The 72,089-nt window shown below is 38.4% G+C and overlaps 1 protein-coding gene across 1 annotated transcript; it reads right to left on the reverse strand.

Moving 5' to 3' along the window:
- Window positions 1–16,016: 16,016 nt before the first annotated feature.
- LOC149230757 (heme oxygenase 1, chloroplastic-like) lies at window positions 16,017–47,913 on the reverse strand. Its single transcript, XM_089379055.1, has 4 exons — window positions 47,101–47,913; window positions 24,406–24,629; window positions 16,619–16,726; window positions 16,017–16,511 (listed from the first exon to the last, which is right to left on the reverse strand). The coding sequence occupies exons 1-4, from the start codon at window positions 47,624–47,626 to the stop codon at window positions 16,419–16,421; spliced, it is 951 nt and encodes a 316-aa protein (XP_089235181.1). The 5' UTR covers window positions 47,627–47,913; the 3' UTR covers window positions 16,017–16,418.
- Window positions 47,914–72,089: the final 24,176 nt, after the last annotated feature.

A 72,089-nucleotide genomic window follows, 5' to 3' on the forward strand; every position in this document is an offset into this window, starting at 1 on the left:
AAGTTATTGCTTGAGCGAGACTCCAATACACCGGAAAAAGTGTGGCAGAACCTGTGGAGGCAGCAAGGTTGGATGAAAATCAAACTCTTCATGTGGTTGGTGCATCATAAAAAAATTCTGACTTGGGACAGTATTAGAAAGAGAAGTGTGTTGGGACCTTCTAGATGCCAGCTTTGTGAAGCTCAAGAGGAGACAATGGAGCACCTTCTCAATGATTGCATCTTTACCTCTAGCTTGTGGGACACCTTTGCCACAATTTTTCAACAGACGGACAGGGACAGAGCAAGCATCAGAAATACCCTAAATAACTAGAGATGAAACTTCTCTGAGTATGAGTTTCTCAGCCTAGCTTGGGTTTTAACTCCAGGCTTCATAATTTGGAATATTTGGAAAGAAATGAACAATAGAATTTTCAAAAATGTTCACAACACCACCCATCTCATTTTTGAGAGGATCTTAAGACAGCTCAAAGAGACGGTGGGCACTTTTGTGAAAAACTCCCCAAAAAACCCTCCTTCTGTAACAGAGAGGCAGATTCTATGTCGACTGGGGATGCAGGGGCTTATTCCACAGGGGATGGTCAAGAAGGTTATGAATCCTACTAATAAGCCAGATTATTGGCATCCTCCCCCTCAGGGTTTTCTGAAATTCAACATTGATGGGGCCTCAAAGGGCAACCCAGGTCTCGCTGGTTGTGGAGGGGTGCTACGTGATGAAAATGGATGTATTCTTTTTATCTTCCATTGCCATCTGGGAAAAGCTACAAATAATATGGCTGAATTAATGGCTCTTGAACAGAGTTTAGATTTCCTGAAGCAGGATAATCTCCAGAACACTATTATTGAAGCCGATTATGAGTTGATCATTAACTCGGTTAAAAGAATTTGTTGTGGAATAGAGCCAGAAAAAGTCTCAAGTCATTGGAGGCTAATACAGGTCTTTCAAAGGATACAAATTCACCTCCAAGATCTTCGCACAGTGAGTTTTACTCATGTCCGAAGGACGGCCAATAAACTGGCAGACATTATGGCCAATCAAGGAGTAGTTTGTACTAAAAACAGGGTCAAGTTGATAATGCGAGAGATGTCTCAGAACAGATTAAAGGAGCAGTGTTGTGGTCAGGCAGAAGAGGACAACAAGATTTTCCGAAATAGGGCCATGGAAACGGGACCGGATTGACTTTTTTGCACTTGTAAGAATGCTTTTGGCGTGCAGGTTTCGGAATGGCAACAGCGTACCAGAAATGTCAGGGAGACGGCCGGAAAAAGGGAGCTTCATCTTCCTTTGGTTGGGCACCGGATTCCAGTCCTCCGCGGCAGCCGCAAAACCACATTTTATTTCAGCGGTGACTTTACCACCCTTGAAGCGGTTTCCGATATATCACACCGCTTTCACGATGGAAGTAGTATTTTTCATTTTGGTGCGATTCCACTCAACGCGCAACACGTGGCGAAGAGTGGGAAGGAAAAACCGCCCCTCATCGCGCAGTAAACTTTGGGGGGTTAAGGGTGCGCGATATGATTTGCAACCATTGGATCATTCGCAATCAACCTACGACCAGGATTGATCGTGCTAGTTGGTGGGTCCGTTTTGGGGGTTATTGTTCGAGCTGTTTGCGTGCACCATCTAGAATCGCACGCGCTCGACAGATTTCAGGAGGAAAAAATACACGATGGTTAAGTGAAAAATGGACCCGATGTATTTATCAATTAAGATCTATTGAATCCATCGGGTCCATTTTACCGGTTAAACGGTGTGCTTGTTAGCCACCCAATTTGTTTCTTGGCCGCTGGATCTTTCGATCTAGATCTAACAGCTTGATGTGGGCTTGTACCTTTTGTATATTATTTCTTTTTTATAATTTTGAATAGAAGGATCCGCTCTTGCCTCAACAAAAAAAAGAGAAGAAGAAGATGCATTTAGTGCATAACCAGATCGAGATTCTTGACAACCACATGTAGAAAGTGCAATTCCTGAAGATGAAGTTGATGTTGAAGAGTGCTCTAAATGGATGTTATGCTTCTTCATTGTTGCTTCCAAGGATTCCATCTTCTTAAAGAATTTGGATTTTAAGTGGTCATCTCGATTACAAAAGTTGCAATGTCTATCAGTGTTTTTCCCTTTGTTTTTATTTGCCTTATCATTTTGTTGAATTGATTTTTCATTTTGAGACTGAAATTGCTTAGGACCCTTATTTGGTTTAGGACCATTCTTTTTAGGATAGTGCTTCTCAGGATTCTTTAAATTTCGTTGTTGATGGGCGGTTAAGACTTTCTTAAAAGAGTTTTCAAGATTAAGAAGACCAAAATGTAAGAGTTTTTCTTCTTCTCTTATTAAAGAATCACAAAAGGCATCAAAAGAGGGGGACTTGTAATCTTGTCTTTGAGAAATAAAGGTTTCTCTAGTAGAATGGAAGGTGGAAATAAACACATAGTAGGTTGGTCCCAACTTAGTAAGAATGGAATAGATAGGGCTACCATCCTCTTTCTTAACCTTAACACCTTCTAGGAGAAGTCTAAGGGTCTTGAACTTGGACAGAAAATCTTCAATGGAAGAAAAATTATGGAGGTCCAACGTAAGCAACTCATTTTCGAGTTGATGGGCTCTAATTTCATTTTTAATTCCAAAAACTTTAGTGAATTGTTTCATTGTTTCATTAGGGGTATCAAGTTCTATGATATGGAATCTAAGGTCTGGAGAAATAGACGTCACTATTAACCCATGTGCTTGATCTTGCCTATTTTCCCATTTGGCTACCTTATCTTCATCTTTAGGTTTAGTTTCTTGGCCTAAGGCTATTTTGTAAAGACCTTTACTTTTAAGTAACTCCACGATGTAGGACCACCATTGGAAGTAGTTAGTGTTGTCAAGAATAACTTGGTATGAACTTTCCATTTTAATAGAAATTAAAATTGTAGATGCTGAAACTAAGTGTTCCAATGGAAAGATCTCGAAAAATTAAGCCGATTCAAAAACAAAACAGCTCTGAAAACGGCGTCCAAATGAATAAGTTATGGCTTTTTGAAGAAAAATTGTTGAAGATGCCAACGAAGTGCGTGAATGTGCGAAAGTGAATGATAATATTATTTTATTTTTTTTAATCCTTCCCCCCTCCTTTTCCAAACTTAATCTAATTAGCTCACTTAAAAAAAATTATGTGACCCGCTTTTATAAATAAGTGAAAGTCACTTTTACAATGGTACTTTATGAGCTACCCACTAAATTGTAACTTAAATAAAAAATAAAGAGACTTTAGAATTATAAGTGACTCACTTTTTATAATGAGTGAAAACACATTTACATAAAGTAATTTTAAAACATAAGTTACATGTGTTTTTTGAAAAAATAACTCAACAAAAAGAAAGTCTTGAACTCAAGACCTCTATTCTCATAAAGTAACTTTGAACCAAGTGAACTAATTTAAGTCACTGAAGTTTTGGGGTGCGTGTTTACTTGAAAAAATCATTTTTCATACAAAACAAAAAACCACACAACCCAACACGAACATACAAAAAAAACCAAACCTTATAGCTTGAAGTTAGCTTTCGCCAGAACTTAAATATTTTTCTCAATGTTTCTAATTTTCCGAGATCACGCTAAGGCACGACATAAAAGAGCATACGCATAAGAAAAATCCTTCCTTTCTATTTCTGATTTGCCGAAATCGCACAGTCACAGGGCAAAAGAGCATACGCAAAAATGAAAGGTATAGATCCGATAATAAAAAATAGAGAGCTAAATAAACTGAAATAGACAGAGAGATGAATAATTAAAACTGCAAATAAACATTGTATACCTCCAAATCTTAAAAATGACGTAGCTAGAGCTACTGGAAACCTTTTCACGTGAAATGAAAAGAGTTCCTCAGTGGAACAAAAGTTCTTAACACAATAGAGCAATCCTCTCAGCCCGAAAGCAGTTAGAAATAATAGATCTAAGAGACCGCAATCAGATGCAGTTCTACTAGCTTCGGATTTAAATCACCAATGGATGTGGCCCTCAAATAGCTCTGATACCATGTAGGAATTTACAAGACAAGTTCCTCAGATAGAACACCAAAGTACACCGCTCACAAATAGATCACAGATCAATACACCAGTATTTTTGTGTTAAAATTGGCAACCAGGGCAAAACTTCATGTGGGTCATCTTATTCATGGCTAATAATATTTTTATTAGATTCCTCTCGTCGAAAGGTGTAAGATTGATATAAAGATCATCCAATTCCGATAAGTATTCGTGGAGATATGAATTTATTTTGATTATGGAATTATTATCAAGCCGACCTACAACTCATGTAGGCTCAGAAGCCCAACAGTGGCATCTATTCACCCACCAACGTTGTGTATAAATATAAGAGGACTTTTCCTCATTTGGACTCACTCAGCTCATCACATCTCTCTCTCTCTACTGCGCAGATATGAATCTCTTCTCTACTGCGCTGAAATGGGTCTCTCTCTCTCTCACACATGTGAAGCCGGAAGCTGTTGAATTTGAAGCTGCAACTGCAGAAGTAAAGATTGACTTGTGTGGCCTAGAAGATATCCTCTTTGGAACTGTGTTGTAGGTTCATCTGAACCTCCTTTGAAAGCCGCAACTTTTGGTGGTGGAATGAATTCAATCCAACGAACGGTTTGCAAGATATCGACTGCCCTAGTTTGAAGCCGGAAACTGCTGAAACTGAAGCTGCAACTGCAGAAGTAAAGATTGACTTGCGTGGCCTAGAAGATCTCCTCTTTGGAACTGCGTTGTAGGTTCATCTGAACCTCCTTTGAAAGCCGAAACTTTTGGTGGTGGAATGAAGTCAATCCGACTGTCGGTTTGTGAGATATGGTCTGCCCTAGTTTGATAACGAAGCCGCTAATGCTGATGCTACTGATCTAGGGTTTGCTACTGCTAATATGAATCAGATTTATTGTACTATTTCTCTCTGCTGAATTATTGAAGATAAAAGAAGATTTGATCAAAGGGTTTCCCCACACATTGTGGGGTTTGTCCCTGGCTAGCCGCCACATCTTGTGTCTCTTGTCTTGGCTTGTTTTTTGTCGATCGTTTAATGTTCTATCTGCACTTTACTTTATGTACATGTGATTGCTAATCGGTGGAATATAATAAGAAAAAGAAGTAAACTGTTATAAGCATAGAACATACCATAACTTAATATGGTATCGGAGCTGAGGTGAAGACAAAGCCCGAGCAAGAGCAAGAGCAATCATTAAAGAGAAGATTGGCAAGGCTATCCTAAAAGAACTATGGGGTCCTCAACACTCTTTCCTGCCGAAGACAAGCTCCGTGAGAAAGCTGACTATCACGGATGGAAGATGTCTATCGATCTAACCCTTGAAGATCAAGGAGTGCTGGACCATGTAAGAGGAAATATTGTTGAGCCTTCATCAAATGCATCTGCTGCTCCCTGGAACAAATGGAAAAATGGAGAAGTCAAAACAAAGAAGATCATCCGGGACTCTATCGACAAGCGCTTGGTGGCCTACATCTCTGATCTAGACACCTCCAAGGAAATCTACGACAGACTGGTGAGTTTATTTAAAGTTAATGATGCAAATCAAGTTTTGTTTCTTAGAAATAAGTTGAGGGAAATCAAGAAGGGTAAAGATGAAAGTATGCAAGCATACTTCTTAAGAATCACTGAGATCAAGAACGATCTCCTATCTATTGGGGAAACCATTACTGACAGAGAAATGGCACTCACAACTCTCGAAGGATTACCATCTGAATGGTATGTGTTCAGGACTACTCTTCTCAACAATAATGTAATTCCTAGTTTCGAGGAATTAATGGCTAGATGCATTCAAGAACAAACAAGGGTAGAAGAGCAGGAAATGCCCTTGCCTAAAGGTCCTCCTGCTGCTTTTTCTTCTCATGCTAAGAAAAGGAATAATTCTGGGTCTAAATCGAAAAGAAAGGCTGGATTTAAGGGTGGAAGAAAAGGACAATGTTTCATTTGCAATAAAGCAAGTCACTATGCAAGGGAATGCCCTGATAGAAAGGACTCTCACCGTGACGATGATAAAAATCCCTCTCATGGTAATCGAAGGAATGGAAAATTCAACAACAAAGGAAAAAGGAATGCGAGAAATCAAGGAAGAGGGCAACCATTCAAGAAGGCTAGAAATTCCAGGTATGAATCTAACACTGTTGACGATAAGCAGGTTGAATATTATCTACCAGCTGCTCTATCTACCTCCGCTCCTTCGAACTCAATGGGAATTTGGCTCATTGATAGTGGTGCCTCAAGACACTTCACTGGTTACAAAGAAGTACTCTATAATCTGGTAGAGAAAGAAACTAACCTGGAAATTGTCCTTGGAGATGACATGAAATACCCAGTGAAAGGTGTAGGCAATGTTTCTCTTAAACTGAATAAAGGTAATACGATTCACTTACAAGATGTATTATATGTACCTGATCTCAAAAAGAACCTGGTATCCGGTAACCTTCAGCGATGGTAAGGTACGCATATGGAAAAATAATGTTAAAGATGCTTTCACTCTTGGGTTTCGAGTTGATTCTTTATATCAAGTTGGTGGAAGTCCGCTAGGTGTCATGTCTTGTGACACAATGCTTCAGTCCGAACTTTGGCATCGGAGGTTTTCCCACCTTCATTACAAAGCTCTACCCGATGTAAGACAGATGGTAACAGGGATGCCCGAATTCCAAGTAGAGAAAGAAGGTGTATGTCCGGGATGTGCCGAAGGAAAGCTCAAAAGGGGACCATTCCCCTCAAGCCAAAGCAAGACCTCCGATATATTACAGTTGGTTCACTCAGGCATACCTGAGGTTGGCATTAAGAGGGAGACTACTACACCACATACTCCTGAGCAGAATGGTGTCGTGGGAAGGAAGAACTGCACGATGATGGAAGTTGTCCGGGCCATGCTACATGATCAAAGACTTCTGAAGTTTATGGGCTGAAACTACAATCACCGTCGTATATGTACAAAATCGATGCCCTCATCAAGCATTGGGTTCCAAGACTCCTGAAGAAAAATTCACCGGTAAGAAACCTGATGTTTCTCATTTTAAAGTTTTTGGAAGCCCTGTATACTTTCATGTGCCGAAAGAGAAAATAAATAAATTGGGAGCATCTGGAAAGAAGGGAATTTTCGTGGGCTATGGTGAAAATACTAAAGGCTATAGAATCTATGTAGCCGGTCAAAGGGAAGTCATAATTAGTCATGATGTCACCTTTGACGAAGATATGGCTCTCAGCAAGGTGATCAATCTTCCGACTTTGAGGAGCTCTCAAGAAGCCGACACCAAGGAACCGAAAGAAAAGGATGATGAATCAATGCCTGATGTAGAAGAACCCATGGATCCGATTGATCCTCCTCCATATGAGCCTTCCTCTTCTAGGAAGAGGCCTTCATGGCTTAAGAGGTTACTTGATGATGCAAAAGGACATGTTGCACCCCGAGGAACCTTTCGTGAAAGTAAGAAACCTAATAGGTATCAAGGATACCTGACCATTATGAGCACGATCATACAAAATGAGCCTTCGTCATTCTCAGATGCCGTCAAGCATCAAGTATGGAAGGATGCTATGACCGAAGAATATGAGTCTATCATAAAGAATGATGTTTGGGAAGTAGTTCCCAGACCCCAGGACAAGACTGTTGTTATTTCCAAATGGCTTTACAAGATAAAGCATGCAGCAGATGGAAGCACGGAAAAGTATAAGGCTCAAGGAAGGTATAGACTATGATGAGATATTTTCACCTGTTGCCAGATATACGACCATCCACTCGATCATAGCCCTTGCCGCTTCACAAGGATGGAACCTACATCAGATGGATGTCAAGACTGCATTCTTGCACGGTTTGATCAAAGAAGAGGTCTACGTGGAGCAACCCGAAGGATTTGAGATTTATGATTGAAAATCTCATGTATGCAGGTTGAAGAAGGCTCTCTATGGGCTGAAGCAAGCACCCCGAGCATGGTATGAGAGGATCGATAGCTACTTGATGAAGTTGGGATTCATTAGGAGTGAAGCCGATCCTAACCTTTACTTTAAGGTTGAAGATGAAAAGCCTATCATACTGGTTTTGCATGTGGATGACCTCTTTCTACAGGTGCAAACCCTCTCATTCACAAATGTAAGAAGGAGATGGCTTCTGAATTTGAAATGAAGGACCAAGGACTTGAAGTGTGGCAAAAACCAGGAGAAATTTTCCTATCTCAAGGAAAATATGTGGTGAAGATATTGAAAAGATTCGGAATGGTGGACTACAAGCGTGTAACTACTCCGATGGTGCTTGACTTCAAGAAGTTAAGCGGTAGTGCTGCTGGACCTGTTTTACGAAATGCTACCGAGTATCGGCAACTCGTCGGAGCATTAATGTTCTTAGTGAACTCCCGTCCAAATATATGCTTTGCAGTCAACACGTTGAGCCAGCATATGGTTGAACCCCACCACATACACTGGATTGGTGCCAAGAATCTTCTGAGATATCTTCGTGGCACAATGGGTTAAGATATACTGTCGAAGATGTGAGACTACTTGGATATACTGATGTTGATTGGGCAGGCAGTGTGGTGGACCGTAAGAGCACTTCCGAGTGTTGTTTCACCTTGGGATCTGCTTCGATATCCTGGATGAGCAGGAAGCAGAAGTCGGTGACTTTGAGCACCGCTGAAGCAGGATATATTGTTGCTAGCATGACCTCATGTGAGGCATTCTGGTTGCAAAAGCTCTTTAGTGAGCTGTTTGGATACCATTGTGATTCTCTATAACAACCAGAGGTGGGATTCGATTATTGAGGAATCCCGTATTCGTCGATTGCTCCAGCAGATAGACATCATCTGGGATATGGTAAGTTGATGAGCAAGGAGGCTCCATCGCATTAAGATGATGTACAGGTTGATACACCTTGTCAAAGCCCCGAGGAAAGATCTAATTTGTGATTTTCCCAAACGACTTGGACTCATCAAGAAACCCTTGTACAAGGGTCCTGCATGTTGCATACATTGAGCTCTGGGAGCTCTGAGGGCTTGTGGTTCTTACTGGAGCAACATACGACCACAGGGTGACTCACCCTCCCCTGGTGGTGCGCACTGGAACAAGATGATTCGCTCTCTTGTGGGACAAGATGATTCGCTCTCTTGTGGAACAGGATGATTCGCTCTCTTGTGGGACAAGATGATTCGCTCTCTTGTGGAACAGGATGATTCGCTCTGCTGTGTAGCAGGATGATTAGTTCTCCTGTGAGGCCTGGATTGATGTATTCTCCATGGCGATTGTAGCAGGATTGATGTGTTCTCCTGTGAGGCCTGGATTGATGTGTTCTCCATGGCGGCCTGGATTGATGTGTTCTCCGTGGCGATTGTAGCAGGATTGATGTGTTCTCCTGTGAAGACAGGATTGATGTGTTCTCCTGTCGAGGCATCCTACCCATGCAGTCTGGGACTCATGGAAAGTACCTCTCATCTGATCAATGAGCAGGGAAATGAAGTTAGGGACCATAGTAGTACCGATGGACGCATCGTTGTAACTACCGTACTCCCTACACGCTAGGATGACCTCCATTGATCTGGGATCAATGATACTGGTCTGGGACCAGTGGTAGGAGTTGTACCATACTATGACGCTGACTTCGGGTCGGTTGAAACTGGTATGGGATCAGTGGTACATACTCTGAGACTGACTTTGAGTCAGTGGAGGATGATATTGGTCAGGGACCATTGGAGTTGTACTCACTATGACGCTGACTTTGGGTTGGTTGAGACTGGTCTGGGACCAGTAGTACATACTCTGAGACTGACTTTGAGTCAGTATGAGACATCCTCGATCATTTCTTCTTCTTCATAATTCGGACAAAAGCAGAGTAAAACAGAACAATGCAAGAGCAGAGCAGAACAAAACAAAACAGTACAGATCAGTGCAGGGCAGAACAAGACAAAGCAGAATAGGCAAAATAGAGCAGAACAGGGCAAGGGTCAGGCTGTACAAGGCAATGCATTTGATGGATGAATAATAACGACCGATAGACAGATTGCAGATGAAGTTCTCCATGGTTGAGAGGGAGTGTTAAAATTGGCAACCAAGGCAAAACTTCATGTGGGTCATCTTATTCATGGCTAATAATATTTTTATTAGATTCCTCTCGTCGAGAGGTGTAGGATTGATATAAAGATCATCCAATTCCGATAAGTATTCATGGAGATATGAATTTATTTTGATTATGGAATTATTATCAAGCCGACCTACAACTCATGTAGGCTCAGAAGCCCAACAGTCGCATCTATTCACCCACCAACGTTGTGTATAAATATAAGAGGACTTTTCCTCATTTGGACTCACTCATCTCATCACATCTCTCTCTCTCTACTGCGCAGATATGAATCTCTTCTCTACTGCGCTGAAATGGGTCTCTCTCTCTTACACGTGAATCCGGAAGCTATTGAATTTGAAGCTGCAACTGCAAAAGTAAAGATTAACTTGTGTGGCCTAGAAGATCTCCTCTTTGGAACTGCATTGTAGGTTCATCTGAACCTCCTTTGAAAGCCGCAACTTTTGGTGGTGGAATGAAGTCAATCTGACGAACGGTTTGCAAGATATCGACTGCCCTAATTTGAAGCCGGAAACTGCTGAAACTGAAGCTGCAACTGCAGAAGTAAAAATTGACTTGCGTGGCATAGAAAATCTCCTCTTTGGAACTGCGCTGTAGGTTCATCTGAACCTCCTTTGAAAGCCGAAACTTTTGGTGGTGGAATGAAGTCAATCCGACTGTCGGTTTGTGAGATATGGTCTGCCCTAGTTTGATAATGAAGTCGCTAATGCTGATGCTACTGATCTAGGGTTTGCTACTGCTGATATGAATCAGATTTATTGTACTATTTCTCTCTGCTGAATTATTGAAGATAAAAGAAGATTTGATCAAAGAGTTTCCCCACACATTGTGGGGTTTGTCCCTGGCTAGCCGCCACATCTTGTGTCTCTTGTCTTGGCTTGTTTTCTGTCGATCGTTTAATGTTCTATCTGCACTTTACTTTATGTACATGTGATTGCTAATCGGTGGAATATAATAAGAAAAAGAAGTAAACTGTTATAAGCATAGAACATACCATAACTTAACATCTTGACGTGGTTAAAATCCTCAAAGAGAGAAACAGTCCACGGCCTGAGCCAACGCGGCCACTTCAGACAATTTATTAATAAAAGAAAGAAAATTTACATAAGCTTCTCTCATGAACGGTCACCGTACAAATGACCCTCCATGCTCTTTAAATAGAGATCATGGACCAATCGGGTGATAAGCCACGAATCAAGTGTCGATAATACTGAGGAGAGAATGAACCGTCAAATCACTTAATGTCTAGAACATATCATGACCATCGGATTGTAGGTTACAAAAATACATAGTAAAGAAACACATTTTACCTAACTCTACACTAGACCAAATTATACTTAATTATTTCATGTGTGTCAGAATATCCTAACAAGATCCACCCAAAAAGTCACTCTACTAGTGCTACATTGCACACAAAGAAAAAGTATCATTAATGAATAGAAGTTATGTTGTATGCAAGACTCTGATTCAATAGGAAATCAACTCCCTTATTTATATGACGGTAACCAAGTTGATTTTCCTCAAATTAGACTTAAAATACCTAAAAATTATTAAATCCATGATCCAAGTTAGATGGGTCATCAAAACAAACCCAAAAAATAGACAAAACAATGAAATAACATGAAAATAAGCCTCAATTAACCCACACATGTGAGTATAAAATCGTCGAAGGGTGATATCATCCAAAAGGCATGTCTCGCCTTAAAATGGTGGAAAGAATGGCTTAAGGGATGTATCATGTATATTATCCCATAAGCCATGTCTTTTCATCTAAATGAGGTGCCTCATCATCCAAAATAGCCTCCCTTCCAAGCCCAACGACACCCTCCAAAAGCTTACGTCATCATTAAATATAATGCCAGAATGATGTCATTAATCTACAATTTGTTTTTTCTTGCTTTTCATCCCTTGTCATTCTTTTTCATTTTGATATTTGGCTTACGCTTTTCCTTTTCTTACAACATATTGGCTTCATATATCTCCAACTCCTCACAAACAAGACCAGCAAGGAACTAATCGGAGCAAAACAGCCAATCAAAAGATGGGATAAATGGGCATGTAGAATGAGAACAGATGTTAAGTATAAATAATAGAGCACCACCATCATTAGAGCCTCTTATTTGTGCTCCTCCTAGATAGTAGAAGAAAACCCAAAAGAAGAACATTTCAGACTAAAGGCACACGATAATCACAAAAGTGAAGAAAGGGAACAAGTACAAAATTAATGGTGATCTATAATCCAATTTCAACCTGTGATCCATAATAGAATGCCTTAAACATTAAATGAAAACATTTGAATGCAAAAATGTTTAAAGTCCATCATTATAGATGGTCCACCTTCATCATATGAGTAGGCTAGACTAATGTGAGTACTAACCCAAAAATGGATCAGACACATGTAAGGCTAGCTATCTATGGATCATGATGGTGCTAGTCACTAGCAACTTGCATAATAGGGAAAAATATACCCATGTATATGAATGGATAACAAGATGCAAATTCACGCATGCCTTAATCATCCATAACTATGGTAAGAGCAGTTTACATAGTTTCAATATTGTCGAAGACCTAAATGATAGCCTAAGAAAAGAGGTCCTCATTCTGTTTACTCGTTTCAAACAAACAAGTGTCACTCTGTTTACTCATTTCAAACAAATGATAGCCTAAGAAAAGTCGTCCTCATTCTGTTTACTCATTTCAAACAAACGAGTGTAGCAAGTGGCAGACAAACTGTTGAGTCTTTGTTTTGTCACCATTTTTAGCATCCTTTTTCACCTTTTGAACCTAACAGCACCCATCTTTGACAACATATCCCTTTATTGAACGAGAAAACAAGCTTAAAAAAGTGAAAAAGTATTCCTTATTATTCCCTTTAATTTGATAACTTTTAAAAATGGCTTTATTATGCAACAATTACAGGAATCCTTCATTTGTTTGCCTATTAACTGTAGGTCCAAGCCAGTGATGCCAGATGGGCAATGTATTTGATGTTCATACCATGGAGAATTTCATATTGATATGCCTTACTGAATCCTTCATTTGTTTGCCTATTAACACTAGGTCCAAGCCAGTGATGCCAGATGGACAATATATGTGATGTTCATAGCATGGATAATTTCATATTGATATGCCTCAGAAATGATTAATCTACGATCAAAGAACAGTCAAAGCGGGCATGTAACAAAACAACTCCGATAATTGCTGCAAGGATCCTGTAGCAATCGTGGTTCATATAACCAAACACACTTTTGGAGCAGCAATATCACTAATAAACATCTGCAACTCACCAAGGAGGACAATTATTATCTCAAACCATCGTATATTTCCATAATATTCTGTAACCAAGGAGATGGGATTCTCATCCTGACAATCGTATCCCCTGATTTTAGTGATTAAGTTATCATACGAGACTTAGTTACAGCCACTATAGGATCTAGAATCCAAATAACAGACAATTTGATATACTTCTTTGTAATAAATAGCAGAAAATAGTTCGATGAGAGGAGAGATCGTATGGAAAAATAGAGCGCGGTGTGATTTGTAAGTTTTTTTTAATTGCAGTTAATTAAGGATTTTCTGTGTGAACAAGTTCGTAATTAATCCTTCAATTGTACTCATTAGCTGTACAGAAGTTGGGATAGGAGGGCCCTCTTCTGATATGTGTCGTACTATTTTTTTCATTTATTTGCTGTAGAATAGTAGTATTAGTGTCATATTGTTATCAAATGCTTTAGGGATGGTGATTAAAGCCTATTTTTATTAGTTTTGATTGTAAATGTCATTATAAGACAATATTTTCGTAGGAGATGATCTTAGCCCACTGCTAGTTCAAACCGCTATTGAGAGTATTGTCATCATATCATTTAGTCCAGAAAATCGAATCAATTTGGTGACCTGTGTTTCCACCGCTGTGGCCGTCACAAATTGCATGACCAAATGAATTCAAACCTATGCTAGTTATACTGATACATATTTTCTTCTTTCAAGTATTGTTTTTCTCATATCAGATTTTACCATTCCCAAAAACATTTGTTGCAGTCTATGAAAGAGATTTTTGTCTAAAATTCATTAAAACAGAATACCTGCTGTGACAATATCCATGCTTACAAACTGCACTTCCACACTTTCTAATCAATTCAATGATTACAGGAATCATCACATAAAAACTCAACTTTGTATGCTTTAGATAACAGTTTTGTGAATTGAATGTTACAAAGTTAGCTAAGCAGATTAGATCTTTCTTAGTAGAACTGAAAACTAGTTCTGAATATACAGTGTTTTTACTTCGTACGGATATGAACCTTGAATTGATAATATAAATATTCCATAATTTATGTCAATAAATCGCCTAACACAATCCTTGATGGGAAATAAAAAATTTTGGTACACTCATATTGGTCATTTTCCAATGATCCAACAATGTACAGATCTTTAGCAAGAATCCCTAAAAAATACTCGCAGGCCTGAAAAAATTGTGAGAGGCAATGATAACTTGCACCACATCCTATCGTTCCCAACTTAAATAACTGCATGATCAATTGATTCTGGGTACCACAACTAGTTTTCATCAATCTCAAGGTACTAAATGGAGAACAACATCCATAAGAGCATAAAAAGCTCAGGATCTTCTCTTTTTCTCAAACTTTAATGTGAGTACACCCAAAAATGAATTACAGAAAGCTAGACAAACTAGGGATGAATGCAAAGCACTAGAGGACAACTTTGAGCTGATGCACATCCGCAGTCATTTAAGGTGTATTTAGATATCTGTAAACTACCATGCAGATCTATCAGAGCTAAACATTTCAATAACCATATAAACCAGCAGTCAGTCCCATTGCCCTTCTGCCTTGCAACAAACACAATTTGCAATCTAAACTTCACGGTGGTCACTTCATGGTATGTTCCGCCTTTGGGTGTAAATGAAATACAATTATATGGCACAATAGAATTCTCCATAAAAAGACAACTATTTCAGAAAGAAGTCGAGCAAACAATCTCACTGCCACAACGAAGGTATGCAGTAAGGAATCCAATTGTATAGCAGAATGCATGGCTCAATGCAATTCTAAAAAATCAGCATATCTCAAGTCACAAACGAGTTAAAGGCACTTCTTCATATTTGAATGGCATCTCAAATATTGACAATGAAGAAATGGTATAGAGACAATAACGATAAACTATCTGTCAAGACAATTTGTGAAGACTGGGACTTTGTTCTAGCCATGGAAGCTATCAACCCAACAAATTTCTAACTAAATTTTGATCGCCTGTCAGGTCCTGAATTTTCCTTTATGTAATCTACAATTTCATTGTAGTTTTTAATATTGTTTGCTGCCAAATTAGAGAAATAATATGATACTAAAGGGCAATCATTGTCCACCTAAAAGCATTATTTGGAATCTGGATAAAGGTTCAACATTTATACTAACCACCATGATCCGAATGAAAACAGGGGGTCTTATAAAGCCATAAGACAATGATGAAATCAATGAGACTTGCATGTTTTGATGTGTTGACTATTATCAACTGCAAGTTTTTAAAATAGATTCTTTCCTTTCCCCTTCTTTTTCCTAAATAGATTATTTCTTTCTATGTAACAAGTAACATGACATTCAGATCCCCTAAATTATATAATACAGGGAATACGTAGTGTATCAAATGCAAAAACGCTGCCTAACAAAGGCACAGACTGCAATGATATCAATCTACATTTATATACAATTTACAGGAAAAGATTTGGGGACCACCCAAAGTTACCAGATACAATATCCATTTTACAATCTCTAATAACAAAGAGATGCCCTACAGTATAGGGAATATAGGGAATACGTTAAAGTGTTTCAAACGCAGAATCCCTGCCTAACAAAGGCACAGACTGCCATGATGTCAATATATATTGCTTATATACGATTCACAGGCAAAGATGTGGCAAGCATTCAAATATACCAGATTTAATATACATGTGAAAAATCCATTTTCCAATCTGTAACATAACATGGAGATTCCCTAAAGAATAGGGAATAGTTCTGCATATCAATTGCAGGAACCTTTCCTAACAAAGACACACAGGAAATGATGGTAATATATATTTGTTTATATACAACGTACAGGCAAGGATTTAGAGAGCATCTGAAAGTTAGTAGCTTCAGAATACACACACATCCATTTCCTTGACACATTTTTAAAGGAAATTGCCCACACTCCATTCACTGAGACCACAAGTGCGCTGACATGATAATTAGCAGGAGATGTTTAAATCTGAACCACATTCCATATAACTATAAAATTAAATAAAAATTCTTTGAAATAGAATTGAAAAACAGCTTAATCATGAAATAATCAAACGGAGGAGTTTTCCCGAGTAGTCAAAAGACTTTTCAGTCTCTTCCAGGCAATGGTTTTTCTCTTCTCGAGACCAGCCCTGGAGAAAATGATAAGTCCATCAGAATACCATAATATTGTTGCCAAACAGGAAAACAGGGAATTTAGACTTCAAAAGAATTCACAACCTGATATCTTAGCTCTTACCTCAGCAACCAAGTTAATCTTCTCCCTCACACGGTTTAACAAAACAGTCAAATCTTCTTCCCATTTATAGAATTCTAATTCCCTTCCATCAAGAATTTTTTCAGCAACCTGTAAAATTAACATTATTCATTAAATGTCTCACTATGGAAGTAGGATTTTGGGGTTCAAATAGGATTATGCATTTCAAAATACTTATTAAAAAACTTTCCTTGCGACTGTTTTTGACTTGACAGAAGAGGAGATAACAATGGAATATTGACTTGTATAACCATGGGTTTAGAAATTTAAATCTTCAAATTCTTCAGAGATAGTGTTTAAACAAAAATAATGTGATTTCATCCTTTCAGTATTAGCATCCATAATCTATTGCCTACCTGGACAACAATCGGTGAATGCTAGCAATTGTGAATATAATTATATAAGGGCATAATACTTAATTGGTAATTAGAATGTTTAATAAGATTGATATATAACTAGTCAACCAAGTATTGCCCCAGTGGTTGCGGAATGGTGTTATTCTCACCAATGCCCATCCAGGTTCTATTCCTAAAGTGACAAGTTGAACTCATAATCAATACTTTGTTGGAACAACTTTGAAGTTTGAGCCTTGTTGTTGACCTGGCCTTGTGTCCTAAAAGATCTAGGGTTTACCCTAGGTATTGTTACCCACCTACATGTTTGGGTAACCCTAGGAGAATTTTTTTCTGCTATGATACAGTTTGCCAGCCAGCAGCCCTATAATGATCCAGCAATAGCCAACCTCATATGCCTCCCATCCACTCTACGGTTATTGCATTCATTCATCCAACATGTTCATCCGATGAATATGGGTCATCAATTGTGACGTACATTAACCATTTTTATATTCAAGTACTTTCAGCTAATGTTTAAGGGCATTCTAGTATGGATCACAAGTTGAATTGGATGATAGACCGCTATTGGTTGTACACATGTTCCCTTGCTTCAGCCTTCAAGTTGGTGGTTATCACTTGCCCCTAGTCCAATGTGACCTTCCTTAGGGCCTTTTTTTCATTATCTAGGAGGGGCACAAATAGGAGACTCTAATAATGGTAGTGTTCCATGTTATCTATGCTTAACATCTGTCATCATGCCCCTGCTCTGTTATCCTAGTCTATTGGTGAATGTGTTAGAAATTAAATAACAGAGCAATGAAACGAAAATATTGGAAACACATAAAAGCATAAAACAAGAGAGACACAGATATACGTGGTTCACCCAATTTGGGCTACATCCACAAAGAAATAGTCAGTGCTTCCTTTTATATAATCCAGCAAACTAAAGGAATACAATCCACAGCACATTTGAATCTCCTCTCATTTTCTCAAACAGAGTAATACATAGTTGCAATACAATTCCCTCATATAAACCGAGGGTTTCCTTCTAGGGCAAAAAATCCTAAATTAACATAACTTGTACCGCCAGATCTTCCACCTAATGAATAGTCTAGATTGACTACGAAATTAAAATATTTTACATGGTAATTTTCTCAAAAAAAATTGCTTTCAGGGACACTGCCCCCGAATCCCCACCAAGAGGGCTTCCCTGCATGCTATTCCCCCCCCTACAACAATAGTGGGGGGGGCAAGCCCTCCCACACCCCCCCATCAGGGACTGGGATCCAAACGCAGCTGAAACGAGACCTTCAGGCTTTGAATAAGGAAGATAATCAAGTTCCACACCCAACAAAATGTGGAGCTTTTGAGCCTATTAGAGCCCTACAACATGTTCTCCTCGTTGTCAATGATTTTGCATTGCACACTTGAAAAATTGAGGAAGACACAATTTTTCAACAAAAGGAATAGGTAACTCACAAAGGAAAAAAAGAAACCTAGAAAACTAGCTTCAAAGGGAAGACTTCAAGAAAAGCAAAAATGGTATGAGAAGAACCAAATTGTAAGCAAGTTCCTTCACCTTCGTTGATATGATATTGTCAATGTAAACATGGCAAATGTAAATGAATGAAAAGAGAATGCATTACAAAAAAAGTGAGAAGGAAAAAGAGAAATTTTGCATTTAAAACATCAAAACAAACGTATTCCTCAAATGCAATTGAAAAAGAAAATTGAGGAAAAGCACACTGAACTAGGAGGAAACTAAAGAGTTGGCGACACTTAGCTTTATAGCTTCAACCCCAGCTAAGTTATTCAATTGTTTACTCTTGACCTCAAAGAATTGCTACCCAAGTTCCCATGTGAAGATTGAGAATGGACTAGAGAACCTAAGGGTATTGTAACTTGCATATTGCCAAGAAAAAAACAACTTGGCTAAAGCCAATTGAATGCCAATTTTCCCATCCGCATTTCCAAGGTTAATACATTGTTCTTCGTATGTGAATTGCTCAATATGTAATGTTATTTTGGTATACGAGTTCAATGAATGTTGCCCTGTGCTTTAAATTGTTGTCCGAGTTATTTTAATGGTGTGAATATTCATTTTAATGTTATTTCACTGGGTTTTTGCTTCATGTTCTCATTCATCTTGGCCATTAAAGAATCCCAATAGAACATAAACCGTTTATTTCACACCTAGATTCAAGAACAACGGTCAAATGATATCGCCATTGCACTATTCAAGTTTCTAATTTTGTTTTTTTTTTTGTTTATTCACTGCAAGAGAAGGGAAGAAACGTTTTGTTGGCTTATCATCACTACCACAAGCTATTATCTTGTTTTTTGGAGGATTAAATGTTGCTTGTAGACATCCTCGATGCAAGTTGTATGTGCAACACACCAGTGACCTCTTGTTTCCCAAGGTCACCTTCCTCTGCGAACATGTGAGTATTTGGAGTTCATTGTTTTGCCTTGAGTGAAGAAGTGGCAATTTATGCCACTAGCCCAAGAATTGATTTGTCAAACCATTTTTTTTAATTTATGTCTCATGCATTAGACTCCATCATTCTATATTTTGGATTAGAGTGTAACAATCCCTCCCACCCCCTTGGGTGAGTCTCAAGCTATGGATGGTCTTACTTTAAAATTAACCCAAGCTCCAAGGTCTATTATGAGGATAGGATTACAAAATCCTCTTTTTCCAACTTTGTCAAAACCCAAAATAAATACCAACATCACGTACAACTCATCAAGAACTTTGTTGCAATATAAATTTTATCTCAATTCGACTCTCGGATTGAAAGTTTTGCCCATTTGGTGTTTGGACAATTAACCCTATCAAACCAGCAAGGCACCACCATGTGGCAGCCACGTGTGACCCACGTGGCCCTACCACGTCACCTATGGTATCTGTCATGGCACTCCTGCTAGGCTTCCATGGCACTTTCCACCTCAACCCAAGCTATCAAGTCCCCCACATGATCGGGCCTCTTTATGTAAGATCACAACTTCGCATTAAATCTAGCGTTTGGGGAAATTCGGGTGTGCACGAACTTTGCAAAGTGACAACCACCCGGGATCACTCTCGTACCTTCCAACAGATCTAGCTCTAATCCCACATTTGGCCCAGCAAAATTAATCCATCACGCGAGACCCACCCCAGAAGCACTTCTCTTGAATATCATCGAGCGTTGTGGAATTTCCACCACGCACAAACTCTCAAGTCCCAAATTCGCCTGCCAAATGAAATGATATCCATCTTGAGCAAGAAATTTAGCCCAAGTAGGACCCACCTTGGATTTCCATGCTTCATACTAAAATCAAGTTCGAACAATTATCCAGTGTTTCTCAGATCGAGCAAGTGCGTTGATAGCCCAAATGTCTAGATACATCCGCTCGACAACATGATATCTGACTCCTTCACCCTAGATCCAACTTAGTGTTGGAACATCAAAAAGATATCTAGCCCAAATATAAGGTTCAGATAGGAACCAATCCAACCCTTGATACATGTGTAACTTTTGACCAAGAACTACAAGAAGGAAATTCTAAGTATTCAAACTAGAATAACATTAAGGCAAGCCATTGCCCAAACATTTAAATTCTAGGAACGGAAATCTAGATCTATATAGGAACCCTTTCAAGAGGTACTACCATGATCTTGTCAATGAAATGGCATTAACAAATCAACCATATCAAGAAAATCACAAGACAGAGCATTGACTCCAATAAATAGAATTCACAAGAAACTCACGTGCAATGTTTTCTCTACAAAAATAAGCCCTAATGGTATCAAATAAATCAACCTAAACATTGATTGCTCCTCTGGAAGTTAAAACAAGTATCTACTATCTAGCATACCTATTGAATTCATGCATGCATCATATACAAATGGCTACTTCCACGTCATCAGAGGGCATCTATAGCCTTCAACAAACAAGGAATCGTGATAGTTACAACATATCAGTTCATGGAAATCACACACTTTTAACAAATTAATTGAGCACATAAGGTGATCATGAATATCCATGTAAATGGCTCTGCAACCCAAAAACCCATCAGCAAACACAAGGATCAACAAATCCCTCGTAACCATGAAAACATGTATATGAAGCATTCATCATGGACAATCTAGGATTATCTCATTTCTTCATTAGTAAAGTTGATGCATACACAACCATATCAAAAACCATACATGACTCATCATTCACATGCAACGTATATATACATAGATGCACTAAATAAACTTATTTGTTTAAATTGTAATCCCTGGTAACTGGAGGGACTTCAACTCTCCACCCAACCATAGGCCAGCTAAACACCAGTCTTTCTTGCAATTGACCACCGCCGAGCCTAATCCATGGTCTGAGGGAATGTTTTCTCAAGGAAATTTCAAACAAGGCTCAGTGGGGTTATTGCTCAATTTCAAGAGTATGGGTCTACAATTTAGGTGGTTTATCAGTTGTATTTTCAAGGCAAGTACTACAAGAGTATATAGCTCACTGTTTGGGTCATTTATCAGCTTACTTAGCAAGCACTAAGTGGTTTATCATCTTTCTCAACAAGCACTTGGTGGTTTATCAACACTTTCCAACGGTTTATCAACACTTTCCAGCAAGGACTTCAATGAATTGCTACCCTTCCTAGTGGTCTATTAGCCTTACAACAAGCACCCGAGTGGTTTATCAACTTTTACAGCAAGCACTCGCATCCCAATCCTCCTCTGAGCCTCCCACTGACCATTCAGGCTTGGACACCACAGTCCAACTGCTTCAACACACCAAAACTAGGGATCACACCCCAACAATCTAAGCATAATCTCCGCCACATCTCTTGGCTACTCTTGCGCTCATGCTCCTCTTTTCCCTTCATCTAGAGTTCTCTATTCCCTTTGCTTGCGTCCCCCTCTTTTCCTTCAAGACCCTCATCTCCTACAGGGTTGTTCAAGTTCCATTCGCCCACGTCGTGGGAACACGAAAAACGTGGGAACTTCTTTTGCCCAATCGTTTCCTTGCCAGCTATTAGGTTTGGAGCAATCTGTTACGCCAGCCCACACCACTCTCTTCCAATTATCCGCCCCCTCTTAGACCATGGATCCATGTGTCCCTATCCTCAGGCCAACCAATCAAGATTTCATATTTATATTTATTTTATAATTACACAAAGTCTCAACCAGCCATGATTTCCATGTTGGCATTACACAATCATCATTTATCATTACACCAACATAGATCCATTTTAAACAAGGATCTAACATGAGCCGAGAAGGATCAAATTTCTTTAGGTGCAAACTTATTTTAGAGTGCAAAAAACAATGTGTAATTTTTTTTTGTTCAAATTGTATTTTTGAATGTTATAGAGATTACATAACATGTGTATTGAGCCATTTTTTTTTATTAATATATTTTAGGTATACATCAATATTAATTCATATTAAAATATTTTACTCATAACTTACATTGGATATTTTATTCTATACAACATTAAAGAAAAAATCTTTTAAAATTTTTCTATATATAGATATATATGAAGTTGATATCACGTGTTAAAATATTTTTGAAAACTTAAAAGTATAAGGTTTAAAGTTTGAACATATTACTCACATATTTTTTTCACTTCTAATTACTTTACATGAAATTATATTAGGTCATATCGACAACTAATTACATATGTATAACATTTTTTTTCCTTTTTTTTATTAGGTCATATGGACAACTAATTAAATATGTATAGCATTTTTTTCCTTTTTTTATTATAGCGGACATTGCTTTTCTATTTGAGAATATTTTTATTTGTATTTTAAGAGGGATGGACATACTTACACATCGCCTTCACACTGGATTGTAGAATAAACCTCTCCACTCAAAAAACAGAGGTTAACATAAGGGCAGTTACATAGAGGCATGGATTGGTTGAAGGTTATAAGAATGGCTTTCCTCTCTTATTGATGTTCAAATAGGTGGGTTAAACAAATAGTTGTTTCACCTATTGTTTTAAATCATTTCAAAGATTTGAGACTGATACATGAACTATGTATTCCTGTTAAGGGGTATGAATGCATTGAATAATGGCCGACTCCTGAGTATGTTAGTGAATGGAGTTCAATGATAACAAAGATTAAATCGGAATTGAGATGAGCACGGGTAAGGATGGTATGAGACATGTCAATCCTTGGTTTCATTGAGTGGATTTAGTAATGGCTTGGAAGCCTTCACAGCAGTACTATCCAAGGACAAGTGGCTAGAGATCAATTAATATTGTGTCTTGCAGCTTAGTCCAAGGAAAAAATACTTATAAGAATTGTGAAATTGTAGACATTTTTCAAGGGTTCATGTTGGTGAAACAGACCAGCAATAAGCCTACCATTTACAGATCAGGATAGCTCAATCTGATCATGTTCATGTCTCAAGCACTTAACCTCACAAAATCATGATAAACTAGGGATGAATAATCAACTCAATAACTATAAAGCTGTAATGAGATGCAAAACAGAGAAGGCCTGTAGATAGTCTGACAACTCTAATTATCAAGTAAACTCAATATCTATGAACCTAAGTAGACGCATGACAAAGTAGACCTGCTCAAGAAGCAAAGCAATTAACAATCTTTGAAGTAAAGAAAAACAATTCACAATTAAAATAAAAACCTTGGGAATATAAAGTTGTAAATTTATGTATGGTCTGAACATGCTGAAGATCCAAGATTAGGGATGATACTTATTATCTGTGTGATTATCTAAAATTTGCTTTAGGCACACTTCAGAAGTTTGATCTATCCTAAATGAATCACGGCATGGTCAGATATTGCATTGTATCAATGCTTGAAGAGGTTTGGAATACACTCCCTTACATATAGAAGGGGTTTATACATAAAACCTATTCAGGTTTGCAACATTATCTTTCTATAAATCTAAGAAAAATAAGACGTAGACAACTCAATCTGATCATGAGCCTGTTAGAGGCGCTTAACCTCACAGATCATGATAAAAGTAGGTACGACTAATGAAATCAATAACTATAACGCTGTAGTGGGATGCAAAATAGAGTAGACCCATAGATAGCTGCCAGCTCAAACTATCAAGTAAACTCAATATCTATTAGTATAAGGAGATGCCTGATAAAATAGACCTGCTCAAGATGCAAAGCACCTAGCAAACTTTAGAACTAAGGAATCCAATTCAAGATTAAAGTTAAAACCTTGAGAATATAAAGTTGTATCTTTACATAGGGCCCGAGGAAGCTGAAGATGCAAAATTTGGGATGATATCTATATCTTTACTGTCATCTAAAACTTTTGCTTTAGGTGCAGCTTCAGAATTTTCATCCTAGATAAAGAGTTAATTAGGACAGAGATAAATGAAAGAAAAAGGGCAGCAAAGAAGTAATAACATGCATGTGTGTGTTTGTGTGTGTGAGAGAAAGAGAGAGAGAGATTGACCTTCCTCCCAATCATCCGGCCTCCAGCAGTATGTGCAAAATATACATTATAAAAGTGACACAAAAATGCTGGTGGGTCTTTCTCTGAGAGTTCTTGTAAATGCTTTGAATAGGATAGTCCAGGAGAAGATGGTTCTGGGATTATATGCCCCTGTTGTCTGAACCATTCCAAATCTTTTGCCAGTTTTTCCGACCTTTCCAATCCTGTATTCCTGAATTCAGCATCTGCACACAAATTAAACATTATTTTTCTTGTTATCATTCACCACTTATCATGTATCCTCTATTTCCTGATAGCTAATGATGCATCGTTCTGTCGACTCAAACATTATAATTCTGCTTCAAGCTTCTTGTGAATAATTGCAAAAAAAAAATTACAAAAGGACTGATCAAGCAAATAACATAACCAAGAATTTTACAGGACAATATATAATTAACACAAATTTTCCAAATGAATGGATGTGTTGGCAACTGAAGAGTTCCATGCACATCGTCTAAAAGATACATCAAGTACAGTGAAGGCTTGCTCTTCCGACCCATGCTAGAAGAGAAATCATATCAGACAGACCACTGTAATCTGAAGCTCAAATGTATGACCGCAAGGCAAACAAACCATTTAGCAGCTACTTGAATTGCAAGCTCATCTATTAACCTATGGAAGAAAAAACTCCCATGAATTCTTGCTCTGTTTACCATGATGAGTCCAGAGTAAGAAGGGAGTGGTCAGTCAAAGAATGTCCCGAAGAAATGATAACCTTCCATACAGAAAACTGAGTCACCATAAAGAGCTAATGCACGTCCATTTTGAAATTACCATATATACAATGAGCAAACAGAGCAACAACTACTATGATTACCAACAAAGCATGCTACATAATATAATGATTCTAGGAAGGTCTCCATCCTTCTTATAAAATGGAAAATATTAGAAAAAATGAGGAACTTCAAAGAAAATGCAACTTTGATTAATATTAATTATATGCACATGTCCGATCGTCCCCCATGGAGTACCCCTGTCGTCTCAGCATTAACACTTGGCTCACACACTCATTCTCCCTCTGCCTGGTGTATCCTCAAATCAGTGTTGGGTTCTGTTTAATTAGTCAGACGAGAAAGAGGCACTGAATTCGCCTCACGACAGGGCCATTTCCCTATTTTCTCCGTAGCAAGTGGTTCTTTCAGCAGGGTATACAAAGTCGATTTATTATGGAGATTTCAGTTCCACATTCAAAGGAGACAGCAGGATAGCAGAAGTCATGATGGTTTCCAGAGTATTGGGTTCCCTCATGTTTGCGATTGTCAAATAAGTATATATATCCTTCTCTAGGCTTTAAACATTGCATGGTCTGGTTCCAACATCTGTGTTTAACCAAGTTAGTCCCTGCAAATTGGTGTTGCTGCTGGGCAATTCCGTCATGGCAAATGTGGGCTCCTCTTCCCATGACTCCGAACCTGTTGACATTAATGCAATTCTGGATAGGGTCCTCAAGGCTATGGAGAGCATGCAGCTCGCCTTCAAGCAGAGACAGGAAGCTGAGGAAAAGGCTCGCAATTCTCTTCAGTTATTAACCAGCTCTAAGCTCAAGCTCATGCAGATTAAAATTGACCACCTCCAGAATGAATTAAGGACTGAATTGGCAGCCATTCACTGCAAAATCGCAAAGATGGAGGATTTGTTTGTTGCCGGGCTTCAGTTAGTTCCAGCGGATGACGAATCCAGTGAAGAGGCAGCGAGAAAACGAGGAAAGTCAGTCCAAGCAACAGACCAGCCAAGCTAATTCTGAAGATGCGCCTTTGGTGGCAAGGTTTCGGAAATTTCCCTTATAAATTTTAGTTTCTAATGTTGTGCAAGTTTTGTATGTATTTAGGCATCTACTTCAGGATATACAGTAGGCATCTATTTAGACTTATCAGCAAAAAATGCCATAAGCATAGGTTGCATGTGTATTGGACTTCAGAGAGTGGGATCTTGATAGAACTTGATGAATTATGTAAGCGTTCTGGCACCTAATCCAGATTTTGTTTTTAGTAGAAATCCTCTAACCGTTCCCTTGAAAAAAAATTATATGCTCATGTCCAGAGAGAGAAGGATTTTGAATAAGATATATTTGATTTCCTTTTAGCTTGTGTAGTGTATTCTACACAAATTCTCTCATAAAATCACTATGATATTTAATTACCACATCTAAAACTTTGGGCATTTGTAATTGTGACCAAAAGAATACGTCATTCTTGTATAAAACTAACACAATTTGCAATATTAATTCTCATACCGCCTGATGTTACTAATCGAAAATTGGAAATAGAGACAATCATCTATTATTGCATCATCTTTTTTATGACCATGTATACTAAGTAAGAACAGTCTTGAACTTCTTGTCAGTCGTAATTAACATTAAAATATCTTTGACACATCTAACAACTTACTAATTAAGATACTTAGAGCAACGATTAAATTATTTCCTTATCAAATTGGAAAAAAAAAAGAATGCCTTATTTTACATTAAAAATCAAGGCCTGCTGACTGACGTCCTGATTGGTTAAAACTTAAAGGGTACAAGTCTAGGATCTTGACATGATCACACTCACTCTGGGTTGCCAAAGGTGACCCCACTCTATGATTCCTAGCTCCAAACTTAGTCCTTTGTATAGATAGGATTGAATTTGGATACATAAAAACATACATACATAAATGATAAACATATATATATATATATATATATAATGCACACCAATGTTGTTATGCAGTTGGCTAATTATGTGGGGAAGCATCCATATTTGTTCCAAAAACTACAACCCTTGAGCAAACTTGTAGGGCATCAACTCAAAATATTTCCCTGATTGAAACTTTGATTGTACCAGTGATAGAGGTTTGGCAGTACGTTGGAAATCTTCATTTGAGCTAATCAGTGATTTAAAGTCAACCAATGCTGTGATGGTCTCTCTCCTCCAAGGATCTCAACTTAAATCTAGATTTACTAACATATATAGGCCAATAGATTATCCATAGATATTTTTGGAAGAATCTAAAAGGAAGAGGTGTGTTGAATTCACCATCTCTAATAGTAAGTGGAGACTTAAACGTGATTGTCAATGAGAGCTAGAAATGAAGCCCAAGGGCCAGGGAGGATCTTTTAGTAGATTACTTCCAAACGATGTTTGTGGAAGCAAAACTAGTGAATATAGAGCCTATCAACCTCTTTCTGACCTGGACTAATAAAAGATCAAGACAAGATTACAAGCAAACATTGGACAGGTTCTTGCTGAAGGAAGCTCTTTTCTCTCATGCCAGCAAATTTACACCAAAGATGGTTGTTAATGGAGGTTCGTATCAATCAACAATAATTTTGGAATTAGAGAGAGAGACAAATGCAAGAACCCCTCTCCTTTTAAATTCAACCACATCTAGCTAGAGTACCCAGATTACATGGATCTCATAAAACAAGTGGGATTTTTTCCAAGTAGAACAAGCAAGTATGTGATAGTTCACTTCCTCAAAAATTTTCCTAAAATCAAGACTACAATGAAGGATTGGGCTAAGAAAACTTTTGGGGACCCTTCCTCTCAATTGAACGAAATTAAGAGAGGAATAACATATATTCACAGAAAAACTAGAGACTTTGGTTTACAGAAGGAATGGGTTGCTGAACTAGAGGAATTAGCGAAGGAAAGACAAACTATTATTATGGGAAGAGAGTAGATGGCAATGAAGAGCAAGAATGCATGGTTGTGGGAAAGCCTACAACACCAATTGGTGTATCTATAATGAAAGGGGGGAGCTTTGTGAACCCTTCGACGCGAATGGTAAGGCAGGGGTTGACTATTTCAAAGAAATTTGCACCCAACTGGAGAGGGAAAACATAAGGGGCATTTTCACTATAAGCTGGGTTTTTCACAGGTGGGTAGAGGAGAATGCTAATATTCTCCTTATGCGCCCACTAACAATGGAGGAACTAAAGGTATTAAAACAACTTCAATCATCCAGAAAATTGAGAACCTAAATTGCAAACCATAGGGTAAGTTAGTTTATTTGCCCTAGTTTTGTGTGGACTTAAAATTACTCGAAAGGAAACCCTAGATAAGTTTGATTCCTAGACTCCTTTTGCCCTAGATTGATAAGGCACTAATCTTTATCATTTGTGACAGTCCTTTAAAACCCGAAATTCGTTTTTCATTTTGCTTTGTGGTAAATTAGGGTTAATTTCCAGCAAAATCTTCTGTTATTAGCATTTAATACTTGTTAATGTATGCCTTAAGAATATAGTTTGCTTGAAAGTGCATTAAAGAAGCTAGTTTAAGGTTTTTCATGCATTTTTCAGCCATTTTCTAGGGCTGACATTATTCTTTATTTGTTGTTATATGTTATTCTAAACATCAAAAAAAATTGTAAAATTATCCTTATTTTGCTCCTAAATTTAGCCTTCATTGGATGTAAGTTTTATACATTTTTAATGGCTGAATTTGCTGCTGTTGTAAACTTCAGTTTTGCTACAATTTGCCGCCTTAAAACCATAGTTTAGAGCAACCTTGAGTTTTTCTTGGTTTGGTGTGTTATGATAACCTATTTGAGACTCCTTAGGCTAAAACCTAGCCTTTAGATTGACCCATAGGCCCCTTGAACCCAATCCTTGGCTTTATTAATTCATCCACTTGAAACCCTAGTTTGTCATACCCTAATCCAATGGATATTTTTGTAGTAGGATCCTTAGGGGGCACTTAGCTTGAGATCATTGGATTACCAAGGAATCCTCCCTTGTTGGATTGAATCCTTCAGTAAAGAGAGGGGACTAGTTGTTGAGGTGATAGTGGTAACACTCCCCTATGTTACACATTGTCTATGGTACCTAGTGAGGCTTTGCAGTCTTTGCACTAGGTGCTAGATTTTGTTGTCACAGGCCTGACAAGTTATTGGTTGAATTCTTTAACAGTCTCATGGATATAAGTGGAGTGGATATTTTAAGCATCATTAAGGAGCCCAAGTTCAAGGGAAAGTCCTTCAAGTGTTTAGTTCTACCTTAATCACCACAATTGCGAAGGAGAGTGACGCAATCCATTTTGACAAATGCGGGACAATAGCATTATGCAGCTCTATTTATGAGATTATAGCAAGGATAATCTCAACCAGAATCAAACCTATACTTTGAGAATTCATGTCAAAGGCATGGATGGGTTTCCTGAAAGGAAGAGACATCCAAAATGTTACCAAATAAGCCCAATAGGTATTGCACTCAATTGCAAGAAGCACAAAAGAAAATTTAATAATTTATAGCCAAGTTTGATTTATCCAAGGTCTATGACCATAACAACTCATTGTACTTAAGGCTGATTTAACTCGAGTAGGTTTTGCACAAACTGGATTTAAGCATGCTATAGCTCTGTGTTTTATGTTGTTTTAGTTAACAAATCAGTTTCATCTTTCATTCAACCCTCCCAAGTATTGAGATAGGGTTTCCCCTGCCCCTCTTCTCTTCTTTCTAGCGATAGAAGGGCTCAATAGATGAACTTTGAAGGGAATACAAATAGGGCATATATAGATTATTCTGGCGATAGGGCATGCTAAGGTTCCCCACCCCATGTTTGCTAATGACCTTCTAGTTTTTTGAAATGGGTCAGTAGCAATAGCAAAGGCTTTTGAAAGAATTCTAAAACTTTTTTGTAGGGTTATAGGGATGGGGATTAATCAGAGTAGATCTTCTCTCCATTTTAATCTAGTTCCCGAAGGGCATCATGATATGATCAAGAAGTTACTCCCCATATTTGTTCAGAATTTTGATGACAAGATGTTGTATTCAGGCTTCATTCTGCAACCTGGCAACTTTAAAGTCCAAGATTGGAACTAGTTAGTAGACAAACTAAAGAGAATATTGTCTCAATGGCAAGTAAAGTGAGTGTTGATTAAGTGCATTGCACACTATTGCAACGCATTGGTTATCACTAACCAGCATACCCAAGTAACCACTGAATAAACAAAGAATGCATGTTTCACCTTTCTATGGAAAGGAAATAGAGAATAAGAGGGGCTTCCAGTTGTTTGGAGGGAAGTACTTTCTAATCAAATGGATTTGCGAGGTTGGGGGATAAAGAATTTGGTACAGCTATCAAGTGCTTTGGCAGCTAAGGGAGGATGAACGCTGATCACTAAAAAGGTCCTCTCCTCGGAGACACTTCATCAGAAATATATTGCCCCTCTATCTTTAGAAGAATGGATAAGGTATCCCCACAAAACTCACACAGGCATATCAAACTACTGGAAAGCTCTAGCATCATACTTCATATCAGTGTATTTTTATGCTGGCAGATTAGAAATTGTTGTACAGTTAAGCTGGAGGAGGAAGAGTGGATTGGGAATAACCCAAGCAACAAGATGTTGAGGTCTCTTCAAGCTAAACTCACTAGCAAGCAGTATCCAACAAATCAGATGTGGCAGTTCCACTTGCTCGCCCAACTTTAGATCAACTCCATTTGGACACTGGACAGTTGTGATATTGGACTGAGTGGGTATTACGCAGCCAATTGTAAGTTAGTCAAAGCACAACTGCACCATCAAGTATCAGATTGCGTGAGGAAGAGCACTCTTCACAATGGAGGGAAAAGCCCAAGCGATGGATTTTATTCAATTATACTATAGGCTATGACACACAATTTGCAGGAATGGAAGGTGAAGTCTGCAAGTTGCTGGTGATCAAAGATCTGGAAAATTAGTGTAGCACAAAGACCAAGGTATTCATATGGCTAGCTTTAATTATTAGAACCAAGGTTGCTTGGGAGCGGGAGCGGGGAGCGACAATTTTCAAAAGCTCCCAGGTCGAGAGCAATTGGAGCGAATTTTTATATAATATATATTTTTATATATTCTGATGCATATATGTCAACAAAAACATGCAGAATGATGAATTAGATATAAAAAGCATAAAAACATGGATTAAACCAAATAATATCAATCATCTAGAAGTTATAATCTTCATCAACCACATGTGCACAACTTACAAGTTCTCATTTATATAGTGTAAGGGTGCACATAACCAAAATAGCATCAAGTGCAATCCATCTCTGAACCAAAACTACATCGACAAATAGGCTCTAGATGGCCTCTAGCATCCAAAAAAATCATGCTACAACAAATACCTACATATCATCAAAATCATTGTCTATCTTGGGATCTTCGTCATTAATATCACCATAGTTATTAGAACCAGACTGGTCATTGAACCGGTAGACCCCCCCGGACCAAGAACCAGTCAAAACCGAACAAATACTGGTTAAAAAATGACAAAAAAACCGGACAACCAAAAACACATAAAATATTCAAATTTTAAATAAAAACATATATATTCATGTGCATTCATATGAATCCAAGCCATTTATACACAAATTCTCATTTATATAGCATGTAAGGGTAACGAAAATAGCACTGAGGGAAACCCATCTCTAAACAGAAAATACATCAGTAAACAAGCTCCACATGGCCTCTAGCATCCAAAAATAATTATGCTACAACAAATACCTACATATCATCAAAATCATTGCCTATATTGGGATCTTTGTTATCAATATCACCCTCTAAGCATTAAAATAAGATAGAAAAAGCATAACATGTCAAGTCAAGGTTTTGTTTGAGTGATGGGTACTTTTTTAGTAGGCTCATGATACAGAAGGTCGATAACCAATGCCACTAACATCAAGGTACATAGAGGGCTTGGTGCTCTTGATTAAATACTAGTTCCATACCCTCATACATGACAAAATCCAATGTAGCGTTGCAATCCCCCCAATCCTAAAATCCTAGAAAATGTTAAGTCTGTTGGATTTTGAGTGAGATCTAAAATTCTACTTTCTCCATATGAAATCCAATGAGGTTAGAACCACTCTCAAACATCCTGAATCATTTCATGGTAATGTTTAAAATTTAAGTAAAAGTGACATTTTGACATTCTCCTTTATCTTTCATTTTCATCCTTTTACTTTAAGAATTTAACATTAACATGAATTTCATAGCATTAGTAGGGCAATATGGTCAAATACTAGGCTCCCCTTGTCATAAATCACAGTTTTTTTAAAAAAAAAAAAAATGCAAAGGGTCTTTTGCAGCAATGTGCAAAGTCGGTTGGTTCAGTATCGAACCAGCTGGTTCAATGAAAAAAGGTTGTTTGGTACCGAACTAGCTGATTTCATACAAGAACCATCGGTTCGGTACCGAACCGACCAAAAACAGTTCAAGTCACCGGTCTAAACCGGTTTTGGCCTCAAACCGATCGGACTGGCCAATTCAAACACGTTCAATCCCGTCTTGATAACACTGAATATCACCCTCTACGCAATTAACATAAGATAGAAAAAACGTAGCATGTCAAGTCAAGATTTTGTTTGAGTGATGGGTACATTTTTAGTAAGGTCATGATAGAGGAGTTCAACAACCAATGTCACTAACATCAAGGTACATAGAGGGCTTGGTGCTCTTGATTAAATATGAGTCCCATACCCTAGTACATGACAAGATCCAATGGAAACATTGCAACCCCACCAATCCTGAAATCCTGAGAAACTAATAAGTCTGTTGGATTTTGGGTGAAATCTAAAATTCTACTTTCTCCATATGAAATCCAATGAGGTCGGAACCACTCTCAAACATCCTGAACCATTTCATAGTAATGTTAAAAATTTAAGTAAACGTGACATTCTCCTTTATCTTTAATTTTCATCATTTATCTTTCATCGTTTTAAAGTATAAGGATGAAAAAGAAAAATAAAGGAGAATGTCACTTTTACTTTAAGAATTTAACATTACCATAAATTGCATATCAATACTAGGGCCATATGCTTGAATATTAGACTACCCTACTCAAAAACTCTTGTTTCTTTGAAAAAAAAATGCATTTGGATTCTGAAACCACTTTGTGAAAAATTGTGAAAAGGCCAAGGGGCAATTTTTTTTGCGGGATCGTGCTCCTGAAATTTGCTCCTGCTCGGGGAGCAAATTCGAAGGGGGGGGGGGGGGGGGGGGGGGATTTCCTTTAGCTACCTGGCGGGCCTATTATTACCCCAATTACCAAATGGGCCTTATTCAACGATTTACGGCATATTACATAAATTATTCCCCTTGGTTATCTCCCTAGAAACCCCATATTATCCTCCCTAGATACATTACAGGATGACGGTGGCCTACGAGATGCTCAAAACACTCAATCCATGGATCATCTCTTTATACACAGTCATTTCTCCAAAAATATGTGTGGTGTAAAAATAGGATCACTAAGACATAGGCAATTTTGGAAGGGGCAGGACTTATTCCAAGCCTTGAAGAACTGGATCAACGCAAGTAACGACAAGGAAAGAGCTTTATCCTTTAAGGTCATCTGGTCAATCTGGTCAGCCCTGAACAACTCCATCTTTCACAGTAAATTTCCCAACCCAAGAAGAGTTTTCCATTGATTAAAGGCCACTCTACCAGCAGGAACAATATACAAAATGGAAGATGTCCTTGGGTACTAAGAGGATCTTGTAGAGATCTATCTATGGTTCAGAGCTTCTTTAATAATGACCCTAGCTCTATTGATTTGTGTAGCTTGGGAGGTACTCCAAGCCCTAGGGTTCAGGGTTTGGAGGGCAAAGCGCCACAAGGGTCACTTGTGGGCTTGGAACCCAAGGATGGGGTTTTGCACCCAATCGTGTTTGGGGCAATTCTGGAGGCACATTTCTACATGTGATGGCATGAGACAATAGAGGGCAGAAAGAAGAATCCAACACTTCGAGAATCGTCAAATTCCGAGTTGTAGAAGTGGAGAAATGAATTTTTGAAGTTGACAAATTAATTATTGGTTTTCAAGTCATGTAGGCTTGATGTAAAATATTCCAATAGATGGGTCTCTTCAATAATTCGTTGGAGCCCCTCTTTAGGCTATAAAAAGAGGGTGAATGAGATTCATTTGAAGCATCGATTTGTGTGCAACATTCATCCAGGATAGCTTTGAAATTTGGAGGCCAGTTGTAGCAAGGAGAGGTGAAGGGACAACGTGGAAGAAGGGTTGCTTCAGGACAACGTGGGCAGGTATGTTCGGAGGCCAAGTGTTGGACAAGAGTGAAGATTGGGTTGAGGGATTGTTTTGTGGTCAGAACAGGTCCAAAGTTAGTTGTTTCTAAGGCCGAGTTTGTAGGGCAGTAGGGCGAGTTTAGGAGAGAGCAAGATATTGTTGTTTGGGATCACTGTTTGGGCCTGTTGGAGGAGACCACAGCTACAGCTAATTGCTTTGCTAGGTCGCATGCCATAGCAAGCAGCTAAGGATGTTCCAAGGCAATGTTGAGGTGAACAATGTTTGCAGGAGGCAACGTGGCATAAGGGGAGACTCTCCTAGGTGGACCGCAGCCCTAGAAGGGCTTCGTTTGTTGACAGCGTGGAGGGTTAAGGGTTGCATATTGTGCCCTAACCAAAATTGCAGGAGCAGCAAGCAAACAGTGGAGGACAGCGGCATTTTGTGGAGTGTTGGGTCAAAGTGTTGATCGTATTGGATCGTGATCAGCCTATTGGTGCCATCTAGAGGATCTTCCGAGGAGGTGAAGAGTCTTCCTAGGAGCAGAATTGACAGTGACGTGATTGGGTACAATTGATCTAATTGGAAGGCAGTGTGTTGGCTACCCAAAGTAGCCCTAGAGCAGTAGACAAGAAGGATATTGTTGGTGCATGATTGGGTGAAGTTTGCAGCCTAAAGAGTAGCTCTTTGGTGGACGAAGAGGCTACTAGAAGGCAGATTGGAGCTTAGGAATTGGCCAGCCTAGAGAGCAGTTTGATGAGCCCATGTACATGTAGCATAAGTGACTTGCAGCATTGTTAGGAGGCAGCCCTCTTAGAGTCTCGATGTTTAGTGGCCTTGATGGACTAAGGCACTACTAGTGAGCAGTACGGGAGCGAAGAACCGGCAGGACAAGATACGACATTGAAGTTGCGCAACGAAGTTTGTCATTGTATCTTGTATACCATAGACTATTGTATTATTCAGATTTGGTTTAATATAACGAAGATTGGGATTGTACATATTGTACAATTTTGTTAAAAACCGTGTATATTTGTGCATATGTGATTTATTGCTTTATATTTCCGTTGTGCAAAGTAGTTTATGGTTGAGATTCTTGGTTTGGTAGCATCAGTGATTTTAAGACTCTAACCTAGACCCAAGGTCGTGGAAATTCAACATGGTATCAGAGCATGTCTAAGCTACTTTGGAAGTAAGTAAATCAGAGTTGTGTGCAGCGAAGTACAGCGTGAGAGGGAGTTGGTCACATTGTAAGTGAAGGGCTCACTACAATGTCGAAGTTGTAGGCAGGTCTCCAGTATGAGGACAAGTTGGAGGGGTTGTCCAACTATAGTCCTTGGAAGGAAAGGATCAAGTTGGTCTTACAGGTCAACAGGCTCTGGGAGTTCGCCGAGAAAGAGATCAAGAAGCCAACTAACCCTAAGGAGCTGGAAATATATGAAGATTTGGATGCGAGGACAAGATTGATCATCCTAGATGGTGTGAAGGATGCCCTAATACCTCATTTGTCTGGGAAGAACAATGCACATGAGATGTGGATGGCTCTTCAGAATTTGTTCCAGAATAAGAATGAGAACCAGGTACTGGTATTGGAGGATAAGTTGAAGTCCACCAAGATGATAAAGGGTGAAAGCGTGACCTCGTATCTGACAAGATTGTCTCAAGTCAAAGATGAGTTTGTTGCCATCGATGTGTCTACCTCAGATGGAGATATGGTAAGGATTGCCTTGAAAGGGTTCACCAAGGATTGGAAGCCCTTCATCAAAGGGATCGTTGCCAGGGAGAAGCTGCCAGACTGGGATAGGTTGTGGGATGACTTCATTTAGGAAGAGTTGCGAGACGAGGATCTTCATCCGAAGAAGAAGGCTTCAAATGATGACATGGCACTTGCAGCGTAAATGAAGGGTAAGCAAAAGGACTTGAGTAAAGTCAAGTGTTTCAACTATGGCAAGATGGGTCATTTTTCATCAAGATGTCATATGAAGGAGGGAAATGATGAGAAGAAATGCCACTTCAACTGAGATAGATGATCTCTCCAAGGGATTGGAAGAGGACTTTGCTATGATTTCCCATTTCTCGCAGGGTACTGTCACTGAGGATGGATGGTACGTGGACAATGGTGCGACGAAGCATATGACAGGGTCACAGGAGGTTTTTGAGACTCTAGCTGAATGGGACTCAAAGTTGCACATGGTGTTGGGCGACAAGAGTCAGTTGGAGATCCGAGGATCGGGTGTTGTGCCATTTAGGATGGAGACAGGATGTGTGATGCGGGTCCAAGATGTACTGTTTGTACCAGGCAGTGTGGAAAAAGTCTGCAAAAAATCGGGATTAAATCCTAAAATTGCGATTTTTTCAACAAAACGATTTAATCCTCCGATTTTTTGCAAACTTTTTCAGAAACAAAAAAAAAAAAAAAATAGTGATTTATTCATTGTATGCCCGATTTTATCAGGAGTCGGCCGAAAAAGTCTGCCATCTCTGCTAAATGTGAGATATGACAGTGGTGTTTAAGGGCTATCATATAGTGATTTGATCAGCAAAATTACTATGAGTTGCCACTACTGTTAGAGTTGTTATACAATGAATTTGACAAGGCAAATTTGTTGTGAGGAGGTTGAACAATAAGGGTTTTGGACAACTAGTATTCAGTGTCTTGGAAGGGCCAAACCATTGTGAGTTGATGATATACTTTGACGCTGATTGTACAGTGATTTGGTGGTCAAATCCACTTGAGAAGTAGATCTGCTTAGGGCTGAGTATATTGTGTATTTTGAAGCAGCAAATACTCAGTGAGCAATTGATGTCAAATGAGGCAAAGGACCTGCCAGATGTCAAGGACAAAAAATGCAGAGAGGGTTGATCTAAATGGGCTACTTCCACAAGTAAGCTATATGTTTGTTCTTTTCTATTTCTCATTGGTTAGATTGCAGATCTGATGTTGCAAACTACAAGCCCTAATGGATTGTGGATACTCTAGAGGTTAAAAGAAATAGAAACAAATGAATATTTTTGTGTAATTTTAAATTTTGCTGACTTTTTGCCGACTTTTTCAAAAAACTCCCAACTTTAATGAGTTTTTCAACTTTTGGACCCTTGCCGATTTAATCTCGACTTCGACTTTTTCCACATTCGTACCAGGACTCAGATATAGTGTGATTTCCATCTCGATGATCGAGAGGAAAGGGTTTGAGGTCTTGTTCCAGGGTGGGAAGGCAAGACTCAAGCCTAGATGCTCTAAGTCCGATGGGATTGTACACGGAGTTAGAGAGCATGGTCTCTACCGGTTGACAGGCAAGCCTGTGGATCATGGAAAGAAGCAGGTGGAGCAAGTACAGGTTCCAGAGAAGCAAGAAAAGGTGCACATGCACGTTCAGGCTTCAGAGGAGAAGGTACAGGTTCCTAAGAAGAAGGTACACCTTCCTAAAAAGGTCCAGGTTCCAAAGACTCAAAGGGAGTCTAGTTGGAGAGGGAGCTTGCAGATTCGGAGGGAGACTCTGCAGCCCAAGAAGAAAGCGTGGTCAGTGGGGAGCAAGGGTGCTCCTACAATTGCCAAGAAGGAATCATGGAGAGAGTGGAAGATGTTACAAGATAAGAAGAAGAAGCAGGGTGCTTCCAGCAGTCACAGTGACACTTCCGAGAAGGGCGTAGTTCACCATATAGGGATTGCTGCGATTGTGAGCGCCAAGAGTTGGGCAAGTGTTGCGAACAGTGATGATGATGACGAGAGACTTCCTAGTCTTGGAAGTACCTCTCTCGCTAAGAGGGAGTGTTGATTTGTGTAGCTTGGGGGGTCCTCCAAGCCCTAGGGTTCAGGGTTTGGAGGGAAAAGTGCCACAAGGGTCACTTGTGGGCTTGGAACCCAAGGATGGGGTTTTGCACCCAATTGTGTTTGGGGCAATTCCACAGGCACATTTCTACATGTGATGGCATGAAACGATAGATGGTAGAAAGAAGAATCCAACGCTTCGAGAATCGTCGAATTCCGAGTTGTGGAAGTGGAGAAATGAATTTTTGAAGTTGACTAATTAATTATTGGTTTTCAAGTCATGTAGGCTTGATGTAAAATATTCCAATAGATGGGTCTCTTTAATAGTTCGTTAAAGCCCCTCTTTAGGCTATAAAAAGAGGGTAAATGAGATTCATTTGAAGCATCCATTTGTGTGCAACATTCATCCAAGATAGCTCTGAAATTTGGAGGCCAGCCGTAGCAAGGAGAGGTCAAGGGACAGCGTGGAAGAAGGTCTGCTTCAGGAAAGCGTGGACAGGTCTGTTTGGAGGCTGAGTGCTGGACAAGAGTGAAGATTGGGTTGAGGGACTGTTTTGTGGTCAAAACAGGTCCGAAGTTAGTTGTTTCTAGGGCCGAGTTTGCTGGGCAGTAGGCCGAGTTTAGGAGAGGGCAAGATATTGTTGTTTGGGGTGACTGTTTGGGCCTGTTGGAGGAGACCGCAGCTACAGCTAGCTGCTTTGCTAGGCTGCAGGCCATAGCAAGCAGCTAAGGTTGTTCCAAGGCAGCGTTGAGGTGAACAATGCTTGCAGGATGCAGCATGGCAAAAGGGGAGACTCTCCTAGCTGGACCGTAGCCCTAGAAGGGGTTAGTTTGCTGACAGCGTGGAGGGTTAAGGGCTGCATATTGTGCCCTAGCCAGAATTGCAGGAGCAGCGAGCAAACAGTGGAGAACAACAGCATTTTGTAGAGGAGCGTTGGGTCAAAGTGTTGACCGTATTGGATCGTGATTGTAGCAGCCTGTTGGTGCCATGTGGAGGATCTTCCGAGGAGGTGAAGAGCCTTCTTAGGAGTAGAATTGACAGTGACGTGATTGGGTACCATTGATCTGATTGGAGGGCAGTGTCTTGGCTACCCAAAGTAGCCCTAGAGCAGCAAACAAGAAGGACCAGTGTTACTTGGGAGCGGGAGCGGGAGCGGGGAGCGGGAGCGGAAGCGGGAGCGGGAGCGGAAGCGGGAGCGGGAGCGACCATTTTCAGAAGCTCCCGGTTTGGGAGCGAATCGGGGAGCGATTTTTTAAAAATATATATATTTTTTATATTTTTTAATTTTTGATACATATATGTCAACAAAAACATGTAGAATGATGAAATAGACATAAAAAACATAAAAAAACATAAATTGATCATTGAACCATATCACATCAATCATCTAGAAATTATAATCGTCATCAACCTTAGTAAAATAATAAATTAAAATAACATTCAATTCAATAACATTTATCATCATTGATCACCAAAGTAACAAGTTGTACTTGTAAGCCAAGTTTAACCATTACAAGAAGTAATATCGAAGATATTTCTAAGTCCTAACTTCTAACTGTTAACATGATATGAAATGTTAAAAATTTATAAAATGAAACATGAATAATGAGATGAAATGAAACAACTTTAGTCTTTCACAAAGCATCATATTCATAATTCACAATCATTACCAATGAGTTATAATTGCCAAGGCCCAACTTCAAACTTCAAATTTTCATTGTCACAGTCACCAGTGATATAATGTTTACAAAAAATATCATAATGTCATAATGATATGAAAGAGTCAAGAGTCAAGAGTCAAGGACTCAAAACTCAACACTGAACAGTTATGAAAACTAAAGTGACAAGTCACAAGTCTAATAGAAACTAAAAAAGACAAGTAAACTGTAAATCTACAAGTGGCCCTTGCCACGAGAGTCTCCAGGAGTATAAGTAGGTCTTGGCGGTCTTCTAGGAGTCTCCCGCCCAGACCGACGACCAGAACTAGAGCCTCCACGCGAGGGTGTCGATGGAGGTGGCGACAGCAATGGAACAAGACTCGGGCCCCGAGAACTGGATGGTGGAGGTGGAGGTGGCATGGCTGCTGCAGCTGCTTCAGCTTCATCCCGTACAAGCTCATCTTCTAGTTCTTCCATATGTACAATGCCATCTTCCAAATTGTCGTCCTCAGGGTGATTGTCCCAAATTTTATATGTGGGATCTTCATTAGCCCGATCACAGTAATGGCTCAACAACCTCAAATTGTAGTGCACATAAACCAAGCTTTCTGCTCGGTTTTCGTTGAGCCTGTTTCTTTTCACATTATGTATATAACTGTAGGTGCTCCAACACCTCTCTGCAGAAGAAGAATTTACAACCTGTGCAAAAACTTTCAATGCCAATTTTCGCAAAAGTCCGTCGCCGCCATATGTTTCCCACCATGTGAGAGAATCAAATTTATCTTTGTCGTCCATTGCATGGAAGTTACCATACAAACCACTGCCAGTGAAGTATCTGCCTATTTCAAGGCGCACAGCTGCACATTCCTCCCTGTCAGGCACCAACTTTTCTAATGCATCCAGATATCCTTTAGTTACCTCTCGATCTAAATGGGGTTTGGTCCTAACACCACCCCCTGCTGCAGGTTTGCCCAACCAAGAATCTGAGTAGTATTTTGGCGTAAGGATATACGCCAAGCAATGTAGTGGAAGGTTAAGCCTTTTCCACCGTTGACACACACAATCGTGAATCAGATTGTACAAGTCGGGATCTCTGTTATTAACAATGTCTTTTATTTCCCCCAACATGGTATCCATTTGCTCATACACCTCACCAATCACTGGTTTGTCTGTATCTGCAAACCGAATCATGTTATAAATTGGCTTGGTGAAATCCAATACCTGTCTCACAGTTGTCCAAAACTGCCCATCAAGAGCGGCCTCCTCCACCGTTTCAAAACCTGCAATGTCAGCTACATTTGTAGCCCTTTCCTTTAACACCTGCCAATTTGGACTTGATACCATGCTAGCTAAACCCTCTCTTACCTTCAAAAGGCGCCTGAAGGTGAGGTAATAGCTACCAAATCTAGTCCTCGCAATCTTCAGCAACTCCAATCTCGAGTGACTGCGGAAAAGGCCATGGGTATTGCTATGATTTGTAATAAATTTTATCATTTTTTTTCCTTTCTTGTACAAATCACCAATCCATTGGTATTGTTCATTTTTGTTTTTGACAATATCATGCAACAGAAGGTTCAATGTGTGAACCAAACATCCAGACCAAAATATGTTCGGGTATCTATCCTCAATAATTGCTCCCGCTGCCTTACAATTAGGAGCATTATCAGTGATGACTTGGATGACATTGTATGGGCCAATACGCTCAATTGTTTCAAGCAATGCTTCTGCAATGTTGATAGCGGTCTTGAACTTGTCTGAGTAATCATGTGCAGCTAGAAAAATGGGACCACTTCGGGACACAGCGAGAACACTTATCAATGGCTTGCCTTTTACATTTGTCCATCCATCAGATACAATGGACACCCCATTGTCAGTCCAAGAACTTGTCATTTTATTCAAAGAATGTGATATTTTTGCTTTTTCATGATCAAGGCCAACTGTTCTTGCCTTGTCATACCCAGGGCTCTTGTATCCTTTAGGGGCATCATTTATGGCAGAAACCATTTCGTGCCAATAAGGTGAGCGTAGAACATTGAATGGTATCCCATTTGCATAGAGGAACCTGTAAATTTTTGAATCCACATCATTCCTACACCCCTCATCAAGGAAATCTGATATGGTTCTACGGCGTAAAGATGATGACCCTGAGCCTCCATGTCCATATCCACTGCCTTGGGAGGATGCTGAAGGAGTTCTTTGTGAGCTTTCAAAGAAACCCCTTGATCTTTTTGCTTTGTATTGGGCGTCCTCCTCTTCCTTTATGTATTTGGCTCTATCTTCTGTTGACACCTTGTCGCAAGTTCTGATTCCTATTTGTTTCTCTCCATCCCATGCCCTTTTCCCGCAAAGGTGTCTTCTCAAACGGGTGTATGAGCCTGTGAAATCAGAATTGCAATGGGGGCAATGAAATTTAGTGGTTCCACCCCCTCTCCCTGCTTCAGGCCTCTGAACATATTTCCACAATGGAGTTTGGTCTTGTTTAGTTTTTTGACCCTCATGTTCACCCTCCTCCACATCCTCCTCACTGGGGTTTTCACCTATTTGACTTCCTCCGGCTTCTTCATCCACCTCTTCAGTTTCAGGCCCCCTCCGTTTCCTACTCTCCACCACCATAATAACCAGAAAAGGGACCAGGAAGAGGAAAATGCCAATAAAAATCCCCAGGTCCATCGTGTTTGATGTTTGTAGGGTTTGAGTCTTGAATCTACAAATTAATTTAGTTTATTGGGATTAATTCATTTAATTTATTAATTTAATTTAAATTAATGATCTTTAAACTCAAACAGGTAAATTAAACTAACCAAACTAACCACCTAACCAGCTAAACTAACTAAATGATTAAGTTACTTACCTCTGCAAGCTTGCTCCTCGCTCCTTGGCACTTGCTCCTCGCTCCTCAGCTCTGGCTCCTTGCTCCTCAGCTCTTGCTCCTTGCTCCTTTGCTCTCAAACTCAAGCTCAATCTCATTGAAATGATTTTGTTTTGGCCCATTGGGCTTATAAATCCAAAAAAATAAGTTAAATTTTTTGTTTTTTTCGGGTCCGCGGAATTTTTTTCCGCCGAATCGCTCCCGGAGCGTTTTTTAATGCCCGGGAGCGATCAGGGAGCGATCGCTCCCCGATCGCTCCCGGGCATTAAAAAGCGCTCCGGGAGCGCGGGAGCGATCGCTCCCTGAAGCGCTCCCTCACAGACCAGGGAGCGCAAATTTTTTTACGGGAGCGCGCTCCCGACCCGCTCCCGCCCGGAGCGCGCTTCGGGAGCGGGTTCGAAGGGTGGGGGGGCGCTCCCCCGCATCACTGAGAAGGACATTGTTGGTGCCTGATTGGGTGAAGTTTGGAGCCTAAAGAGTAGCTCTTTGATAGACGAAAGAGGCTACTAGAAGGAAGATTGAAGCTCAGGTATTGGCCAGCCTAGAGAGCAGTTTGATGAGCACATGTACATGCAACAGAAGTGACTTGCAGCATTGTTAGGAGGCAGCCCTCTTGGAGTCTCAATGTGTAGTGGCATTGATGGACTAAGGCACTACTAGTGAGCAGTACGGGAGCGAAGGACCGGCAGGACAAGATACGACATCGAAGTTGTGAAACGAATTTTGTCATTGTATCTTGTATACCATAGACTGTTGTATTATTCAGATTTGGTTTAATACAACGAAGATTGGGATTATACAAATTGTACAATTTTGTTAAAAATCGTGTATATTTGTGCATATGTGATTTACTGCTTTATATTTCCGCTGTGCAAAGTAGTTTATGGTTGAAATCCTTGGTTTGGTAGCGTTGGTGATTTTAAGACTCTAACCTAGACCCAAGGTCATGGATATTCAACAGGCTCAAGTAGAACAGGAGGGCACCTCATTCTCCAAAACAACTTAAGCATCACCTTCAATCTAGGCCTATGCCGGGCACAAACAATCTGGCAGAATTCATCTCAGCAAACACTTTACTAAAGCTGGCCATGGGGAGAGGTAACAGAGCTAGATGTATATGGAAATTCCTAATAATCTAGCTACAAGGTACCATGCAGGTTAGCAACATCCACCACCAGGTGAGCATGAGAAAGATAAAAGGTACCATTACCAGAATCAGCATCATATCTTTCGCTCATCTTTACAGAGAACTGAACACAGATGCAGGCTCCTTAGCAAAGGCAGCAGTGGATCTGTAAGAAGGCAGATTGGACATAGAAGAAAATCCATAGGGAGGTTAGGGCAGCCCCTCTTCCAGGTACATATTCTGAGTTACTTGCTTTCAATGGACTATTGCACAATATGGATTGCTTGGCAATTTGGGCATGGAATTTTGTATTAAGGTAATAAACCCAGGTTATCACTGAAGGACAATAGTAAATACGCTGGCTCAAAAGCCAAAACAAATGTACTTTTTTTTACCACATTCAATAAAAAGAGGACGTTTTTTTCTTCGGAATATATATATAGCTTGATTCACAAGGTGTGTCAATGTACAAGCGCTTATACTGATGGACCCATTAGCTGTTTCTGACTAGTAGATGTGTCTTAACATTAAACAACAAGGATATAACAGGAACAGAACAAGGAGACGTTGTGTCTCTTGTTCTAATAATATGGAAAGGACAGACCCAGTTCAAAAATGTATTATAATGCATATATCTGCAGTCTTCAAATCCAAACACTTCACACGACTGTCTGAGGGTGAGGAAAAGACATTGGGGAACAGGGAAACTTTAGGGAGCATCTCTGCCATCAATCGAAATTGTGGGGCCAGATAGGGACATCCCAAAATTTCAGGGATGCTTCCACATCTCCCATTATCATTTTCTGAATGGTGATAAAGTAAAAAATAATAACATAAAACAGGTAAAATCAATAAGTTAACCCTAAAACAACTATATGTAGGCAGTACAACACAGCAACCTCACCCCCTCCAACACATGTTTTTTGGTGTTTGCATGAGCAGTGAGCTGCAGAATCGGTGAACATCACTGAGTGATGAACATTTTAATTTTTTTTACATCTGAAAAAAATCTTGGATCTTTCATGGAGAAGAGGTTGAAAAAGATGAAGTCATTGACTTTCAAGTACAAATTTTAAGATATGAATCATGAGAATATGTAATTCAATTATCTGTGTAATTTCATAATTTGACTTTTCTTGTTTCTAATATGGGTAGACTCTAGATATATGGAGAATGATTAATAATTATAATTTCCGGCTCATGTTAAATGTATTATGTTTGCATATAAATGTTATTATGATTGTTAGGCTTGAATCTTGATAATTGGACCGAATAACAATACGTAATTCAAGGCATTAAGACTACTTCTCAAAAGTATGCTTCGGATAACAATGTCACACAATGCAGGTTTTTGGTGATTCAATTTTCGTAATCAGTTGGATGAAAGGAACAGGACAGCTTATCCATATTTCTTTAAGGTCTTTGCATGATCAATTACAAGAAGTTGCAAACTCATTTGAGTCTTTTTCATTTACTAATGTATTTAGAGAGCAAAAAGTGGAAGTAGATGCTCTTTCAAAGGAGGGTCAACAGGTAGCAGAAAGTAAAATCATAATTAAAGAAAATAGGGATGGAAGTCTATCTGTCTCTGGATCCAGTTAATGTCCTTTTGATGAGAGTGATCTCCTTATGTCGCAAACTTTCTCACAAGTTCAGAATGTTAGCACTTTTTTCTGCTCTTATATGTTTTATCTATGGTATATACAAGCTTTTTTGGCTTTAAGGACACTTTAGATACTCAAAGACTTGTATCTAAGGAGATATAGGCATAGAAACTTCAGGTTCAAAGTCTTATGTTTATGTGTAAGGACTCGGGAGATATAGGGATACAAACTTCAGGTTCAAAGTCTTATGTATAAGGAGATATAGGGATATAAACTTCAGGTTCAAGCCTAGGAATACATTTGGAGTCCAATGGATTCTGCCTTTTTGATGTTTTTATGAAGAATGCTGTGGTCCACTCAGATCTCTAAAAGTGTGATTACCTTTCTTCTTGAAATGAAATGGCATTTTTTTCTTGGAATTAAAAGAATGCCAGTACGATCTATGCATAGTGATTTTCTGCTAAATGTCTAAAGCTATACCTTTTCTCGGTGAAAATGTTTGATGCCCCCTATCATCTATAACATCCTCTTCCCTACCCTGGAGGCCCCTTGAGTCCCTTGTCATGCATGTCCCCACCCGTGTTTCCAACTTTCCTAAGATCAGGCTCTCTACATACGCCAATACCTGACACGTATTCCTGTTTCCCATGTACCCAATCTCTAAGACTTAAGGTAACCATGCATCCCCAGTATGGAAACTTTTGCCCTTTCCTCATTTCAGGCAACTTATAATTTATTAAATAAATAGATAACTAATCAGTAAGGGTTACATTTTCCCTGACAAAGAAAATGTCATGAACTTAATGAAACAGACTTCCAGATTCAATTTTGCATATATGCAAATCTTGCCATTCACTAACAAATTTGATTCCAATGCCAATAAATCAACCTAACACAAAAATCTGTGTTTTGTCATCTTTTCTTTTAATAGCTTTAATAATCTGATTAACGATTTTGCAACTAATTTCTCTACTGTAATCTAATAAAAAATAACCAAAGTATCCTATTTGGAAATATAAGTCTGTACGAACATGCAAACCAGGCATAAGGAGTTAATTTTCACACTGCATAGATGAGCCACAGTAAGTCAATGCCTGTATGGATAGGATCTGCCCTCTCTTCAACGCATGCAAAAACGGATTAATGGGCTTTTACCATTTACTCCCTTCATCCAAGCCACCCTGCTGAGTCCTTTTGGAAAGGTGATTTGGAGAGTGCACAGGGCGAATTGGAGAGTGCACATAGTAACCGAGAACATTTTTATTGAAATCATAAAAACATTGCCCAGAACGATAGGAAAATCATAAGTAGCCACTGTGAAAACTCCTACACTATGGTGAGAACGTGGATGCCTAAATACCTACAAAGCATGGAGTCACATTTGAGCACAAAGCTTCCCACCTCAAAAGAAAACAGAAGGTTACTGAGGAAAGAGGTGGATGAGAACATATGGTACTTCAAATTGTGTATCGTGGATTGCATTTAACCGCAATTTCACACAACCTTTAACCACAGACAACTTTGGACATGGGCAAAAAAATGCCTACACAGAAATAGGATGAAATGAGCATGAAGAATATATAGAGAAAGAGAGAAGCTAATATAACCAGACACCAAAAATAATTACGAGTTTTGCATACTCACAGGCCGGATAAGTTGCTTTCTGAACCACGTCCTCAAGAGTATCATAGACCACTTTACTGTCTACAAGGAACTTGAGATAACCTTCAATGGTTGGCTCCCATTTGCCTATGGGCTGAGCATCCGGCTCTTTCTTCCCCTCTTTGGCAACATCTCTGGTATGGAGCTTCATAGCCACAAATCTCATTTCCTCAACAAATCCCTTGGCTTCCCCAGGGTAATTCTTTCTGGGCTTCTCGGCAGTGGCAGCTGCTTTCACAACCAACCCTCCCAATGAGTTGCCCCTTCCATAGCTCCGTGATTGCCCTTCAAATCCAATATCAGATGCCCCAAATTTGAATGCTTTGCCGATACTTAAAAGAGCTTTGTTGCTCCTAACCGCGAAAGTCGATTTGTTTAAAGGAAAATGCCGCGTTTGGGCATTTGGGTTCATGAAAATAATAGGTTTACTAGAGGGTAATTCAATGGCATGGGTAGGAGAAGCAATGTGCTTGTCTTTAAGGAGTGCTTGAGACGTTGGGAGAGCCATTCAGGCTAATTGTTTGCCTAACGTTGAATAAAAACTAAAAAGATGTGTGTATATGTGAGGGGTTGGTGTTTTCTCTGGCCTGCAAAATCCTGAAATTCAACAGACTGCAGATGCAGAGTTGATTATGGACAAAGCGCTTTCAGCATGAATAATGTCCTAAATGAAGGCCTGGAGACGGCATGAATCGTGAGGGCATTATAAGCTTGCAATCGTGAGGCAGGGAATTTTGTTTGGAAGTACTTAGAGTGCACGAAAGCAGAATATAATTGAGTATGGATAAGTACTGTATTGTTTGTCTGCTTGTTTTTAAATATGAGATGGGGACGGGTAGCGTTTATGAAAACCAAAAACCGAGCGATGAGGATGGCCCAGGGAGACGCAAGCCGCCTTGTATTTGTCATTGTCATCTTGGTCTTCACACTTCTCGTCCACATCATTCTCATCCATGTCTTGAAAAAGCAGATTCACTTAATTACTCCAACAAGTCCATCGGATCTCGTGTTTTATGTTCACACTCATGGTCCAGATTCTTCTTATCCAACGTTGGAAAAACCGATTCACTTGGTTAACCCAACAAATCCATTAAATCTCGTGTTTTATACCTATATTTTTAGGTGGGTACCACAAGGCTAATACTGTGTATAGAAAAAATTTATGTAAATAGTGGGAAGGACGAGGTTGCTTATTTCAAAATCAATACAATAAATGGTGAAAAATGTGAACCCAATTGTCAAGATGCATAATTGATCTTGAAATCAAAGTTTAGTCCTCGGGTACATTATCATACACCTAAACAAACACACTAACAAATTAAAATTAAAATTAAAATGTGAACCCAATTGTCAAGATGCATAATTGATCTTGAAATCAAAATTTAGTTGTTATATTGAGTAAATTATTATACATCTAAACAAACACACTAAGAAAAATAATATAATACCTAGAATAGATATTAAATTTTAATATATTATTATACATATAAATATATTAAAAAAATTATTGATAAAGTTTATTTAGATTGGGAAGGAAAATATTATAAATAAATGTATTTTGTTTTTTAATATAAATATATTATTTTTGTCCACTAAGTTTTAGATGGATCGGGTTGATATATTGGACATGATGAAAATATAGTCTTGTCAAACTTTATATATATATAATTTTTTATTTTGTCCACTAACTCTCTACTCTCCAGTGAAAAAACTCTTTATCCAAATTCAATTCCCACAAGTGACATGACAGATATTGAGAGTATTAATAATATATGTATATTCCTCTCACACATATAATTTACTTATTAATTTTAATATATTATTTATATAATAAAAACTTAGGAATCATCCAAATTATTTCAAGTAGAATACGATTTAGATATAAAAATATACATTTCAATGGAGATGTCACTAGCTACCAACTATGTATGAAGTGAATGATATGATGGAACTTTAGGCCACCCTTCCTCCTTACATGCCAATGTTTAAACATAGTTTTAATGTGTTTGCACTATGGACACGGTTAATCCTCGTGCGCTAGTGCATCCATATAAATTAAATAGCTTGTAAATGTTGATAAGCATCAATTCATCATAACACCTAAAACTCTTCATCATGATACATTTCACATTAAAATAAAAAGTAAACACTAACTAAATTATAATTTGATTTTAAATTATTATTATATATATAAAACAAGAATTTTAATCATGGTAATTTTTAATATGTAAATAGGCTTTATTACAATAACATGGACCAATACTATGGCGCATATATATATAGGCAACAAAATTCTTAATCACGGTGATTTTTAATCATGGTAACTCTTAATATGTAAATAGGCTTTATTACAATAACATGGACCAATACTATGGCTTATGAATAACACATAACCAAAAAAATCATAACTCACTTCATATAACATTTTTTTTAATTAATCAATTCAATTAAAATGAAAAAAAAAAAAGCATAACTACTTTGGAAATAAATTTCAATATTTTGTGTACACTACTATGAATATTCTAGAATATTTCATGGAAGTTAAATCCATACCATCTACCTAATAATTATTCATAATTAAATTAAAATCCTAGAAATCTCGTTCCAAAATAGGTATGCATATTGGCATAATTATATATTAAATCTACTTATGAATTTTAATATATTATTTATATAAAAACATATGAATCACAGTATGTTAATTTCGGATCAGTTTGGTAAATGCAGATTGAGGTTCAGTGCTATTATAATTTCGATGCCACCACAATAACACAATCTCGGTGCAATCATTGTCTCGGTGTAACTACAGTGATAAGGGTTCGATGCCACCACAGTGAGAAGGTTTCGGTGTCATCACAATGAGAAGGCCTTGGTGCCACCACAGAAATGAAGTCTCGGTGTTATTACTATGATGAGGTCTCAGTGCTATTATAGTGATAAGATCTCAGTGCCATTACAGTGATAAGGTCTCGGTGATATTGTAGTGATGATGTCTCAGTGCAAACTCAGTGGCAAGTATTTGATGCTAACACAGTGACAAGAATTCAGTGCTAACATAGTGACATGGATCTTGATATGAAAACACAGTGAAAGGAAGAATAAAAAAAGATTACTTGATGGAGGTAGTCTCGAGTCTAAGTTGTAAGGGTCTTGGTCGTCTCATCTTGAATCTACTAAAGGAAGAATTTTGACTGGGTTTTCCCCTAGAGTGGGGTTTTTCCCTGACAACATACCTACATCTTGTGGTCTCTTCTATTTGTTGCTTAGCATTAGTCTTGATGATAAGAAAGATATTTCGAAAGGACAATTAATAATAGTGAAAAACATCACAAGATAATGTCATAATAAGAGAAATTGTTTAACTACCACACTTTGGATTCCTCAACAAATTCTAGTAGGATTAATAGGAGAAGGAAGGGGTAGAGCCACCCCCTCTATGAGTTTTGAAGCCCATACTCTATCCACTCCTCAAACTTATGCTTAATCAGTTGCACCCCAAGAAATCACACATTATTCATAAGTGATCTCTAAGGTAGTTCAATAAACAATTGCAAAGGTCGAGGAACAATTGAGACAAGAATGAAGATTCATCCCTTACCATTATGTGGAAAGGGAAATGAATAATGGATCCTAAAAATAGGATTTTCAACTCTATCTTGATAGACCACTTACATGCAGGCTATCAATGTTTATTGGCACATCAAAATGCTCATGGGTAGAGTTCTTATCGAACTATCTAACACACTCAGTAAGAGATTTTGGTTTGCATGCCAGAAATGATGGAGAAAAATGAAAAGCTAGACATAAAAGTCTCTACCTTAGTTAAGAAACAGGTAGACGTTGTCTTCTCTCCCTCTAAAGAAGAAAATGACTCTCCCTCGCAAATCTAGGTGGATTACCCTTAGGTTGACATGATTAGACAAACCATGTACTTTGTTATTGTTTTCTGTTATGAAAATGTTTTAATTTTAGAATTTGATTTTTGGCAATGTATTTTGGTTAGTTATCTTCAGTGTTGATAATATCGATATCAGTAAAATATCAACAAGGGTCCTGAAAACATCTTTTCGGCAATATCAGAAAATATTGGTAAACATAAAAAATGCATAATGTATTCATTTTTTCATATTTTTAAACATATAAAGCAACAATAACATGAAATAAATACATTGGCACATAAATATGAAGAAAGCATTGATATATATGATGTAGTGGATGCCAAATAAAAATGATACATTAAAGGCGATACCAAATCATGTTGATCCCTGGTAGTTATCCAATCAAGGACTCAAATGTGGAGAACCAATACAAAATAACATCATATATATAAAAGTATCTCATCATCATGAGTTATATGTAGCAAAACAAACAAAACTAGCAGCTAGCTATCTGAGATCAGTGCCCTCTCCCCCTTTTACAGGAAAAGATGATGGGTTATTTGCTAGGCCTTCCCCTAGCAGTAGAAGGCCCTGACCCTACACCTAATGTCAAATGATGACTATTGAGTGTGGAGTTGTGATCTCCTATATATGTAGCAGATGGTGTTGTCGTTGATGATGCCTCCTCCTCCTCCTCCTCCTCCCCCCTTTACTGCTCCTATACTAATGGTTCCTCCCCTAACCATGTAGGTGAATCCTCTATCATGGGCACATTAGACTCCACCCTCACTTAGAAAATACATCAATATTGTCTAAGGAAATGGCATCCACATCCAATGTTTTTTCTATTTGCTTCACTCATAGTCAAAGATTGTAATGCACATACACCAAATCATTGGGGCGTGAGAACTCCAACCTGTAAGAGTGTCAAAAAAATTAATTAGTCTTGACACTTGAGGGTCATAAATATAATTGCTTAGTTGAAGGTTGAAGCTCATAGTTATACATGTTGTGTTTCTTTGAGTGTATTTTCTCAAATACACTCCTATTGCGCTCACACCCTGAAGATCTACCGGTCTGACTCGAGATTTTGATGACCAATTTTTGCAAATTTGGTGTCCTTCCACCATAGCTTCGCCACCAAAAATCTACAACAAAATAAAGAAAAAAAAATGTTAAAAACTTAAAACACAACTAAACTTTCAAATAAAACATAATTGACTTTAAAAAATCTAGAATTATAAATTAGTAAATTGAAAATTCTAACGAGTCATGACTTGTCACTTTAATGGCATGACGAGGGTCCTTTCACAGATAGCATCATCAAAGAAAAATAGGCCAACAGAATCATTCTACATCTATATCTCGTGATTAATTCTGTTGCGAAGCTCGGGATCAGGTACCATCCTATGAATACATATATTCCCTTCCATCACCTCGCCATCAAAATCAAAGCCACATTTGTACGAAAATGTTGGGTGGAGGAAGAGTGGTACTGCATGAATGAATCAATGAAGCATCCATGTCCATCGATTATCAATTGCATCCAATAACATCATATGTCTATTAAACCTAGTGAAACCCTTGTCTGCATAATAAGCACGAATGGCCTCCTTGGCCCTATCCATGGCCTTATACAAATAAGGCATTACCAGCTTATCCCCATCTACCAATCTCAGAACCTTTACTATAGGTTCACTAGTTGAGCACAGTTCTTCTACTCCTTGCGAAAATGTATCAGTGTACACCATTTTTGTAATGGATCTCCCATCCTATCTCATGTTGTATCTACAATCACGCCACTAATTAAAAGCAAACATTTGTTTCAACTCAAACTGGCATCGAAGTAAAGATTGAAGAGTAATAAAGTTGGTGGAAAAATGTGTGATTGCAGGATGTCGCAACTCCCGTTTTTGGTGTATCTCCTCATGAGGCTAAGAACAAAATCATGGTTAAATATAAACTTAAGGATGCTCCTAGCCATATCAATCACCTCCTTAATGGGAGAGTTTCCTCATATCCTTAAGCAACAAATCAGTATAATGTGTTGCACATGGAGTCCAGAATAATGTGTGCTTCCTATCCATAAGCATGCTATCGGCAACCACATAATTATTTTCATTATATGTTCTGTTTAGCACCACATTTTTCACACCAAACTCTCATACAAACCCATCTAACAACTCACATATCAATGTTGCATCTTTGATATGTGTTGATGCATCCACTGATTTAATAAACATGGTACCTTTAAGACAATGTACCAAGAAATTTAGAAGGGTGCTACCCTTCCTATCAGTTCAACCATCAGACATCACTGTGCATCCAGACACCTCCCATGTTTGCTTCAACTCCGCCAATCTAGAGTTGATTTCCTTCTTTTCTGCTTGTAGGATTGACCCCCACAACCCCTCATATGTAGCACTTTTGTACCCTGGGCCCATAATAGCAATAACATCACACATTGGATGCCAAAATGGATTTTTTTTGGTGATGTTGAGAGGTAAGTCACTCCAAAAAGGACACCTCCCCATAACTATGTCTACTTCCTACTTCTCCATTTTTTTTAACAATTAACTTTATGGAAGGTTGTGCTCCATGTTCAGTTCGTGGAACAAAAAATGATGACCTCCCACTCCCAGTAACATCAATAGCTAACACTGTGGAGCCCCTCCCACTACCCATAGGATCAATCTCAAAAGCATATATCCCTGAATATTTGCTTGCATGCTCAACCTTATTTCTTTCTGCCTCTTCTTTCTTTATGTCTTTTCATCATTGCTTCAAGTGCAACTCTTATAAGCTTCATGCTATAATTCTTACAAATCCCAACATCATGTCCATGGAGCCTAGCCAAATGGTATTTCAATCACATAACACCTCCTGTCATCTTGTCCCCATGCAATTTGCATTTGAGATATGCATGGTTTGTCCCACCATCAGGTTCCCCATATTGCCAAAACGGGTCCAAGGGCTTTGGCATATTTGAAGTGGATTAATGGACATTTACAAAATTCAAACTTAGGCACCAAAAAGACAAAAAATTGGCATTAAACCCCTATACACAAAATATAACAACCACCTCATTTAAATAAAATCAAATTTTTACTACATTATTTGCAATGAAAAATGACAATAAGAGGGTGCATAAGAAAGTTTGGAAAAAAAAAAATTGAAGTTTGCTATCCAAATATGGAGAAAACCCTTGCATTGGTTCATGGGCATGAAAATAATAGCAAACGACAAAAAAAGAAAGATGCAAAATGTTGTTAGGCAAAGAGGCAAGCAAGCATAAGCCTAAATCTGTGAAAAAAATCATTAACATTGGGATTTTGAAGAACATACTTGTTAATGGAAGAAATGAAGTTTGTCTCGCTGATCTTGAATCTTTGATTCACAAAAAATATTTGGTTGGTGATGATAATGGTTGTTTGATCCTCAATCCCTCCCTGAAAACCACCACAAAGTTCTTCCCCTTCCTTCTCTAAGACCAACAAAGCAAAACAACCAATTAAAACCCAATAAATCGCTTTTGTAGCCGCGGCCCCACACGCCCGACAATATTTTCCATCGTCGTGCGATATTTAGCTGATATTTTGTAAATATCGTGATATTTTCAAAAGCGAAAATATCGTGATATTTACTTGCCGATGTATTGTTTACTTGAAATTCGTGCGATATTCATGATATTTCCTGAAATATCGTCAATATTATCAACACTGGTTATCTTTTTAGTTTAAGTGATAGACTTATAGCTTATACGACACATAACGTAAAAATTTTGAACTTTTGCTACTGGTATGGCTTCCCTTGTGGCAGACCAGTATCTAGTAGCAAACAACTATGTATTTCTTTTTTTGAAATATAATAGAAATTGTCTGACCTTATGAAAAAAAATAAAAATAAACCATGACATTTCAAAACTTTATGTAAATCTAGTTAATAAACATATAAAATCTTAATATTTACAATAAACTTTTTTCCTAAGCTTTTTATATATATGTAGGTGTAAAAAATATGGTGAGATTGGAAGGCTTCTATTAATGTTTTTAAAGCATAGAAATAAAATGTTAAAGAATTTTGAGTAATCTCTTAACTTCTTAAGGGCTAATAGATTATATCGGTCTTAGTGGATGTTAATCATCATTATTGCCATAATCTATGTGTTGTGGGGAAAAGTATCCGACTCGGATGACCCTATCCCTACTCTAAGGGTGACAGTCCTTAGCAACAACTGAAAGTAAAGCTTTGATATTTTCCTTTATGAAAGTACAGAGAGAAGGAAGAAAAGATTAACCAACCGGTGTCTTTCGCTTTTGTCGATCCTTATCTTCTCTCTTTGTCTCTTGTGCCCAGCTCCTTGCTCCCTTTGCCGGTCCAGCTACACACAGATCCTGCACAAACAAGAGAAGAAAACTACAAGAAACATGTACTCATAACTGATGCATGGATTAGAGTGAATCAAATATACAAGTAAATACAATACATCAATGCAATACAAGTATATAGGAGAACATTCAAAGCTTTATTGATAGAAATAACAGGGTTCTGAGAAGGTTACAACCATTGATGGCTCCAATCCAGCAGCACCTCCCCAGCAGCAAGAACTCTCTTCTTCACCTCTATAAAAGCAATCACCCAATAGCTCTAACTGTAAACCAACAGCACCTCCTTGCTTTGCACAAAATTCCAGCCTCCTTAGACCTCATAGAAGAGCTCTATATATAGGAGATTTGGAGAAAGGATGAGTCAGCTTGAGACTGACATAAAGCTGCCTTGTGTCCTCTCCCTCTTCAGTTAAACTTCAGTTCTTGAGTCCACTTGGAGATCCTTGCTTACACATGGAGATCAAGTACCTCTTACTCATCACAGGGCGAATCCCTCGAACCAAGTGTCAGTTTGGAAGCTTCCTGGGCAATTGACACCTTGCAGAATGACTGTGCCACTTGGCCAATCTCGCCCAGCGCAGGTAGCCTTCATTAGATTTGACTTTCAGCGCAGGTACAAGGAGGAGCAGTTGCATTCCAGCGCAGATGCTCAGTGGAGCAGCTGACATGATCCAAAATAAGCCTGTTTTTGAGTGTTTTCAGGTGGAGAACTGATGGGAAGTGCTGTGGTTTGTTGACCTTGTTCTTCTAGGGGTAAGAACAACATGTTTAGGGACTGAGGATCCCTGTAATTATTGACATTTCATGCTCCATGCTGCGAGGCACAAAAATGTCTATAACAGTTGTCCCCTAAAGTATGAGGCCGTTTATCGGGTGAAATGCTTTATCTAGAGGGTCCGAAGTTCATTCCAGTGCTGAGGAGGTGCCCTGTAATACAATACAATACAATACATTATTTTTCATTCTATTTTCATGATCTAGCTGAGGCGGGCATTCCCATGCTCAGCTTTATAAATACATTTTGGTACATAGAACAGACGATCGTCTGATGGTAGACTGATAATTCTCTGCTGAAATTATCATCCTTTGAGTAGGATGATCATCTGCTGCAATGATGTACATGACAAATGCTTTTATATTTCCTGAATATGTATCGCAGCCCGGATGGATGAAACTAGATCCGGGGTCTTCAAACTCGTTCGATCTTCACTCTAAGTACAAGTCGATCCATGTGAGAATTTCGCTGAAGTCGAACATGGAAAGACATCGCTTGATTACCGGTCAATGATGAAAACCGTTAACAAGCGCGAGAGGAATCACCGATAATGATAATGACCCTCAAGGTACTGCAGTACAATTCACGTGGCGTGAATAAAGGACTTGGCGTCGAACGCCACGCAAAATCTTCTGGTCGAAGGTCATTGATGTATACCTGTCGCCGGAAGTGAGAAACTTGCCATTGAGGCATGCAAGCTTCAAAGTATTGATGGGGGTGTTCCTAGATCAACTTCTTGGATAATGAGCTGAAGTCGACAAGAAGCGATCCGTCAAAGGAGGGCCTTAATGAATCCCACATCAATGACACGGAACGGAGCTAATGATTTTAGTGGAGATGAAAACAAACTGTGACATATGATTCAGGGCGGCGATCATGAATGGATGAAGGATAATGTATGGCAGTGGATGGGACACGGTTGACACTTTCAGAATGACCTCTCTTGAACATATAACGACACTGATGCGATGGATCGGTAGCATTACCCCAAAATGTGGATGGTTTGGCGAAGACCATGGTGATGAGACCGGTGAATGAAACAACCCAACCCGATGTGGAACGGAGGAAAGTGTCATGTTCAAGAGCGACTTGCTACCATTAAGCTTTGATGTTCTCCCAAATTTTCCCCAGTCATTTCTGACCAGTACCTCTTTATTTTTGTCAAGCTTGAGGAGGATAACATATGCTTGTTCTATAACCTGCCCTTCGGGCAAGCCCATCGCTATGATTTAACGAGCTTAGCGATAGGGAAACTCGTTCTCGTCTAAAGACAAGTTTGTCGCTATTTAATCATTTTAACGAGTCTAACGACAAAGAAAACTCGGTCCTTTTCATTTTTAGAGAGTCTGAAAAGGTACAGAAAGTTAACTCCATAATTCCTTTTTCGTCATCTAATCCCTTAAGTCCGAAAAAGTATAAAACGATACAGAAGGGATGAATTTTCGATTGCTTTAACGAGCCGAACAAAACAAGCGCTCGATCTTTTTGTGCAATAATCCCTCAGGTCCAAAAAGATTAAAATCTAGAGGAGGGATAGCGTTCCGGTCGTTTAACGAGCTGGAAGGCCAAAACTCGGCAACTTTTCATATTTTACGAGTCAGTGAAAAGAGCTCAAAGAAGACTCGTCTTTTGAGGAACGAGTGATAAACAGGGATAGCAACTGATTCCAGGTACAGGTTGGAATTTTCCAATCACGGCAGTGTCACAAGGATGGCTAGGTGAAATCACTCTTCGCAGCTGTTTCTCAAAAGAGGTAAACACACAAATGGAGGTGAATGATCGGCCAAATGAACAGTGGAGGTGATGGTGCACAAACACGACCAAGGGCTTTTATGGCTGATGGATTTACGATCTCAAAAGGTTATTTACCGGTTCATTTTTTCTGAATGAGCTTGAACTCTAAAGGAAAGCCTGCTCATAAACTTATGTTTATTTTTTAACGAGCATGAACTATGCGCTAAAACTGCTCGGATCTTGCGTTTATTTTTTAACGAGCATGAACTATGTGCTAAAACTGCTCGATATACCAGTCATAATAAGAACGCCTCCTGTGAGATAGCTATTTTTTTTTTAAAGGAGCTTTTATCTCACGAAGCTATGCTCCAATTTCGGCAAGTTTTTACCTTTGCCCCACAGGCTTTCTTCATGTAAGGTCGGAAACGGCTAATCCTACGAGTTTAAAGGGTTAGACCTACAGGTTTAAAGGGAGGACCTAAAAATTTAAAAAATAAATAGTCGCCCCTTGCTTACATTCCAAAAGTTTGCATGCCCCCAGGCATAGGATAGGATTTCGAGGCTGCCCCTCCTCTCCCCTACCTCTGCTTTTCTTTGGGTGTTCACAGCTACTTGTCATCTTGCCAATCTAATGTTAACGATACTAGTCTTCTCGTTATTTTAAGGGGTCTTACGCGGTACTTGTCTTCCCGTCGGCCCAACTTTTAACGAACAGCTATTTGTGACAAGAGAAGAACACTACTCAAAGACAAAACATTGGTATTATTGAGGGAGGCTTGCCTCTTTCTTATTATCCGAAGAGGGTTCTATTTGCTGCCGCAAATCAATCTCTTTCTTCGGTGATGTCTATCATTGGGTTTACTCAAAGACGGTTACCCCTTGTCACAACAATATAGTCTCCTTCTTTGGAGGCTGCCCCTACTTATCCTTCAAAACATTTGTTTTAATGGGTGAGGCTTGCTTTTCTCCAAAGATGGTCACTACTTGTTACAATAAAGGGAATTCCTACTTGGGCAGTGCCCACCTATTTAGACAAAGGTGAATGACTCTTTTGCCAAACACATAACTTTAACAAAAGAATACTATTCCAGAACAACCCCTCTTCCATCCACGGACGGGGTACGGACTAGTCATATTCTTCTGCGGAAATTCTACCTTATACCCGGGGTTTCTTCTGCCCGAAGCAGACCAGGGTGCATGCCCCCTGGGTTCCAGTCTTTCTTTCCGAATCACTCGCATTCATCGGGAAGGAGGACTGGGGGCGGAGGCGAATCTTGTGTGAACAGACCATTTAGGAATGGTATTTGACTATTTGCGATGCGAGATCCCGGAAACGAAAGTTGGTCTACGAGCTTGACCATCCTTCCTTCGTGTGGAAAACACATTACTCTAAAGAGTGAGGAGACTATCGCTCTGATGCAATAAATATAGTCACGTCCAAGGAGTAGGTTATAATCCAAGGGTCCTTGGACGACCATCACGTTCAAATTAACGGTCTTCCCTTTCAATGTAACAGGCACATTGGGGAGGATTCCTAATGGTCGACTGGTTCCTTTATCAAAACGTGAGAGATTTCTTAACTCAGGTAAAAACGCCGGGGAACCCAGTGCTTTCCAAGCAACAGAGGAAAGGATACTCACAGACGCCCCTTCATCAATGATAGTACCAGCCATGATCATTCTATAGATCTGGACAATGATTCTGAATGGTACACTGGCTGGTAACCGGGGTCTGCCTAGTTGATTCCAATCAAAGGATACAACCAGGTTGCTTGGTGGTGGGACCGAATATACGGCCGGATATGACCCTGATGATGTTCTTTCCTGCGATAAAGGAATGGGCGCATTGCCCTGACGCTCATCAGAATCGGTGTTGATGAAAAGAACCTGGATGGTGTCATCCTTATTCTCTTCAGTGAGGGTGTCGCATGAAGATGACTCTTCGGCGACGGTGTCATTTGAAGATGAAACTTCTGAAGGTAGAACCGGGTCAACTGCCGTATCGACCTTTGGACTTTCGTCCAGTCTGGATTCAGTAGGTTCATTTTCAGTGACTGACGCTTCAGCTGACCACTTGAGTGGGCCAGCTGGATTTTCAACTATCGAGGGATTAGGCACGAGTTTTTGGTATCCAGGAGGAAGTCGTAACGGTGAAACCGGACGATCTTCCAAAACTCTCTTGGCCTCATCTAAGAATGGACATTTGTGGATGGCATGATCGCCTTCACACAACATACAGGGTGATCTTGGTCTCCCTTTTCGTCCTTCACTCTCGCTGGTTGATGGACTGCAATCAACATGACTACCAGAGGTTGATGCTACCGGATTGTGCAACCTGGGGGACCAGTCCCTTAGTATCCGGGGAATACAAGGACAATCACGATGGAAGTGGGTCCCTTTGCAAATGACACATGGCGATTTAGGCCCGGTCGGTGCAGTGTGTGGGTTTTTGTCAGCTGCCTTTTGCTTGCCCCCAGTCGCCTTCGCCATAGGCCCCTTCTGCTTCTTTTCTCTCTTCTTCTTTTCCTTCTTCTCCTTGGGAGGCTGACTTTTGCCAGCTCCACCTTGCGAAGAGGAAGGATCAGAGGAAGTATTGTAAGAAGTGGAAGGCTGGTGGGTAGTTCTAGACTGTTCTGACTGTTGATTCGATTGCTCAGGATTAGTGGCGATCTGGACTACATTAGTTGAAAAGAGCCATACAGGTAGGCCAATTGTCAATCCTGGAAGTGACAATGTCGCCACATGAGGCGCACCAACATCTCCCCAAGAGGAGAAGGGATTTGGACTTCCGCCAAGGTTGCCTCCTTGGTTGGTGGGCTCCATACTTTTCAACTGAAAGATCAACGTGGGAATAACAGGTGATTATGGTCCGCTTAAAATAAATTTTATTAACGACGCTTTTAGACACAAACTTGCTTTTTCATGTTTTAAGAGTCGAGAAAAAGCTAAAGATGACTCTAGTCGCCTTCGATGTATTAACGAGCCCGAAGTGACAAATGCTCGGTTGGACTTTTTCAGTTATAGAGTTTGAAAAAAGGCCAAAAGAAACTGCTCTGGAGTTCTAGGCAGAGGGTGTGCCAAACCTTTCGCGAAACCACAGAATACGTTTTACGGTACGGGTGGTCGATCTTCGTGAATGCTGTGTTCACTGCATCGCGATCAGTAGGGCGGTCGACACGGCTTCCTATGGATAAAGGATAAATGCCTATAGGGGTCTCCCAATATACGCGACGGTACGCGGGAGCACAAGTCCGTATTAGTGCCACCGACTCTCAGGAGGAATCACCCAACTTCGTAGAGATCGACAGTCACTATGTTTAACGACGCCGGAACACGTCTCTACCTAGACCTCTAGATGTTTGCGTTATGTTACAAAGCGTTGTTATGTAAATTGGATTTATTTTAATGTTGATCTTGCTTAGCAGTTTGCCTTTAAGGATCACCACGAGATGTATATATACAACTTCCTAAATGCAATCTAAGATGAGAAGCAAAACTTTTCAATCTTTCAACTTTGAAAACCTTAATCTACTGAGGGAAAAGAAAGACACAACTTTTCGCACAGATCATAGAACACACACTAAAATGCAAATTTTCCTAAATCGTCAAGCACACAGTCAAAATGCAAAATGCACAATGCAGATATTTCTTTTCGTTATCCTTAATGTTGATGTAAGACAAAAAGGAAACTGTTGTATAACTTTGAATCTAATTTCGAGCGAAAATAAACAAGCTTGTCCAAAATCAAAAGACACCTTAAGATCGACTTGTTTAGACACTGGAAATGTATAGATTCAAACCATAAAATGAAAAACAAACAAACTCAAACAGCCATGAACAGTAATAAAACTAGCTCTTAAGATCGCAACGATACTTATACAGTTCAGGATCTAAGAGGTCACAGCTATACTGGTTTGCTTTTCACAATGGGAAACTGTAACTGAAGCAAGAAATACTGAAAGAACAATCACAGTTTCATCACACAACTGAGGCGGAATAATGTCAAGGAAAGTTGGTTTACAGCAAGTACAAATGACAAGCAATCAGCAGCAAAATAACAGTGAAAACAGGGCTCAGACACAGTGGGAAACCTCAGGAGGACATAGCCTAACTGGATCAGCGCAGGCTCTGGTCTGTCAAATTGACTCTCAGCACAGTTCCCGAAGGGAGTACCTGCGCTGGAATGCAGACTGCCTGTGGACAGCCTGCACTGAGACACGAGAGTTGCGTTTACAAGGATTTCCGGGTCATAAAAAGCTCAAAAATTCACTGTTTTTGCTGAAATAAAAAGCTATAGGTCAAGTACAAGCTAAGGGATGATCAAGAGGATGAAAAGCTATCACAAAGAGTACAAGAGTCTTTTGTAGATCAGCTCTTCAAATCATGAATCTGCTCAAAAATGAGCAAGAGTAGCAGCCCCTCTACTTCGCTTTTGATATAGTCAAAAGCTTTTCGATTCGGTACTCTTTGGTTCAGGAAATGAATAGCAAAGATACTACAAACACCAACAAGATACTAGGCTCCCCAGCGGAGTCACCAGTTTGTTGTGGGGAAAAGTATCCGACTCGGATGACCCTATCCCTACTCTAAGGGTGACAGTCCTTAGCAACAACTGAAAGTAAAGCTTTGATATTTTCCTTTATGAAAGTACAGAGAGAAGGAAGAAAAGATTAACCAACCGGTGTCTTTCGCTTTTGTCGATCCTTATCTTCTCTCTTTGTCTCTTGTGCCCAGCTCCTTGCTCCCTTTGCCGGTCCAGCTACACACAGATCCTGCACAAACAAGAGAAGAAAACTACAAGAAACATGTACTCATAACTGATGCATGGATTAGAGTGAATCAAATATACAAGTAAATACAATACATCAATGCAATACAAGTATATAGGAGAACATTCAAAGCTTTATTGATAGAAATAACAGGGTTCTGAGAAGGTTACAACCATTGATGGCTCCAATCCAGCAGCACCTCCCCAGCAGCAAGAACTCTCTTCTTCACCTCTATAAAAGCAATCACCCAATAGCTCTAACTGTAAACCAACAGCACCTCCTTGCTTTGCACAAAATTCCAGCCTCCTTAGACCTCATAGAAGAGCTCTATATATAGGAGATTTGGAGAAAGGATGAGTCAGCTTGAGACTGACATAAAGCTGCCTTGTGTCCTCTCCCTCTTCAGTTAAACTTCAGTTCTTGAGTCCACTTGGAGATCCTTGCTTACACATGGAGATCAAGTACCTCTTACTCATCACAGGGCGAATCCCTCGAACCAAGTGTCAGTTTGGAAGCTTCCTGGGCAATTGACACCTTGCAGAATGATTGTGCCACTTGGCCAATCTCGCCCAGCGCAGGTAGCCTTCATTAGATTTGACTTTCAGCGCAGGTACAAGGAGGAGCAGTTGCATTCCAGCGCAGATGCTCAGTGGAGCAGCTGACATGATCCAAAATAAGCCTGTTTTTGAGTGTTTTCAGGTGGAGAACTGATGGGAAGTGCTGTGGTTTGTTGACCTTGTTCTTCTAGGGGTAAGAACAACATGTTTAGGGACTGAGGATCCCTGTAATTATTGACATTTCATGCTCCATGCTGCGAGGCACAAAAATGTCTATAACACTATGTTAAGCATATCACATTAAAATTTTAAATAAAGAAAAACTATAAAATATGTCAAAGAAAAATGCCACATGCATATGTATGTAGTTATATGTACTATGATGATTTAATAATATTAAAAATAAGGATATTTCTATATATAGAGATGTACAATTTATATATAACATAAATAGTGTTATAAAGAACCAATATAGATCTATCTTAACTCAAAACCTATCAGGCATTGAGAGGAATCAATCTCTCGATGTGCAAACATTTTCTTAATTTTTTCACATAAAAGAAGTTTGCATCTTGAGAGATTTGATCCCTCTTAGCACTTTGTAGATTTGGAGTTAAGATGAATCTATGTTGGTGTAAGAAAAGAAAATAGAATGGCTAACCTTTGATATGATAACGAGTGTAAGTTTGTTAGAAAAACTATTGCTAACGTTTTTTTTAAAATGAGAATGAGAATTTTTAGAGGATTAATAACTTTGATCAAATTAGCTGCCACTATTACACCAAATACAATTATTTCATAAATGCCACTGATGGGCCAGTTACAACATGTCTCTAATGACTTGAACCCATGTAGTTGGGGAAACAATTGTTCACCCAACGACTCAAGCTAAGATCCTTTGACCACAAATTTTTGTAAACTAATCCTTACATTTTGAGAAGATAAATAGATATAATGTTAGAATTAAAAGGGAAAAAACACTATATTAATAAAAATCAAGAAAAACTTTGGTACATAACTAAGATAGATCCTAAAAAGTTTGAGGCAAATCTTGACTTGTAAAACTAAGGAAAATAATATGACCCCCTTGAGGGATTAGAATTCCTACCTTAAAAGTATGTACAAGTCCCCTAATGTCATGGATAACATTCAAACCATTTCTATGGAGGAGGAAGTGTTTTTTTATAAAAGACATGGAGCTTAGGATTAAGCAACTCATAAAATGGGAAGCCAAGGACATCGAAGACTAAAAAAAAAAAAAAACCTTTAAAATTGGAAAGCCTATCAATATCTCCCACATCCACAAAATCTTTAATTTTGCAATCAAACAGGGTTTTCTTAGACCCTATATTTAAAGAGTGGTGATGTTGCGTCACACACCTTTTTTTAGGGTTAAAATTTCAACCTTTTTTAGCCATTGCATTAAAACAAAAACCGTGATCATGGAAAACCTTAAAATTCCACTAATTTTCAACCATGGCGTTAAAGTTCAAATAACATGACTCCGAAAAACCTAAAAATTTTGACATTTTTCAACCATGGAATTAAAATCAAATATCATGAGTACAAAAAGCCTTAAAATTTCTACATTTTTCAACCATTGTATTATAAAACAAATATTATGACTAAAAAAACCTTAAAAATCAACAGCGAAATCAACAAATAATTCCACTGAGAACAATTTTTTTAAAGGCTAAAATTTTAGCTGTTTTGAGATCTTAACCTAAAACAACTTAAATCATTTTTCAATGCAACACTAAAATTGCATTATTTTTAAACCATGACTTATAAAATCATCATCAAAAACATTATGTAACTTTTTAAATTTTTTTAATTAAAAGTATGAAATTTTTTATTTAAAAAATTTAAATAATTAAAAGGTTGTATTTTCCCCAAAAAAATCAATAAAAAATAACTAAAAACAACAAAAGTTTAAGGTCATTTTAAAAATAAATTTAAAAATTAAAATTAAAAGGATGAGAATAAAAAATAAAATAAAACACACATTAAAACAAAAAACAGTGATTAAAAAACCATATAAAAAAAAGGGCTACATAATAGTTAGTACTTGCTGCTTAGCTTAAATATAGTTTAATGAAACAAAAAATTAATAAAAACAAAGATTTCATCACAAAAATAAAACAAATAATAAAATAATGTATTGTTGAATATTATCACCAAAAATTAAGAAATATGATTAACTAATATTTTTTATATTAAGACACATATATCTATATGTGTGTGGGAGCTACATAGTAGCTAGTACTTAGTTTAAATATAGCTTAATTAAACTAAAAAACAATAAACACAAAAATAAAACAACTAATAAAATATTGTATTGTTAAATATCATTACGAAAATTTAATATTAATTATATTAACATATATACACTTTAATATATATGTTTATTATTTATGTGTGTGTGTTTTATATTTTATTAATATATTAACAATTTTTTATAATTAAATTTATTAAAATATGTTTTCAATATAATAATAAGTCACCTTAAAAAGAACAAGAACGAGACAGTATTATCAATCAGGGGCCTTGGTTTTGGGGCAATGCTGGCCTCTTCACCACCCCCTGGTTTTCTGATTTTGATGCAAATACTATGAAAGTCTCAACAATGCCTATTTGGGTGAGGCTACATAACCTCCCTCTACACTTCTGGCATCACAAAGTTTTAATAGCCATTGGGAATTCCTTGGGGAAATTCCTAAAAATAGATGAAGACAAAGTTATCAGGGGAATCTTCACTTTTGCCAGAATATGTGTAGAAGTGGACCTGAGTCAGGGGCTACCTGATCACATTACATTGAACTACAATAATACACTGAGGACTCAACCGCTTGACTATGAGAACACAACATTCAGATGCCACAGCTGCATGCAAACAAGGCACCTCCAATACACCTGCCCACTGGCCAGGAAGGACCCCAAAGGGAATAAGAAACAACAAAAAAAGCCCAAAGGGTGGCAGCATACCGACCTGCTGGAAGAAGAGGACATGCAGACAGAACCTACAGGGAACCAATCAGTACCTGACATACAAATGGGACAGAAATATACTCAGGAAGAAAATACCCCAGATACTCATTTGGGGCCAGACAATATGAAACAGCAACAAGAACCTCAACTGGAAGTAAGCAACATCAAAAGAACTCATGGATCTGAAGGATCAGAATCTGACAAAGAACATCCAATGAACACAATGGAAAACTAGCTAGCCATAATTGCACCCACTCCCAACTCTGAAGGTTGGCGAAGGGTGGAGAAGAAGAAGGGCAGAAAAGTATAGGCCAGCTGGAATTTATTTTTTCTTTTTTTGTAACCTTTTTTTCCTGTCATTACAGGGACAACCATCTGCGTATGCTTTAAGCATCAACAAAATGTAATTTTTTCATATGAATAAAATTACGACTTTTTCCACGGGAAAAAAAGAAAGTCACCTTAAATTGAAAATGTGGAGAAAAAATTATAAGTCATGAAAATGGAAATGATAAAAAAAGAAAAAAAAATAATAATGAGAAAGTTAAATAAAAATGAAAAATTAGTAACTAAGAAATGAAGTTACTAAACAACTTATAATAAGACCTCAACCAATAAACTTACAAATAAATAAATTTAAATAATAATAATAAAAAGAACAAAATTGAATTCTTAATGTTAAACTATGGATAAACATCATAAATTTTTTGTCATAGGCAAGCTAATATACAGTCAAAAGCAAAAATGAATAACAAGTATAATAATAATAAAATAAATAAACTTTTAAAATATTATTATTATTATTATTATCCAATTTTAAGGTCACGACCAAGCCACACCAAATTGGTGTATGAGACCCCTTGTTTGTGGGACAAGGGACCCACCTCCGCACAACGATTTGACTACTAAGTCTACGAAGGCATACATACTCTACCCCTCTGGTTTTGAACATGTGACCTCTTAAGAAGAAACGCATGCTCTTAACCATTAGGCCTGCTCAATTTAAAAAATAAAAATAAAAATAAAAACAAAACATTTTTTTAAATATATAAATATATATATTAAATAACTTAAAAAATTAAATAAATAAAAAGAAACATATAAAAAAACCAAAACGAATTAAAGGGAAAAAACAGTTTTAAATATACATGAAATGAAACAAAACAATATTTTAAATATATATATATGGAAATGGAAATTTTTAAAATATATATAACAAAAATTTAAATGTTTATTTATTATAAATGAATATATACAATGAGAATTTAATAAAGAATTTAAAAAAAAATAATCAAAAAATGTCTTGTGTTTAGGGATGGTAGTATACTAAATCATATATTATGTTGGTATTGTTGTGAAGTCCATAGATCTAAGTCTAGTAGTGGATCCTACATAGACAAAGAAAAAAGTGGGCACAGGGACAGGTGCAGGTGACCAAGAAAGGTTTGGCTAGAACATACTACCCCACTTATAACCAAAAATTGTGTTCAAGTTTGCTCATTCTTCCATCAAGGACTGAACTCCATATGTATATAATAAAACAACTACTCTCCTTTTGTCATTATCTATATTGAGACTCATTTCAACTTAAACAAGATCTCTTAGAAGTCTAGGTAGATATCTGAGAGGTAGAAGAAGATGACGAGCCTATAGCTTATGAAAAAAAGAGAGGCCAATGAGCTTGAGAATAGGAGAAGATGAAGGAGGCGAAACCAAGAGAAATAAAAAAGTTGGAGATGTTGGACCCACAATAACAAAATAAAGTGTATCCAAAATCTATCCCACCAATGATGAAGGTTTTCCTAAGAATCAACCTTTTGGGAACATGTTGGAACATATGAATTGATCTCACTTGGTCCAGCGGGAAAACCAAACCAGTTAGATGATGGGATAACCTCTTGCTCATCCCATCTTCAGAACTTCTTGCCTTGGGACACTTTTCCTTATTATACTCATAATGAGCGATGTCCTAATTTTGAAAGAACTAAGTATGTTTTTCTTGATAAACAACAACATAGGCAAATTATCCCTTCTAACATAAGCTTATTAACCAAATACCTCAAAGTTGAATGTGTATATAAAATTGAAAGTGGGCATCCAATAAACAGTGAAAAATTTTCTGAAAAACATACACCATAGCTAACACTTCTCTTTCTAGTATAGTTGGGTTAGGGATGTCCTCTCATTGGGAGGGAACAAAGTATGGTTTTTAGCCCCACGATTTTATCACATCATGAACTATCATGAGTGAGTGAAAGCCCTTTCCAATTTCGCAATTCATTCTAAGCTATGTATATCAAACACCAATTGTCTTTTAAACTTATTTATTAATGCTTGAATGATTATTAATTATTTGTGGCAAGGGAAAGGCACGTGCTATTCAGACTTTCCCATTTCGAGGATGGGAAAAGCAAGATCGAAACCACTATAAAGCGTCCACTTATACTCCTAAACACTCTCCTTCGACTAGACTTGGAATCCTTTTTACTATATTAGAAATATGAAACTGAGGAGCATTTCGTTTACCCGTGCCTCGTCTACGAGATACGAGGTTTTACTACCATCACCCCTTCTTAACATATTGTTTTTTCGTTTTTGTTTTGTTTTGTTTTTTCAAATGGTTTTTTTTTTTTTTTTTTTAATATAAATATAAATATTATTTTGAATATTTTTATTTATAAATTTTATATCTGATTTATAATTTTTATTTTATTTTATAATTTTATTTTGTTGGTTATAAAATTATATTAAATCATAAATATTGTATTGTAAAAATTAATGTTTTGTTATTCATTAATATGGTTTGTCACAAGGGAAATGAAACTACCGATAGTGAGTGCTATTGTTATAAGTTTTAATATCAAAATTTTCTAAGTCAAAATATTAAGTTAATTAGCTTCCTCGTAAAATATTGTTTGAGACTAAAGACATAATAACAATATATTAGCTTCCAGTTATCATGGCTATACATCTACCTATGAAAATAAAATTATGTAATGAAAATTTCAACTAAGAATTATGAACTATCATTATTTATTATAAGACATCACCGGGGCTGGATCATGTGCACTAAAACATGCTTGGGTTTAAGACCACTCTGGATATGTCATTCAATATGCACCAGGCAAGCATTAAGGATGGTTAAGCAGGAATGCTTGTGGTGTTGGACTCTCTGAATTTCATTGAGGCATGCAATGATCTCATTGTGGTCCTCATATTTCTCTTTTAACACATGACCTATGAGTGTCTTCATTTACTAATGGAGGGTAATGTAATTGAAATATTGACTCTGATGTGGGGACTTGATGGATACCCTTGGTTCCCTGGTGTGGCCAGGTTCAGGTACCCAAATAACCACTTTAGTTTAGATTTCTGACCCAAAGCAGGCTTGGCGATCATTGGTGGTTAGTGCTTCTAATTGACAAATATCAACTTGGATTTCAAGGGGGGTGTAGGTGTGGAAGATGGCAATAGACGATTGGGCTTGTATCTGGGCACGTGGCTTGCCCGAAGGTCCTTAACCTGTAGACCCCCGCTAGCATCTCATCCTCTAGTGTAACATGGTGTTGGAGAAAAGGTCAACTACAAAAGATAATAACCACCAAAGGAGGTGAAAACCAATAATACTGACAAGATGTATCCAATGGAGAGCCATGGATTTGTTTATAGAGACTAGACTCGAATAAATGGTGTAAGAGGGTGAGGCAACAAGCACTGCGATAACAGAGCAAGGGGAAGGCCTCGGGGTTGGATGAAGGACCCAAAGAACCACAACAATCTCAAAGAGTTTGTTACCACTAGGATGCCCTATAGTCATATCACCATGCAAAGAGAGACAAACTCATATTTTGTAAAAGAGTTGACATAAAAATTGTTACTTGTTCTTTGGAAACCAACCTAGCTTGGTTATTCTTCAAACAACTCCCTGCCTTCTTTTGAATCGCTTGAATCCCTTGTCGCAATCCTTCCTTTGCTGGTCCTTGCACCGAGAGTTGCTTCCCATAGTGTTGTAGTTGCGGACAACGTTCATTCCCGAGGGACCACGACCTTTAACAAACGATACACCTAAAAACACAAGAATTGTAATAAAATTGTCCGACATGAAATGATGATACTCCACTTGCAGCGCAAAATGACATAAATCAATAATAGGGGAAGAATGAATGCCTAGTGAGAGTAGAGTCTATCATCGCAATGTTGCATACCAAAGGGTCAGTTGGCATTTGTGGTTACATGGGCTGGGATGACCACACCAATCCCCTCTTAAATGTTAGGAGAGGTGGTGAGGTGGTGGGCCTCACCCCTCATATTTTTGGCTCTTTGTCCAAACCCCCAATCGAGAATATTTTATAATCTTTTAAAATATATATTATTAATTTTTAAAATGTATTTTTTTTGAAATGTTTTATTAGTTTTTATTTTTATTTTTATGTTTTTATTATTTTTTTTGGGTATGCTTTGAATTTTTAAAGGTGAAATTAATTAATTAATTTTGTATTTTAATGGTTTTTTTTTTCACCAACTCTGGCCTTTGGAATTTTGGTGTTTGGAATCGATTTGCAAGAGTCCCACCCGTGTTCAAATCTCTAGAGGTGTCACCCATACGCCCATAGTGTAGGAAGATACAAGCAATATGAAACAAAGTCCCATCACCAACTCTGACCTCTGGAGTTTTGGTGTTTGGAATCAATTTGCAAGAGTCCCACCCATGTTCAAATATTTAGAGGCATCACACATACGCCCGTAGTGTAGGAAGATACAGGAAATATGACAACAAGTCCCATAACCAACTCTGACCTCTAGAGTTTTGGTGTTTGGAATCGATTTGCAAGAGTCCCACCTGTGTTCAAATCTCTGGACACGTCACCCATATGCGTGTAGTGTAGGAAGATACAAGCAATATGAAAGAAAGTACCATCACCAACTCCGACCTTTGGAGTTTTTGTGTTTGGAATCGATTTGCAAGAGTCCCACTTGTGTTCAAATCTCTGGAGGCATCACCCATACACCCGTAGTGTAGGAAGATACAAGCAATATGAAAGAAAGTCCCATCACCAACTCCAACCTCTGGAGGTTTGGTGTTTGGAATCGATTTTCAAGAGTCCCACTCGTGTTCAAATCTTTGGAGGTGTCACCCATACACCCGTAGTGTAAGGAGACATAATTAATATGAAAGCAAGTCCCATCAACAACTTCGGCCTCTAGAGTTTTGGTGTTTGGAATCAATTTGCAACAGTCCCACCTGTGTTCTCTTTTGTTTTTTTAATTGCTTTTTCTCTTAATTTTGAAAAAAGATATGGGGTTTTTTAATAATTTTTTAGAATACAATTTATTTATTTTTAATCGATTTTCCCCTTAAAAAGATAAATGGCTACAATTTTTTTCTCAATTTTTTTTAAAATATAAAATATTAAAAAAATTAATCGATAATTAAACAAAAATGATGTAATGTCACATGCTAAAGGTTTAACAAAGTGCATTTTATCTTCTATGGTTTACTGCATTTTTCAAACCCCTTAATGTTTGTAGGATTTGGTGACACCAACACTTTCTTGGATGGGTGGGGAAGTTCCGTGATGATTGACAAGATGAACAACCCCATGAGTGGCTCCTCAGGGGGGCTCCATCCTCTTATCGTAATTTCTTGACTGGTTCACCAAAGATGGTGGGAGGGACTTCAGGCTCTTTGGAAGGGGCTAAGGAATTAGAGGAGACTCCAGTGTTGGTAGCCATATGGCATGAGAAATCGAAAGGGTGTTTCCTTCCAAAAGCAACTCAGAACCCCAGATTCATGATCCTCAATAATCGGTTGGAGAAGATAGGGCAGTTCATGAAGGACCATGCCTTGATCAGTAAATTCATGGGCATCTCGTTAAAGGAGCA

Source organism: Pinus tabuliformis, chromosome J, assembly GCF_031772625.1.
Source record: "Pinus tabuliformis cultivar Carrire ecotype Pingquan chromosome J, CPIR1, whole genome shotgun sequence".
NCBI classification, from domain to species: Eukaryota; Viridiplantae; Streptophyta; class Pinopsida; order Pinales; family Pinaceae; genus Pinus; species Pinus tabuliformis.

Excerpts from the sequence above, each read along its gene's own strand:
- LOC149230757 (XM_089379055.1), bottom strand. The coding sequence starts at position 47,626 with ATGGCTCTCCCAACGTCTCAAGCACTCCTTAAAGACAAGCACATTGCT. Across the intron at positions 24,630-47,100 it reads GAAAGCAACTTATCCGGCCT|ATGCTGAATTCAGGAATACA; the intron begins GTGAGTATGCAA and ends ATTTGTGTGCAG. Across the intron at positions 16,512-16,618 it reads AGATTAACTTGGTTGCTGAG|GGCTGGTCTCGAGAAGAGAA; the intron begins GTAAGAGCTAAG and ends CATTTTCTCCAG.